At 39.3% G+C, this 72,089-nt stretch overlaps 2 protein-coding genes across 5 annotated transcripts; one reads left to right on the forward strand and one right to left on the reverse strand.

Moving 5' to 3' along the window:
- Positions 1 to 1,343: 1,343 nt before the first annotated feature.
- ace2 (angiotensin I converting enzyme 2) lies at positions 1,344 to 41,085 on the forward strand. Of its 4 annotated transcripts, none has more exons than XM_060911572.1 (18): positions 1,344 to 1,526; positions 1,868 to 2,026; positions 4,514 to 4,607; positions 8,677 to 8,820; positions 13,305 to 13,417; positions 15,304 to 15,409; positions 18,730 to 18,827; positions 19,011 to 19,183; positions 19,273 to 19,499; positions 22,114 to 22,258; positions 24,593 to 24,691; positions 24,857 to 24,979; positions 29,069 to 29,247; positions 29,427 to 29,485; positions 29,594 to 29,694; positions 31,686 to 31,802; positions 37,171 to 37,365; positions 40,862 to 41,085. In XM_060911572.1, exons 1-18 carry the CDS (start codon positions 1,344 to 1,346, stop codon positions 40,962 to 40,964), a joined length of 2,418 nt encoding a protein of 805 aa, XP_060767555.1. In that variant the 3' UTR covers positions 40,965 to 41,085. The 4 variants fall into 4 exon arrangements, with proteins under 4 accessions (XP_060767555.1, XP_060767557.1, XP_060767556.1 ...); XM_060911573.1 differs by having other exon boundaries at positions 1,393 to 1,526; positions 1,877 to 2,026; XM_060911574.1 differs by lacking the exon at positions 37,171 to 37,365.
- Positions 41,086 to 41,839: 754 nt separating this feature from the next.
- LOC132875026 (uncharacterized) lies at positions 41,840 to 55,154 on the reverse strand. The gene is made up of 5 exons (XM_060911594.1): positions 55,071 to 55,154; positions 52,460 to 52,634; positions 52,017 to 52,136; positions 51,652 to 51,788; positions 41,840 to 44,197 (listed from the first exon to the last, which is right to left on the reverse strand). The coding sequence occupies exons 1-5, from the start codon at positions 55,077 to 55,079 to the stop codon at positions 43,961 to 43,963; spliced, it is 678 nt and encodes a 225-aa protein (XP_060767577.1). The 5' UTR covers positions 55,080 to 55,154; the 3' UTR covers positions 41,840 to 43,960.
- Between the last annotated feature and the right edge of the window lie 16,935 nt (positions 55,155 to 72,089).

Raw genomic sequence — 72,089 nt, forward strand, 5'->3', positions numbered from 1 at the left:
GTTCAAACCCGGAACCTTCTTGCTGTGAGGCGACCGTGCTAACCACTATGCCACCGTGCCGCCCATGGTTCTAGTTTTCTGTGATTATATTAGCTGTAACATACTGTTCCCTTAATCTTCCATCGCTGATAAGACTTAACTATCTGGTATTGTTTTAATTTGTGGTTTCTGCCTCTGATGTTCTCTCCATACCATAGAACCAATGTGTACTGGCCGAAAGTCCTGCTTTAATATGCACTTGTAAGCATTTTACTTGAGAAGAGTCGTATGGGTAATTTCACCCCAAATCACCAGATTTAGAAAAATGTTCGCCACTGACCATTTCAGATTTGCTTCATACCGTACTTTCTGGAAATATTGTCAGTGTGCCCAATAAATAGTGTACAAAATTTTATGCTTGTACCTTCATTACTTTTTGAGATATAGAGGCTTTAAAAAGGGGCGTGGCCCCACTTTCACTGTTAAAACGCGTGCTACAGAAAACGGACCTAAATTCCATAAGTCATTACTTTTAAACTATTCATGCAAGATACATGAAATTTTCAAGGATTGTTCTTCAATGCCAGACGTCTTTAAATACTATAATAGAAAGTTCACAGTTCAATATTTGCCAAGTTATGGCTTGCTGAAAATCTCAAAAAAATGTCTTCTATCGTGCTTTGGAGCAACTTTGACGCCCCATATCTCCACATTAAAGCACACCAGATCTTTCAAGTTTTCTTATTTGTTACTCATGTTATAGTACTCTTTAGGCAATTAGGTATGTGTTCAAAAGAAATCAAACTTTCTGATTTATTAGGCTTTAAAAATAAAAAAAAACATTTTGCTACCTATAATTCAAATGCCTATTACAAATGTATGACAAGGTCTACCATAAAAACAATTATACCACTGGAAAGAGCTTGTTTTGATTAGCAAATGCACAAAATATGAAGTTGGTACCCTAAACCTAACTATAAATATTAAGGTATCAAGTACGGCATGTTTTACGATAGACCAGTCAGATTGTTTTGAATGTCAGGTTGAGTTTGGATGTACGGTAAGTTCTAGGAAATCTAATCATCTTATGAAACAGTTATGAGAGAACAGATAAAAAAAAAGTTAATAACCAGTATTATAAGGGCTCTTATTTAAACATAATACATGTTGACATGATATTTAGCTCCCCATAGGGCTGTGTAAGGAAGCTACCATTGTATTTCAAATGCCTGTACTTTGTGTAGTGAATAAGCACTAAATGATGTGTGTTTATTTTGTTTTATAGCTTGGTTCAAAGGGTGTAGTGAGAGAGCACGCTTGATAAGACAGTGAGTTAGCCGAGACGCCGTCAGTGCTCCAAGAAGATGTCTGCTCTGTGGATCTTGATTTTGGCCGGGACTTCTGCGGCTTGGGCTCAGTCAGTTGAAGACCGAGCCAGAGAGTTCCTGCAGAAATTTGATGTGAATGCATCCGACCTCATGTACCAGTATAGTCTTGCGTCTTGGGCCTACAACACGAACATCACGGCAGAGAATTCTGACAAATTGGTGAGCGCAGTTATAAATGTTTTTCTTCGTTTTTGTCAACTCTATCTCACATACTTTTTAATCAACATGATTTTATTTGTAGCTGCAATAAATGGAAGGATTTTTGATGCAAATCTGACTGGCAGTTTGTTTTAATGGATTTTCCTGAAAGAAATAAAATGTTCTGTTTTAGTCATAGACTATGAATTCAAATCTAAGGACTGATAAATATGAGCCTTGAACACCAATCGCCAACTGCCTCACTTACTGTATATGCTTTATTTACTTCGTGTGTGTAGTGTGAAAAAAAAAAAAATCTTTGTGATTTTAATCTGTGAGTTAAATTAGGACTTTTTCCATAGACAGAACAGGGGGCAATCTGGAGTGAATTCTACACTCAAGCATCAGAGCACTCCAATGATTTCCCCATTGATCAGATTTCTGATCAAGCTATTAAGCTCCAGCTCCGATCACTCCAGGACAAAGGGTCAGGTGCACTGTCACCGGATAAAGCCAACCATGTAAGTACAGCAACGCTGTTCTGCTTAAATGGCACTATTTTCTAGAAATGGAACTCTAAGTTTAAAAAATGATTTAATTCCTATATAACAAATTTAGTTCCTTATACAACAGAAACAAAAAGTAGGATGTGGTCAGATTTTATTCCATTTCGTACAAGTAAGTTCTCAAGAAATGAATATCCTTTTCGTATGACTTGCAGATATTTATTTCAGCCAACTGTCTTGAAGGAGGTTATGTTTTCACCTCCATTTGTTTGTGTGTCTTTTCCCAATGTAACTCAAAATTTAGTGAACAGATTTTGATGAAATTTGGATGAAAGGTGGGCTATGGGGCAAGGAACAATTGATTAGCTTTTGATGCAAATCTGAATATACTGTACAGGGTGTTTCAAAAAATTTGACATTATTTGAGATGTAAATATGCCAGAAACTACATAGTCTAGGCCAGTGTTTCTCAACTACTGGGTCATGGCCCACTAATGGGCTGTGACGCGCCATCTAGTGGGCTGGGAGATTTTTTCAAGTTTGAAGCCAAATACTAAATAGTTTAGGATGTCGTAGTGTCCCAAATCCAGTAGCTGGTTTGCTGTATACTTTTCAATTGGAATAAATACATTTGTGGGTAAATTAAGAAGAACAAGACTTTATTTTGTCACGTTTAACCCGCACACGCACGTGCGCACACAGATATGTTTGTGGGTAAATTATATGGATCTGTGATGCCTGCTGGAAGAGAAGAGCAGTGAGGATTGAGAATCGAGCGACTGTGGTTTGTTTACACCCGATACTAAAACTTGTAGTGTCCTAGCAACCTTGTCAAAGATGCATACAAAAAGCCCATAAATTCCTATTTACCCGGGCAAAAACGATACAGGATTTATCTTGTAGTGTCCTGATCCCCAGCTCTTTCACCCAGCCATATATAAAAAGTTGTACTCCTCCATGCTCTTCCAGGTTTTCATCTGTTTGTCCGTGTAGAGCGATGTCTGCAGCACCAAGTGGTTTGAGATGTCGGGGAACTCAACAGCTGGATAATTTTCCAACTCATAATGAATGAATGAACGACTTTATTTAAACACAATAAGTTGATCAGCAGAGCTGGTGGGGTCGTGCATGTACAGATGCAAATAATTACATATACAAAAGACTAAAAATATACACAATTAAAAAAAAACCTTAAACCTGTTGATTATCTGTTAATTATTTTCACATTAAGTTAATTAATAGTATGCATAACTATTGTCTTTGTATTTAGTTACAGTGACAGCAGGATCAAATTTTATTCTACTAATGTCATATTTAGCTCATAAATTTTTCTTTCATAGGAAAAATCCTTCTTTGTTAGCATGTAAGGATCTAATCCCATTGAGTGGTTTCTATATCCACTTCTTTTGAGTGTACTTCTTCGTTTTAATAAGTTGCTTGTTTGCTATACACAAACATGGCAACAAGTTCTTGTGTTAATGGACCAGACTTCACTTTTGGATCATTAATCCCTTCTGACTGAGAATGCCCTGCATGCATGGTTTTATGTTGGCTTTTGGCACATCCATACAGTTTTAAATACAATACCTACAATTAAAAACAGTTTGTTTTTATTGCATTTATTTAATTCCTGGGCTCCCATCTGGAACAGGGAGTGATGTCGCATCCCATTAACATGCGTTACAATAGATTATTAGATTCTAATAGAATAGATAAGCCAAATTAATTGGGGATCTTTTTTAATGGGCCCTGACTCATTACAAGTATGAATAGGTGGGCCTTAAAGTTGAAAAGGTTGAGAACCCCTGGTCTAGGCAAATGAAATTCCTCAAAATTTGAATGAGAAATTCAAAGGTATGTGGATTCCATGAACGATTTCACAAATTTTCAATATTCGTGAAGCCGCTGGACCATCTCTTCCGATGCTGGTGGTTGTCCAGATCCTTTTGCCCTGCACAGACAGCCTTCCTCTTTGAAATTTTTGTGCCATGTCCAAATCTGCATTGCAGTTGGTGCATTTTTAGAGAATTCTCTCATAAATGCATGCTGCACAGTCTTGTTCGACTGTGTTCGAGCATACTCTAACACACACAACACCTTTTCTTTTCCAGTGAATGGCATTTCTGTACCTAAAAAGATAAAAACAAAAAACATTAAACATAAAATTCTGACCTGTTTCCACAGATGCTGTTAAAAGTTGAGGTCAATTGAACAAAAATTGGCAAAGTTATTAGATTGTGAAATGATATAAAAAAAAATTTAAACACCCTGTATATGCAGATCCAGTGTCCAGATATGCATGTGGATCCAGGATTTTTGTTTGTTCCCAGCGTAATTCAAAAAGTAGTGAACGGATTTGGATGACCAACAGACCATATTAGTTGATCATTTCTTGTCAGTGTAATAATGCTTACATTGCTTTGCTTCAGACAGATACCATATATAAATAGTTGGTATCACAAAATTCACTTTTTTTTTCTTTACAAACTGTTTGTATTGCAGCTAAATAAAGTCATGAATGAGATGAGTTCTATTTATGGCACAGGAACAGTGTGTAAAGTTGATGACCCCTTCAACTGTGAGACTTTGGAGCCAGGTACTGCTACTGACATGCTACTTGAAGTCATGTTTTAATTATGCCACATCATTGTTGGATTCTCAAATCTGACTGGTCAGAAGATATTGATTCAATTGCTATAACCACATGCCTCTGACATCACGGGTTTATATCAATATTAATACATTATCAGACATGGATTAACATGGACATTGACAGTGCACATAACCTAAACCTAATAATTAACAAGGTAACAAATGTGTGGTTATTTTTTTTAACAATGAAAATTATACAGTGGATATAAAAAGTGTACACACCCTGTTAAAATTACAGGTTTTTCTGATGTAAAAAAAATGAGACCACGATAAATAATTTCAAAACTTTTTCCACCTTTAATGTGACCTATAACCTGTACAATTCAATTGAAAAACAAACAAATCTGTTAGGGGGAAAAGCATTTAAAAAAAAACAAAACAAAAACATACAATAAGCTGGTTGCATAAGTGTGCACACCCTTAAACTAATACTTTGTCGAAGCACCTTTTAGTTTAATTACAGCATTCAGTCTTTTTGGGTTCACACCTGCCATCAATTAAAATGACTCTGATTAACCTGAAATAAAGTTCAGACATTTACTCAGTTGCATCCTCCAGCAAAAGCCAGGGTTCACAGAGAGCTTACAAAGCGTCAAAGAGATCTTATTGTTGAAAGGTATCGGTCAGGAGAAGGGTACAAAAAATTCCACAACATGAGATATACCGTACCATGGAGCACAGTGAAGACCGTCATCAAGAAGTGGAGAAAATATGTGACAACAGTGACATTACCAAGAACTGGACGTCCCTCCAAAATTGATGAGAAGACAAGACGAAAACTGGTCAGGGAGGCTGCCAAGAGGCCTACAGCAACACTGAAGGAGCTGCAGGAATTTCTGGCAAGTACTGGTTGTGTACTACATGTGGGAACAATCTCCCGTATTCTGCATATGTCTGGACTATGAGGTCGGGTCAAAGAAAAACATCCAGGCCCGGCTAAATTTTGTAAAAAACACAAACATCATCTCTCCCAAGAGCATGTGGGAAAATTTGTTATGGTCTGATGAAACCAAGGTTGAACTTTTTGGCCACAATTCCAAAAGGTATGTTTGGCGCAAAAACAACACTGTGCATCACCAAAAGAACACCATACCCACGGTGAAGCATGGTGGTGGCATCATCATGTTTTGGGGTTGTTTTTCTTCAGCTGGAACAGGGGCTTTAGTCAAGGTGGAGGGAATTATGAACAGTTCTAAATACCAGTCAATTTTGGCCTAAAACCTTCAGGTGTCTGCTAGAAAGCTAAGATGAAGAGGAATTTCATCTTGCATGACAATGACCCCCAAAAAGTTTTGAAATGGCCCAGCCAGAGCCCAGACCTAAATCCAATTAAAAATCTGTGGGGTGACCTGAAGAGGGCTGTGCACAAGAGATGCGCTCCAAATCTGTCAGATTTGGAGCACTTTTGCAAGGAAGAGTGGGCAAATACAGGGAGTGCAGAATTATTAGGCAAATGAGTATGTTGACCACATTACCCTCTCTATGCATGTTGGCCTACTCCAAGCTGCATAGGCTTGAAAGCCTCCTACCAATTAAGCATACCAGGTGATGTGCATCTCTGTAATGAAAAGGGGTGTGGTCTAATGACATCAACACCCTATATCAGGTGTGCAAAATTATTAGGCAACTTCCTTTCCTTTGGCAAAATGGGTCAGAAGAGGGATTTGACGGACTCAGAAAAGTCAAAAATAGTGACATATATTGCAAAGGGATGGAGCACTCTTAAAATTGCCCAGCTTTTGAAGCGTGACCATCGAACAATCAAGCGCTTCATTCAAAATAGTCAACAGGGTCGCAAGAAGCACGTTGAAAAAAAAAGGCGCAAACTAACTGCCCGTGAACTGAGGAAAGTCAAGCGTGAAGCTGCCAAGATGCCACTCGCCACCAGTTTTGCCATATTTCAGAGCTGCAACATCACTGGAGTGTCAAAAAGCACAAGGTGTGCAATACTCAGGGACACGGCCAAGGTAACAAAGGCTGAAAAACGACCACCACTGAACAAGACACACAAGATGAAACGTCAAGACTGGGCCAAGAAGTATCACAAGACTGATTTTTCTAAGGTCTTATGGACAGATGAAATGAGAGTGAGTCTTGATGGGCCAGATGGATGGGCTCGTGGCTGGATCAGCAAAGGGCAGAGAGCTCCAGTCTGACTCAGACGCCAGCAAGGTGGAGGTGGGGTACTGGTATGGGCTGGTATCATCAAAGATGAGCTTGTGGGACCTTTTCGGGTTGAGGATGGCGTCAAGCTCAACTCCCAGTCCTATTGTCAGTTTTTGGAAGACACCTTCTTCAAGCAGTGGTACAGGAAGAAGTCAGCATCCTTCAAGAAAAACATGATTTTCATGCAGGACAATGCTCCATCACACGCATCCAAGTACTCCACAGCATGGCTGGCCAGAAAGGGTCTAAAGGAAGAAAGATTAATGACGTGGCCTCCTTGTTCACCTGATCTGAACCCCATAGAAAACCTGTGGTCCCTCATCAAATGTGAGATCTACAAGGAGGGGAAACAGTACACATCTCTGAACAGTGTCTGGGAGGCTGTGGTTGCTGCTGCACGCAATGTTGATCGCAAACAGATCAAAACATTGACCGAATCCATGGATGGCAGGCTTTTGAGTGTCCTTGTAAAGAAAGGCGGCTATATTAGTCACTGATTTGTTTTTTTTTTTTGAATGCCAGCAATGTATATTAGTGAATGTTGAGTTGTTATATTGGTTTCCCTGGTGAAAATAAATGAGTGAAATGGGTATATGTTTGTTTTTTGTTAAGTTGCCTAATAATTATGCACAGTTATAGTCACCTGCACACACAGATATCCTCCTAAGATAGCTAAAACTAAGAAAGCCCTACTCCAACTTCCAAACATACTCAGCTTTGATATTTATGAGTCTTCTGGGTTCATCAAGAACATAGTTGTTTTTCAATAATAAAACTAATCCTCAAAAATACAACTTGCCTAATAATTCTGCACTCCCTGTATTGCCAAGTCTAGATGTGGCAGGCTGACAGACTCCTACTCAAAAAGACTGAATGCTGTAATTAAATCAAAAGGTGCTTCAACAAAGTATTAGTTTAAGGGTGTGCACACTTATACAACCAGCTTATTGTACATTATTATTATTTTTTTTTATGTTTTCCCCCTTAACAGATTTGTTTGTTTTTCAATTGAATTGTACAGGTCATAAGTCACATTAAAGGTGAGAAAAGTTTTGAAATTATTTATCGTGGTCTCATTTTTTCTCATTTCATCAGAAAAACCTATCATTTTAATGGGGTGTGTACACTTTTTATATCCACTGTATCATTGTTGATATGGTGAAGTTTTCAGTAAGGATACATTTATACAGTGTTTAACATGGATGGAGATAAAGAGATAGACAATACATTTCAGTTTCAGGATACAGGACAAACTGTACCAGGAGAAGTAATCAACTTCAGGGTAGTAAAAGTAACTCATCATCATATGTTAGGACTGATTATTTTCATATAAATGTCATGTTCAGCATGTTGTTTTATTCCCAGCCTTCTCACACTAACCATACCAAACTTGGTTTGGCTATTGTTTTTTTTATTTAATTGGGAAATTAGCACACAATATATAGTATATTTGTCTTACTAGAGATTGATATGACATCCTGTCTGTAGCTTCTCCAAAGAATTGCACTGATCTCTGTACAAGTGCCGTGAGAATCTGAGCGTGAACACTGAAGAAATACAAAGATTTAAGGATATGATGACACACTTTTTATTCTTTTTTTCATGATTTAATTGACATATACAGGATAAAAATACATGCCTACAAAATGACTTGTTTTGACTAAACAGACTAAAGTTGAACAGACAACATGTACAAACTTAGTTTATTCTCATTTTTGTTTTCTCTGCCTTAATCTGAACATGGATTTGATAAGTCACTGATGTGGATAAAATGCATTTTTTGTGTTTTTCAGTGAAATTACATTCTACTGTGATTGATCTGTGTCTGGTGTGTGTTTCCTCCTCAGGCCTGGAAGCAATCATGGCTCACAGCACGGACTACTACGAGCGGCTGCACGTATGGGAAGGCTGGAGGGTTCAGGTGGGCAAGAAGATGAGGCATCTCTACGAAGACTATGTGGACTTGAAGAACGAAGCTGCCAGGCTGAACAGTATGACTGATATAAACTCCACCTTGATTACAGTCCATTGAAATCTTTCATTTATTCATTTGCTAGTTATTTGTCTCATAAGAGCTATTTACGGGACACAGAATATACAGTGGTACTTGAAAGTTGGTGAACCCTTTAGAATTTTCTATATTTCTGTATAAATATGACCTAAAACAACATCAGATTTTCACACAAGTCCTTAAAGTAGATAAAGAGAACCCGGTTAAACAAAGGAAACAAAAATATTATACTTGGTCATTTATTTATTGAGGAAAATGATCCAATATTACATATCTGTGAGTGGCAAAAGTATGTAAACCTTTGCTTTCAGTATCTGGTGTGACCCCCTTGTGCAGTAGTAACTGCAACTAAACGTTTCCGGTAACTGTTGATCAGTCCTGCACACTGGCTTGGAGGAATTTTAGCCCATTCCTCCATAAAGAACAGCTTCAACTCTGGGATGTTGGTGGGTTTCCTCACATGAACTGCTCGCTTCAGGTCCTTCCACAACATTTTGATTGGATGAAGGTCAGGACTTTGACTTGGCCATTCCAAAACAGTAACTTTATTCTTCTTTAACCATTCTTTGGTAAAACGACTTGTGTGCTTAGGGTCGTTGTCTTGCTGCATGATCCACCTTCTCTTGAGCTTCAGTTCATGGACAAATGTCCTGAAATTTTCCTTTAGAATTTGCTTGTATAATTCAGAATTCATTGTTCCATCAATGATGGCAAGCCGTCCTGGCCCAGATGCAGCAAAACAGGTCCAAACCATGATACTACCACCACCATGTTTTACAGATGGGATAAGGTTCTTATGCTGGAATGCAGTGTTTTCCCTTCTCCAAACATAACGCTTCTCATTGAAACCAAAATGTTTTGTTTTGGTCTCATCTCTCCACAAAACATTTTTCCAGTAGCCTTCTGGCTTGTCCACATGATCAGCAATGTTCTTTTTGGAGAGCAGTGGCTTTCTCCTTGCAACCCTGCCATGCACACCATTGTTGTTTAGTGTTCTCCTGGTGGTGGACTCATGAACATTCACATTAGCCAATGTGAGAGAGGCCTTCAGTTGCTTAGAAGTTACCCTAGGGTCCTTTGTGACCTCGCCGACTATTACACACGTTGCTCTTGGAGTGATCTTTGTTGGTCGACCACTCCTGGGGAGGGTAACAATGGTCTTGAATTTCCTCTATTTGTACACAATCTGTCTGACTGTGGATTGGTGGAGTCCAAACTCTTTAGAGATGGTTTTGTAACCTTTTCCAGCCTGATGAGCATCAACAACGCTTTTTCTGAGGTCCACAGAAATCTCCTTTGTTCATGCCATGATGCACTTCCACAAACATGTGTTGTGAAGATCAGACTTTGATAGATCCCTGTTCTTTAAATAATACAGGGTGCCCACTCACACCTGATTGTCATCCCATTGATTGAAAACACCTGACTCTAATTTCACCTTCAAATTAACTGCTAATCCTAGATGTTCACATACTTTTGCCACTGACAGATATGTAATATTGGATCATTTTCCTCAATAAATAAATGACCAAGTATAATATTTTTGTCTCATTTGTTTAACTGGGTTCTACTTTTAGAACTTGTGTGAAAATCTGACAATGTTTTAGGTCATATTTATGCAGAAAGACAGAAAATTCTAAAGGGTTCACAAACTTTAAAGAATCACTGTATACTGATGTATACTATATACTGATTAAAAAAAAGAACTGATCCTGTTTCCTGCTGTTAAACATCCTAAAGGTAGGCATATCAGGTGAAAATTCAATCCAAACTGCTTGAAATTGATCTCACTGAATTCAGCATTGATTGCAGAACAACATACTTTTTTACAAAATTAAAATCCGTTTATCTGTTCTTGAGATATTGCAAATCAAGGATTGAAAAAATGGTTTGATTTTTAGAAAACTGCCATAATAATATTACAGTATGTATGAGGATCATATGGTCCAAAAGGGGCCTCATTAACGATTGAGATCGACTGTTTTTTGTGAATAACTTTTTAATTTTTCATGGTATTTACATGGAAATTGGTAGGCACATAGATGGTTGTATACTGAAGACAAAGGTAAAAAAAATTAGTAAAAACAAATTATGCAAATTAGTATTAATTATGCTAATTTGGTAAAAAAAAAAAAGTTAAATTGGTACACTCTCTTCTTCAAAGTTTTACCAAATGGCTTTATTTGTACAATATGAAGCTGATCTTAACCCTCATTTATACATCACAAAGAAGGAGAAATCAATGTTAATTATAATTGCAAATTACAAACACAATTATAAAAATATGCATAATTTATTATGCATATCTATAAAATACATAATAAAATGCATTAATATGCATAATATGCATATGAATGGAATTGAATGTCATTCACATCTACCATTCTCTATCAAAATAAAAAAAGTAATAAAATAATATTTCTAATACCCTCTTTGTGCTCTGTAGACCTTTTGTATTTCTAAATAGGGCCTACTAGTGTTAATATGAAAGAATATAAATGATTATTTCAATTAATACTCATACGGTAGCTTTCAAGGCTAACCTCGAAAAAACTGTGTGAGCTACATCCAATAAACAATTCTAGTAAACTGAATTGAAATTGAAACTCGAGTTTCTGACTTCCGGTTTTTAAAAATATCATTCCAGCCACTAAGATCTCAATATTTTTCATCAAAACAGCTACAGTTATATTCTAAAATAGTAATTTATTTACAAGAAACAGTTTGATTTGAAAAAAAAAAAAAAAACTCAGCAAAGCTGTGAAAACTCATTTCACAGTATCCCGTGAAGCATAATGTCAAAACTAGCAGATGGAAAATTTTGCTGAATACTTCATCAGAAACAGTGAGAGCGAGAGAACATCCCTATAAAAGGTATCTGATTGATATCCACGAGTAATCCAGTCAGATACCGATCAGAAGAGAGAGAGAGCCTGACCACTTACCCGTGACTCAAAAAGAAAAGCACCAGCAGTTTCCCAACGTCACACGAGCAGTTTTTACTCAGTTGTACCAACTTCAACTTGTCGGTATTGAGGTATTTCACCCACGTGACCAAGTCATGTGATGCTGCCATTTTGGACGGCACGGCTCGAATCAGTTTGAATGCAAGGAAGGCGACAAATGAAAAACATAAAAGAAAAAGGAGCGAGATGCAGAAAACACCTTCACTATCCAGCGACGTAGGGCATTTACAGGGTGAGCAGAGGGAGAGGTATTTGCAAAAATTGAGGTTAGCAGGCTTAGAGAACGACGTTTACCTGCTTCCACCAGGATTGTTCACTGACGTACGGAAGTACACGAAGTCCTCGTCTTTACCTGACTTCGGCCCACATGATCTGTATACCTATGTCGTTAAAAACCCATCGCCATACACAGGTATTGATCTGAAAGCGTATAAGAGTTTGGATACCTACAAATATTTAGTGTCAGGCTGGGTAACATGCCTACATCAGCGGGTCGTCCCTGGAGCCGGTGGTCGCCATCTTATTACAGCTAAGGTTTGTTCACATTTTCATTTACTTTCGGTCCTCAGGATAAACAAAATGTTATTAAATGTCATTGAAATAACTTCTTAGTCTGTTGAGACATGGCCCGTTATAAATTTGCTGTTACCAGGCAATGTCCAAGAACTGTATTATTAGGGTCGGTGTAGTTGTAGCAGTGTATTAGCAACTAGCTGTTAGCACTAGCTAATGTCAACAACATCATAGCTGGTATGTTACTGTAGCAATGTTTACGTTCAGTCATTTGGATGACTGTTAAAACCTTTCAGTCTCAAGTTTTTCCTTTACTGTATTTACTAGTTTACTGAGCTAGCGCGCTCGGGCAAGCTGGGAGCTAGCGCGCGCTAGCCTGCTGGCGGGCCGGCGCGCGCTAGCCTGCCGGCGTGCTAGCTCAGTAAACTAGTAAATACAGTAAAGGAAAAACTTGAGACTGAAAGGTTTTAACAGTCATCCAAATGACTGAACGTAAACATTGCTACAGTAACATACCAGCTACTGTTGTTGACATTAGCTAGCTTGACGTTCAAAATGGTGGACACCGGGGCGTCACGTGACCCTGTGACGTCAGGTGAAATACCTCAATTCCCAAAGCACTGAACAGGTGTGGGTTTCCCAAAAGCATCGTAGGACAAAGATCACTGTTAAATGGTAGAGTGAGCATTACAATTAACACTCTCTCTCCTAGTTAAGATGCTCGTAGCGTTAAGAGACTTTTGGGAAACCCACCCCCAGATCTTAACGAGATACATTTCTTTGGGAAGCAGAGATTATAAGCTTTTTAATGATAGTATTCATGATAGAAAATATTCAAGAGTTAAGCAGTGACAGATTTGGAAACTTAAATGAGCATCTGCATGCAGAATTTTCACAGCATGGCCAGCGAGTGTCTGATATGCCAACTAAAGGTTCACCAGTCAGCTAGTTGAGATGTGCTCATTCTCTGTGCTTTTTATGAAAGATTATAAAGACCATGGAGACTACTGGAGGGCGAATTATGAAACAATTGACAATCCAAAATACAGCTACACGCGAGATGAATTGATGGCAGATGTGAAACGCATATATGATGAGGTATGGTGTATGTCTGATATTTTTAACAAATGCCATATAAGTTAATGAGCTAGCTGAACTGGAAGCTAATTATCAGTTTTGAAATGTTTTGTACTGATGGCACATTGTAGATGAGTATTTCCTTTTTGGTGCACTGATTAATAGGGATCTACAATTATAAGTCTAAAGTGGTGCTTGAAAATTTGTGAACCCTTTAGAATTTTCTATATTTCTGCATACATATGACCTAAAACATCATCAGATTTTCACACAAGTCCTAAAAGTAGATAAAGAGAACCCAGTTAAACAAATAAGACAAAAATATTACACTTGGTCATTTATTTATTGAGGAAAATGATCCAATATTACATATCTGTGAGTGGCAAAAGTATGTGAACCTTTGCTTTCAGTATCTGGTGTGACCCCGTTGTGCAGCAATAACTGCAACTAAACGTTTCCGTTCACTGTTGATCAGTCCTGCACACCAGCCTGGAGGAATTTTAGCCCATTCCTCCGTACAGAACAGCTTCAACTCTGGGATGTTGGTGGGTTTCCTCACATGAACTGCTCACTTCAGGTCCTTCCACAAGATTTTGATTGGATTAAGGTCAGAACTTTTACTTGGCCATTCCAAAACATTAACTTTATTCTTCTTTAACCTTTCTTTGGTAGAATGACTTGTGTGCTTAGGGTCGTTGTCTTGCCGCATGACCCACCTTCTCTTGAGATTCAGTTCATGGACAGATGTCCTGATATTTTCCTTTAGAATTCGCTGGTATAATTCAGAATTCATTGTTCCATCAATGATGGCAAGCCGTCCTGGCCCAGATGCAGCAAAACAGGTCCAAACCATGATACTACCACCACCATGTTTTACAGATGGGATAAGGTTCTTATGCTGGAATGCACTGTTTTCCCTTCTCCAAACATAATGCTTCTCATTTAAACCAAAAAGTTCTATTTTGGTCTCATCTGTCCACAAAACATTTCTCCAATAGCCTTCTGGCTTGTCCACGTGATCTTTAGCAAACTGCAGATGAGCAGCAATGTTCTTTTTGGAGAGCAGTGGCTTTCTCCTTGCAACCCTGCCATGCACACCATTGTTGTTTAGTGTTCTCCTGATGGTGGACTCATGAACATTAACATTAGCCAATGTGAGAGAGGCCTTTAGTTGCTTAGAAGTTGCCCTGGGGTCCTTTGTGACCTTGCCGACTATTACACGCCTTGCTCTTGGAGTGATCTTTGCTGGTCGACCACTCCTGGGGAGGGTAACAATGGTCTTGAATTTCCTCCATTTGTACACAATCTGTCTGACTGTGGATTGGTGGAGTCCAAACTCTTTAGAGATGGTTTTGTAACCTTTTCCAGCCTGATGAGCATCAACAATGCTTTTTCTGAGGTCCACAGAAATCTCCTTTGTTCGTGCCATGATAAACTTCCACAACCATGTGTTGTGAAGATCAGACTTTGATAGATCCCTGTTCTTTAAATAAAGCAGGGTGCCCACTCACACCTGATTGTCATCCCATTGATTGAAAACACCTGACTCTAATTTCACCTTCAAATTAACTGCTAATCCTAGATGTTCACATACTTTTGCCACTCACAGATATATAATATTGGATCATTTTCCTCAATAAATAAATAACCAAGTATAATATTTTTGTCTCATTTTTTTAACTGGGTTCTCTTTATCTACTTTTAGGACTTGTGAAAATCTGATGTTTTTGGTCATATTTATGCAGAAATATAGAAAATTCCAATGGGTTCACAAACTTTCAAGCACCACTGTACATCTGGGTTACTGCACAGTTACCTATTTTACAGTGTCTTTTGTTAAAAGCACTATACAAATGAAATTTAGTTGAATAAGTTTTCTTATAACTTTATATTGTATTCATATTTAGATTCTACCTTTGTACAAAGAGCTTCATGCATATGTGAGAGCCAAATTGCAGGACATGTATCCTGGCCACATCTCTTCTAATGGAGGTCTTCCAGCCCATTTGCTTGGTAAGGCTAAAATTTAAAACCCACATGCATCAATGCATGTTCTATTCATTATAACAAACGATGTATGGCTCACTTTGGACCATTTTATAGTCCAAAAATTCAGCAGTGAAATATATAGCAGCCTGAAGTAAACCAACTCTGACCAGGCAGTTTCTAAGGATGAATGAATGAATGAACAATGGAAATGCATTGCTTAGAGTTACCAGCTGAAAGTAAAAAAAAAAAAAAAACCTCCCACATGTCTGATCTCAGCCTGTGGGTTCCCAGTCTTGATGTACACCTCTTGTCTCTCCCAGATGTGTGATAAAAATAGTGCACCTCTGATTTATTTGTATGCATTTGAATACAAAGTGCTTTTGTACATTGGATCTTTTGATCTGTAGGTTTGACCTATGATTTGATTAATCAAATTGTTTTATTATATATTTAATATTGTGTCATTAAATTATAGGGTGTCTTTTATTATGCCTTTGTTGCACATTTGATGATCATTATTAGTGTCAGTACAAGTAGGATAACAATTTACATTCAAGATCCCTTCACTAACATTATTACTCTATTAGTTAAATTCAGCACAATGTTAACAAAATATCAAACACATATATGAAGAAATGTTGAAATGCTAACTAAATATGCCTAAAAAAGTTCACACACATTAAATTACAGTATAATATCTCTGTAGATATTGGAACCGATACTGGTGATTTCAGTGATAACTAACGAACACTGATAAAATAAGTATTGGTTAAGTGTTTGTTGTTTGCTTTATCATCTGAATAAAAATTAATGCAAGGTTTGAATAATTTGTTAAATTCTTTTTATGAACATTACCTATGGTATATTAAAGATTTATGCTTAATGCAGAGCTGCCAAGAGGTGTTAAGGTTTGTGTTTTCTCAGATAACTGTTTATGTAGCTTTTATATACAGTGTCTTGCAAAAGTATTCATCCCCCTTTGTGTTTGTCCTGTTTTGTCGCATGACAAGCTGGAATTAAAATAGATTTTTGGAGGGTTAGCACCATTTGATTTACACAACATGCCTACCACTTTAAAAGTGAAAATTGTTTTATTGTAACACAAACAATAATTAAGATGCAAAACAGAAATCTGGAGTGTGCATGAAACCCCTAAATAAGACCTAGTCCAACCAATTCACTTCATAAGTCACATAAATAGCTGATTAAGATCAACCTGTGTACAATCAAAGTGTCACATGATCTGTCACATGATGTCTGTATAAGTCGACCTGTTCTGGAAGGACCCTGACTCTGCAACACTACTAAGCGAGCAACATGAAAACCAAGGAGCCTCCAAACAGGTCAGAGACAAAGTTGTGGAGAAGTATAGATCAGGGTTGGGTTATAAAAAATATCCCAAACTTTGAATATCCCAGGGAGCAACATTAAATCCATTATAGCAAAATGGAAACAATATGGCACCACTACAAACCTGACAAGAGAAGGCACCCACCAAAACTCCTAGACCGGGCAAGGACGGCATTAATCAGAGATGCAATAAAGACACCAAAGATAACACTGAAGGAGCTGCAAAGATCCACAGTGGAGATGGGAGTATTTGTCAATAGGACCACTTTAAGAGTGGGGCTTTATGGAAGAGTGGCCAGAAAAGGCATTGCTTAAGAAAACACATTTGGAGTTTGCCCAACAGCATGTGGCAGACTCCCCAAACACATGGAAGAAGGTTCTCTGGTCAAATGAGACTAAAATTGAACTTTTTGGCCATCATGGGAAATGCCATGCGTGGTGCAAACCCAACATCCTGAAAACACCATTCCTACAGTGAATCATGGTGGTGGCAGCATCATGCTGTGGGGATGTTTTTCATCTGCAGGGACAGGAAATCTGGTCAGGACTGAAGGAAAGATGGATGGCACTAAATACAGGGTAATTCTGGAGGATAACCTGAGTCAGCCAGAGGTTTGAGACTGGGACAAAGGTTCACGTTCCAGCAGGACTATGACCCTAAACATACTGCTGAAGCTACACTGGAGTGATTTAAAGGGAAACATTTAAATGTCTTGGAATGGCCTAGTCAAACCCCAGACCTCAATCCAATTGAGAATCTGTGGAATAATTTGAAGATTGCTGTACACCAACGCAGCCCATCTAACTTAAAGGAGTTGGAGCAGTTTTCCCTTGAGGAATGGGCAAAAATTCCAGTGGGTAGATGTGCTAAGCTAATAGAGACATGCCCCAAGAGACTTGCAGCTGTAATTGCAGCAAAAGGTGGCTCTACAAAGTATTGACTTTGGGGGGGGGGGGAATACCTATGCACACTCCAGATTTAGGTTTTTTCATCTTAATTATTGTTTGTGTCACAATAAAACAACAATTTTCACCTTTATAGCGGTAGGCATGTATAAATCAAATGGTGCTAACCCCCCAAAATCCATTTTAATTCCAGCTTGTAATTCTACAAAACAGGACAAACACCACTAAGGGGGATGAATACTTTATGCGTGTGTGTGTGTGTGTGTGTGTGTGTGTGTGTGTGTGTGTGTGTGTGTGTGTGTTAATTAATTAGATAGGTATGTCGTTTTATTTAATGAGTTTAACTGAAACCTGTTTTTACGACCTATTTTATTTTATATATTATATGAAGTAGAAATTCTGTTCTTAATTTCTATGAATCTTTTTCCCATGTAATCCCCCAAACCCCACCCCTGATTTGTCTGAATACAAAAACCGAAAAGAAAAAAAAATCAAGTGGCAAATCAGTGTGTAGCAGATCTTCCATATCATAAATACATAATCTACTGTGTAATCATTAAAACAGTTTAACAGATACTAAAAGTAGAAAGGCATTCAGGAGAGTGTATACCTCCACCAAGCCACATATTAGAATATCCAGATGTTTACTAATCTGTATCTGGATCAACTTCTAAATCAAATCACATGAATTTAGGATAATATTAAAGCTGTACACCAAATTTCATCCAAATCCATTCAATACTTTTTGAGTTACATTGGGGACAGACAAAAAAAATCCTGGATCCACATACATATCCAGATTTGCATCAAAATCTAATCAATTGTTCCTTGGCTTATGGCCCACCTTTCCTCCAAATTTCATTAAAATCCGTTAACTACTTTTTGAGTAAAGTTGGGAACAGACAAACAAACAAATTAACAAACAAATGGAGGTGAAAACATAACCCCCTGCAACAAAGTTGGCCTAGGTAATGAATGTATTACAAAGCAAATACAGGAGAATAGCGCAGGATCGAAGATGTTCAACCTACAAGTAGTAAAGCACTAGTTTGTGTCTGCTGATGTTTCGTCTTGCCTTTAATTTTCAGGTGATATGTGGGGAAGGTTTTGGACCAACCTGTACTCACTCTGTGTCCCTTATCCAGACAAGCCTGATATTGATGTGACCTCAGCGATGGTAGCACAGGTCCGACCATTTAATGACTACATATGCAATCAACAATCAGCAGTTGATTTTTTTTATCTTGGTGCAAAGGTCCATTTGAAATGAGATTTCACGTGTTATCCAATTTCTGGCACAGGATCCTTTATCCGTTATCAGTTTTTAGCAGTAAAACGATGATTAGAAATATTTTATGGTTGATTTCAGGGATGGAAAGAACTACAGCTGTTCCAGGAAGCAGAAAAGTTCTTTGTATCCGTGAATATGTCATACATGTTTCCTAACTTCTGGACAAACTCGATGCTTGTGAAACCTAATGATGGCAGGAAAGTGGTGTGTCACCCCACAGCGTGGGACATGGGCAACCGAGAGGACTTCAGGTACGCAGACCACCTCACATCACCCACTTATTAAGATGAACTTAGGACATTGGCAGTTCTTCAGTCTGATTTATCTTCCTTTTCTCTAGAATCAAAATGTGCACCCAAGTCAACATGGACCATTTTCTAACTGCGCATCATGAGATGGGACATACCCAATACCAGATGGCCTATCGACACCTGCCTTACCTTCTCAGAGATGGAGCCAACGAGGGCTTTCACGAAGCAGTAGGCGAGATCATGAGCCTGTCAGCTGCAACCCCATCTCATCTGCAGTCACTGGGGCTCCTGCCTGCTGACTTTATAGAAGATACAGGTTTGCCCAGGAGACTCCTTAACTGTTTCACACATTCACCATTTTGATTTTGTTAATCAATATAACTTAATATATATTGTATTATAATGAATATATAATATTCATTATAATACAAACAATTAATTTAGCCTCAATTATCAACAATATGAGAACATTTTAAATTAAATAGACTCACAGAGTAGATTCCTAGTCTTGGGTAGATTCAAGTAGGAGTGCACATAGGATGGAGGTCATGTGACAGACCAATTTTTTTCTTCTTACATACAAAAACCAGAATTTTTTATTTTTGTTTGGTTTTAATTTATGGCATTTTCATGACATTTCACATTGCCACTCAGGTCAGACCCTGCTTGAACACAATCCCTGTAGTTGAAATATCATTTTAACACCTTCACTTTATTTGAGTTAATAGTCTTAGTGTTAGCACTGTCGCCTCACAGCAAGAAGGTCATGGGTTCGAGCCCAGCGGCCGGCGAGGGCCTTTCTGTGCGGAGTTTGCATGTCTGCAACCCTGTGTCTGCGTGGGTTTTCTCCGGGTGCTCCGGTTTCCCCCACAGTCCTAAGACATGCAGGTTAGGTTAATTGGTGGCCCTAAATTGACCGTAGGTGTGAATGTGAGTGTGAATGGTTGTTTGTCTATGTGTTAGCCCTGCGATAACCTGGCGATTTGTCCAGGGTGTACCCCGCCTCTCGCCCGTAGTCAGCTGGGATAGACTCCAGCTTGCCTGCGACCCTGTAGAGCAGAATAAGCGGCTACAGATAGTGGATGGATGAATTTTACAGTATACTATTCAGCTACAACAATGAATTACTGACTAATGATAGCAAAACTAATAGGAAAGGTACAGTGGTGCTTGAAAGTTTGTGAACCCTTTAGAATTTTCTATATTTCTGCATAAATGTGACCTAAAACATTGTCAGATTTTCACACAAGTCCTAAAAGTAGATAAAGAGAACCCACTTAAACAAATGAGACAAAAATATTACACTTGGTCATTTATTTATTGAGGAAAATGATCCAATATTACATATCTCTGAGTGGCAAAAGTATGTGAACATCTAGGATTAACAGTTAATTTGAAGGTGAAATTAGAGTCAGGTGTTTTCAATCAATGGGATGACAATCAGGTGTGAGTGGGCACCCTGTTTTATTTAAAGAATGGATCTAACAAAGTCTGATGTTCACAACACGTTTGTGGAAGTGTATCATGGTATGAACAAAGGAGATTTCTGAGGAGCTCAGAAAAAGCGTTGTTGATACTCATCAGGCTGGAAAAGGTTACAAAACCATCTCTAAAGAGTTTGGACTCCACCAATCCACAGTCAGACAGATTGTGTACAAATAGAGGAAATTTAAGACCATTGTTACCCTCCCCAGGAGTGGTCGACCAACAAAGATCACTCCAAGAGCGAGGTGTGTAATAGTAGGCGAGGTCACAAAGGACCCCAGGGTAATTTCTAAGCAACTAAAGGCCTCTCTCACATTGGCTAATGTGAATGTTCATGAGTCCACTATCAGGAGAACACTGAACAACAATGGTGTGCATGACAGGGTTGCAAGGAGAAAGCCACTGCTCTCCAAAAAGAACATTGCTGCTCATCTGCAGTTTGCTAAAGATCACGTGGACAAGCCAGAAGGCTATTGGAAAAATGTTTTTATGGGGGGATGAGACCAAAATAGAACATTTTGGTTTAAATGAGAAGCGTTATGTTTGGAGAAGGGAAAACACTGCATTCCAGCATAAGAACCTTATCCCATCTGTGAAACATGGTGGTGGTAGTATCATGGTTTGGACCTGTTTTGCTGCATCTGGGCCAGGACGGCTTGCCATCATTGATGGAACAATGAATTCTGAATTATACCAGCGAATTTTAAAGGAAAATATCAGGACATCTGTCCATGAACTGAATCTCAAGAGAAGGTGGATCATGCAGCAAGATAATGACCCTAAGCACACAAGTCATTCTACCAAAGAATGGTTAAAGAAGAATAAAGTTAATGTTTTGGAATGGCCAAGTCAATGTCCTGACCATAATCCAATCAAAATGTTGTGGAATTGCCTGTTCATGTGAGGAAACCCACCAACATCCCAGAGTTGAAGCTGTTCTGTACGGAGGAATGGGCTAAAATTCCTCCAGGCCGGTGTGCAGGACTGATCAACAGTTACCGGAAATGTTTAGTTGCAGTTATTGCTGCACAAGGGGGTTACACCAGATACTGAAAGCAAAGGTTCACGTACTGTACTTTTGCCACTCACAGATATGTAATATTGGATCATTTTCCTCAATAAATAAATGATCAAGTGTAATATTTTTGTCTCATTTGTTTAACTGGGTTCTCTTTATCTACTTTTAGGACTTGTGTGAAAATCTGACAATGTTTTAGGTCACATTTATGCAGAAATATAGAAAATTCTAAAGGGTTCACAAACTTTCAAGCACCACTGTAATTAAAACCAGTTGCTAAATATATTTATTAGGGATACTGCCACCAGTTGTTTCTTGGCTGTAATTAAATACTTTAGTAGTACAACAAAGTATAAAACTGAACATGAGGTGTGATTCAGGTTGTGGCTAACCTGAATTACTACTGCTTTTTTTTTTTTTTTTCCAGAGACAGATATTAACTTCCTGTTGAAACAGGCCCTTACCATTGTGGCAACTTTGCCGTTCACCTACATGCTGGAGGAATGGAGGTGGCAGGTTTTCCAGGGGACTATCCCCAAAGAGCAGTGGATGCGCCGCTGGTGGGAGATGAAGTAAGCATGAAACCTTCAAAATGGTTTTACTCTTATGATGTGATTGGAGTTTATGATAAAATTCCTTTATGAAGCAACTCTCAGTTAGTCATGTCCACTGTGAAACTTTTTAGGCACAGTACAAAAAATACGCATTAAATCAAGTGTTACTTGATGGGGACATCTAGACATCACAAGGATGTCAGACATGATGTACTGTCATATGATGTCATTTATTCATGTCATGAGGAAAACATCTTTTTGACAGCCTGTAGAATGCATGCACAGGAATTTCATTTTAAAAAGTTATTTAATTGAATTATTGGCTATTTAACTGAAAATCTAAGTTAGAAATATGCATATAGGTACACTCACTGGCCACTTTATTAGGTACACCCATCCACCTGCTGTTTTACACCGTTATAAAATCAGCCAATCCCTTGACAGCAACACAATGCATAAAATCATGCAGATAGAAATCAAGAGCTTCAATTAATGTTCACTTCAAACATCAGAATGGGAAAAATTATGATCTCTGTGACTTTCCCTGTGGCATGGGGGAATTCCTCCTTCAAGGGGAAACCATGGCCTAAAGGTTAGAGAAGCAGCTTTGGAACCAAAAGGTCACCAGTTCAATTCCCTGGATTAGCAGAAATGGCCCATGAGCAAGGCATCTAACCCCCAACTACTAATGCCATTAATGTAATGCATGGGTGTTCATGCCAGATGGACTGGTTTGAGTATTTCAGAAACTGCTGATCTCCTGGGGTTTTCACACACAACAGTCTCTGGAGTTTACACAGGATGGTGCAAAAAAAACACCATTGAGTGAGCAACGGTTCTGTGGGTGGAAATGTCTTGCTGATAAGAGAGGTCAGAGGAAACTGGCCAGGTTGGTTTCAGCTGCCAGGAAGGATATCAGGGGCGTAGCTAGGATTTTTCAAAGGGGGGGGGGTCACACACTGACTGGCAGCCTGAGTACATTATGTAACAAAAAATAATTACCATTGCTAGTTTTAGGTAGCTTAGAAACCGGCTCTTCCATTATTGCTGTTTCTTCCACGTTTTCTTGATGTTACGTTCTAGAAATGGCACGCTAAAACTTAGCTTCGAAGCCACAAAATGCAACTTTGATGGAAAAAAAATTGTTTACCTCTCTTCAGATCGAAGGAAGGAGGAAAGTTTCGCTTGTTTTGACATGTCGAATTATTAACATGAGGAAAGAAATACTTGTAATTCGCAACTAAAAAGACTGCAGCTACACTGGCAGCTTGACCATGCTTTCTAGTGCAATCGTGTTGCATTTGCGCAGAACTGTGTCAGTCCTGCTTGCCTTGGCTCGTGTACCTGAAGGCGTGCCTCGGGCTGCACGCGCACCTAACGAGCTCCAGCACGCACGCTGTTAACAAAGAACACCAGTCTTTAATCAATTACCTGTGTTTGGGCTATTTAAGGACTGCGCCCATGCAAGGATGATGCGAAGTATTACGCAGCGTCTAGTGTGCCTTATTGAGCCTTGTTCCCTGTTCTTGTTGACCTCCTGGTTTTTCGACTCCTGTTTCTCGTCCCTTGATCTTGTATAGTTTTGCCTCTGATATTCTGTCCGTGCCTCGATTGACCTCCTGCCTGTTTCCTCGATTACGACTTTGCCTGCTGTTTCAGACTGTTTGCCTGTTGTGTGCATTTCATGCACTTTATGCTCATATCACACTGTATTATTTAACATATCTGCACTTGCATCCTTCTCTCCCGCACACACTCTGACAAACTGGGTTTTCGCACCCAGACCACAGGAAGTCCATACAAGGTTACAGGAACCCTAATGAGGCTGAGGTGATAATCTAGTTTAAAAAAAATGTTAGAAAAATTACTGTGGGTGCTTTTCTAATTATGTGGCTACTGAAAAAATGTATGATCTGACGGGGGGGTCATGGGCACCCCAGGACCCCCCCCAGCTACACCCCTGGATATAGCAACTCATAGCAACCACAGCAACTCATTTACAACCATGGTGAGCAGAAAAGCATCTCAGCATGCAATAGCAGAAGACCACATTGGGTTCCACTCCTGCAGCCAAGAACAGGAATCTTAGAATCAAGAATATGTTCCTATTAAAATGGCCAGGGAGTGTGTGTTTAGGTACTGGATATAGGAATATAGAGTCCTGTTGCAGTCTGAGAGTTGACTGCATGGTCCTTAAATACAAAGATTTACGTACTTGTTGTAACACTAGTTTCCTTATTTAATTACCAATAGTGAATGAAGTGAAGTTGTACTTTTAACAGTTCTAGTGTTAGTGGTTCTAACACTAGTGCACTTGGCTATTAAAGCTTCTTATTGTTTTGTCTATGACAGACGAGAGCTGGTTGGTGTAGTGGAGCCTTTACCAAGAGATGAGACGTATTGTGACCCACCTGCTCTTTTCCATGTGTCTGGGGATTATTCATTTATCCGGTAATCACTTGTAGCATGTAACCATTAGTTAATAAACATCTACATGAAATACACCTGCGTTATTTATGATTTCATAAAATATTACATCATTAAACATTCTTCGATGCTTGAAAACTATTGCATTTGATACAGCTGACAGCCATTTCCTGTTTGTCTCTTGTACAGATACTTCACAAGAACCATATACCAGTTCCAGTTTCAGGATGCGCTTTGCCAGGAAGCTGGTCACAGTGGCCCCCTTTACAAATGTGACATCACAAACTCAACCAATGCTGGTAACAAACTTAGGTACGCAGAATGCTTTGGTGTCACACAGGCCTGGAATTTTGTCATTTTAGGGGCAAGGCCACTTGGCCTTTTGTGCTGTCAATTTTTTGAGGGCACGAAGGCCAAAAGCCAGGGCACCAAGGCCATAAAATAAAATAATGATTTTAAGTTCACGTCTATAATGAATTTAATTTAAGGACTAATGACTCTTCTGAGGAAGATAGGAGTCTCAGTTGAAACTATCAAGCAGGTAAAGAAACATCTCCTACACTATTATGTCTGAAGATAAGAAAATATTGAACACATCTTATCAATCCATCACTCACTTCAAAAATTTTAAAACTTATTAAACCTATATCCTCCCATAATTTTTGTTCAATTGACACCGAATGTGCAAGAGCATCTTAAGACTGTACTACTACGCAGATTTTTGATTAATCAAAATTGAGCCTGGAGTCCATCAAAATGTTTGACTGTAAATGGAACATATACTAGCATGCAGGCTGCTGATTAACCCATAAGAGCCCAGACCGATTTCTCAATCAAGGAAAATTATTGAGGAAATAAAATGAACTAAATAGACGACAAAGAAAACATTTCTGACCTTTTATTTTTTAAAATAGCACTTTCATGTCTCAAGATCTGAAATATTAAATTGCAAATTTGCAGAACACTGCAACACTATTACACTGTTAACCCCAAAGTTCATTCTATGCAAACAGTTTGAGTAAATACCACTTTTAAAGATTAGTTTTATTGGATTACTTAAACAGTATGAGTATATGAAGAGTATATGAGACAGTCGTTGGGTGTACTCATTTTTGTAATTTAAACAAACTTAAACTATCGTGTTTTACCTTAGGCCACAGTGCTGCCCTGTTGTGATTGGCTCAAAACTCAAGACAAGTCTGTGCTTGTCCGTTGACGGCTACAGAGGCCATGGCCCTCGTGAAATTCCTGCCCTGGTGTCACAACTTCACAGCCTTGAATCTGATTAGTCAGAAGAGGTTGATTCATTCTCTATATCAGCAATTCTGAATGCTGTAAGGCAAATCACAGGTCTATATTAAGGCACTCATTATTTGTAATATGCTCCCATTTCTGTAGTAACAGAGATACAGTGGTGCTTGAAAGTTTGTGAAACCTTTAGAATTTTCTATATTTCTGCATAAATATGACCTAAAACATCATCAGATTTTCACACAAGTCCTAAAAGTAGATAAAGAGAACCCAGTTAAACAAATGAGACAAAAATATTATACTTAGTCATTTATTTATTGAGGAAAATGATCCAATATTACATATCTGTAAGTGGCAAAAGTATGTGAACCTTTGCTTTCAGTATCTGGTGTGACCCGCTTGTGCAGCAATAACTGCAACTAAACGTTTCCGGTAACTGTTGATCAGTCCTGCACACCGGCTTGGAGGAATTTTAGCCCATTCCTCCGTACAGAACAGCTTCAACTCTGGGATGTTGGTGGGTTTCCTCACATGAACTGCTCGCTTCAGATCCTTCCACAACATTTTGATTGGATTAAAGGGCATATTCTGGACCAATTTCATTTTTTTTTTTTTTTTTTTTATATGAAAGTATGTCCCTTTACACACTCATTCAGAAGGGTAATTTTGCACAAGGCCATCTGTCTACAGCAGAAAAAAATAAAATAACAAAACGCATCTGGAAAAATCCCAAGGGAGTCTGGAGCCAGAATCGTGAAGTTATCTGCGGAAGCGCCAGCAGGCTGCGCGAGCTTGCACGGTTTCAGTGTACAGACTGTGTAGACCAAGCGCTGCCATTTCTCTCTCATTGTCCAGTCTTTTGGAAAACGATGAGTACTAATCCCATCGTGATTGGTGTTGCTACACCCAGCTAGAGATAATGAAATAATGAGATTTTAATAATTACGCAATAACATTGAAGAAATTTGCAGAAAACCACCAGGTAGTTTTCTCATAAACAAACCAGCGCTGACGTAGGATTCAGAAGGAGGCGTCCCGCACATGACGTCACGAAAATCGATGTTTGCCGGGAAATTCAAATGCCAAGTTTTTTCAGAGGCGGACCAATTCACCTCAAATGGCTTGATTTCAACGGAATTTTTCTGGTATTGCGCAAGGTAAAAAAAAATTGCAGAGGATGCAGAATGTTACAGATATTTGACTAAAGTTTAATATAAAATAGGAGAATTACATTGATCTTGCTCCTGAATTTACCCGTGATGAGAGCAATTCCAGCGTTATGGACGTGACACTTGAACTCAAAATGGCAACAAATGACCCAGTGCATGTTTTATTGTCTCCCAGTATTTAAACAGGTGTTGCATATTTTAAGGCTGTACCATACTGGAGAAGTGATAGAACAAGAACAATCCCCATAGTACATCTAGGGCATGCCAGAAAATGCCAATAAAAGATGCGTTATGGATGTGACAGAAAAAGTATCACTTTTCTTGGGTGACTGTACATTTTTATCAAACTCTGTGAAATTGTAAACCTAATGTTGAAATGGAGATATCCGTTTGATAGAGGGGTCCAAGGTGAATATTAAAAAATCTTTGTTTAAAATATTTTGTATTTCATGCAGAGTTTCGGAAGGAAAAGTCAGCGTTATGGATGTGACGAAATTCCGTTATGGATGTGACGCGTCTGAAATAGATATGGCATATGTTTAGAAAATCAGCAATTTAACCACCATAACCCTTTGAAAAACTCTCTAAATATCAGCTAAAACTATCAAAGTTCTTAAATAATATTTAGAATGGCTATTGTTTTGCTGTTTTGTGGATTTTAGCATACATTTCTGTGGCTTGTGGCAATAATATAGAATTGTACATGATCAAAGTTGATTTTAGCTTGGGTTTTACATTATAAGAAAGAAAGACTGACAGTGACATATTAGGTTGATTACAAATTGGTTCAACTTATTCACATCTGTAAAATACAGGCCTAGGTGATATCTCTGGGAGTGGTTTTGATGTATTACATGTTGCTTTAATTTTGCATGGTGAGGTTGACATTTACATGGAATTGCCCATATGCACTTTAAGGTCAGGATTTTGACTTGGCCATTTCAAAACATTATTCTTCTTTAACCATTGTTTGGTAGAACAACTTGTGTGCTTAGGGTCGTTGTCTTGCTGCATGACCCGCCTTCTCTTGAGATTCAGTTCATGGACAGACGTCCTGCCATTTTCCTTTAGAATTTGCTGGTATAATTCAGAATTCATTGTTCCATCAATGATGGCAAGCCGTTCTGGCCCAGATGCAGCAAAACAGGTCCAAACCATGATACTACCACCACCATGTTTCACAGATGAGATAAGGTTCTTATGCTGGAATGCAGTGTTTTCCTTTCTCCAAACATAACGCTTCTCATGTAAACCAAAAAGTTGTATTTTGGTCTCATATGTCCACAAAACATTTTTCCAATAGCCTTCTCGCTTGTCCATGTGATCTTTAGCAAACTTCAGCAATGTTATTTTTGGAGAGCAGTGGCTTGCAACCCTGCCATGCACACCATTGTTGTTCAGTGTTCTCCTGATGGTGGACTCATGAACATTAACATTAGCCAAGGCTATTTAATTGCCAATATCTGATAAACTCTAATAAAGGACAAAAAAACTGCACATCTTCCAAAAATATCCTGACTGGCAGTGCAGAGAAAGGTTCCATATTTCCAATCAATCAATAGAGGCGGCATGGTGGTGTAGCGGTTAGTACTGTCGCCTCCTAGCAAGAAGGTTCTGGGTTCGAGCCCAGTGGCTGACAGGGGCCTTTCTATGTGGAGTTTGCATGTGCTCCCCATGTCTGCATGGGTTTCCTCCGGGTGCTCCAGTTTCCCCTGCAGTCCAAAGACATGCAGGTTAGACTAATTGGTGGCTCTAAATTGACTGTAGGTGTGAATGTGAGTGTGAATGGTTGTTTGTCTCTGTGTGTCAGCCCTGTGATGACCTGGTGACTTGTCCAGGGTGTACCCCACCTCTCGCCCATAGTCAGCTGGGATAGGCTCCAGCCTGCCTGTGACCCTGCACAAGATAAGCTGTTATGGATAATGGATGGATGAATAAATAGAAGGAATGACCTTGAACTGTATTGTGTGTCTATTAACAGGCATATGCTTGAGTTAGGACGATCAAAATCTTGGACACAGGCTTTGGAAGATATCTCAGGTCACACCAGGATGGACTCCAGGCCTCTGCTGGACTACTTCAATAAATTGTACAACTGGCTTCAGGTTGAAAACCAGAAACACAACAGACAACCAGGGTGGAATGTTGCTATCGATCCATGTATGCACTCATTGCCAAAAAATATTACCACACCTCACTGTCAATGTGCAAAAATACTCTTTCAGATATAATTGTTAAAAGTAGATTTCAAATCCAGTAAACATGACTACGTGATTTTATTATTATTATTATTATTATTATTATTATTATTATTATTAATACAACTTGTTTATACACAGATTCTGAAAATGCTATTAAAGTGAGAGTGAGTCTAAAAGCTGCCATGGGAGACAATGCAGTATGTTTATTTCTTGTCCTTATTATACTTTTGATATACTTTCTATTTTTGTACATGTTTAGATATAAATTTTCACCACACATGTTGATGACTTTTTTTTTTTTTCAGTACCAGTGGAATGACAATGAGATGTATCTCTTTAAGGCCTCCATGGCCTTTGCCATGCGACAATACTATTTAGAGACCATGGGAGAAGTTGTCAATTTCATGTCAGTATCAAATTATTTGTATATCTGGATATAGTCACCATCCACTTTATTATGATTCATGGATGTATCTAATCAGCCAGTCATGTTTGATGTTTTGCGCATGCTGAGATGCTTTTCTGCTTACCACAGTTGTAAAAAAAGTGATTACAGTGTCTTAAAGTATTCATGTTTGTCCTGTTTTGTCACATTACAAGCTGGAATTAAAATGGATTTTTGGGGGGTTAGCACCATTTGATTTACACAACATGTCTACCACTTAAAAGGTGCAAATAGTTTTGTTTTTTTTATTGTGACACAAACAATAATTAAGATGAAAAAAAAAAACAGAAATCTGGATTGAATACTTTGTAGTCACCTTTTGCTGCAATTACAGCTGCAAAGTCTCTTGGGGTGTGTCTCTATTAGCTTAGCACATCTAGCCACTGGGGTTTTTGCCCATTCCTCAACGCAAAACTGCTCTAGCTCCTTTAAGTTAGATGGGTTGTGTTGGTGTACAGCAATCTTCAAGTTATACCACAGATTCTCAATTGGATTGAGTTCTGGGCTTTGACTAGGCCATTCCAAGACATTTAAATGTTTCCCTTTAAACCATTCCAGTGTAGCTTCAGCAGGATGTTTCGGATCATTGTCCTGCTGGAACACGAACCTTCGTCCCAGTCTCAAATCTCTGGCTAACTCAAACAGGTTTTCCTCCAGAATTGCCCTGTATTTAGTGCCATCCATCTTTCCTTCAGTCCTGACCAGCTTTCTTATCCCTGCAGATGAAAAATATCCCCACAGCATGATGCTGCCACCACTATGCTTCACTGTAGGAATGGTGTTCTCAGGGTGATGGGTTTGCGCCACACATGGCGTTTCCCATGATGGCCAAAAATTTTAGTCTCATTTGACCAGAGAATCTTCTTCCATTTTTTTGGGGAGTCTGCCACATGCTGCTGGGCAAACTCCAAACATGTTTTCTTGAAGCAATGGCTTTTTTCTGGCCACTCTTCCATAAAGCCCCGCTCTATGGAGTGTACGGCTTAAAGCGGTCCTATGGACAGATACTCCCATCTTTGCTGTGAATCTTTGCAGTTCCTTCAGTGTTATCTTTGGTGTCTTTCTTGCATCTCTGATTAATGCCCTCCTTGCCCGGTCTGTGAGTTTTGGTGGGCGGCCTTCTCTTGTCAGGTTTGTAGTGGTGACATATTCTTTCCATTTTGCTATAATGGATTTAATGGTGCTCCTTGGGATATTCAAAGTTTGGGATATTTTTTATAACCCAACTCTGATCTATACTTCTCCACAACTTTGTCTCTGACCTGTTTGGAGGCTCCTTGGTTTTCATGTTGCTTGCTTAGTAGTGTTGCAGAGTCAGGGTCCTTCCAGAACAGGTTGATTTATACAGACATCATGTGACAGATCATGTGACACTTTGATTGCACACAGGTGGATCTTAATCAACTAATTATGTGACTTATGAAGTGAATTGGTTGGACCAGCGCTTATTTAGGGGTTTCATACGAAAGGGGGTGAATACCTGTGCACACTCCAGATTTCTGTTTTTCCATCTTAATTATTGTTTGTGTCACAATTAAAAAACAAACAAAAAACCCCCCAATGTGCACCTTTAAAGTGGTAGGCATGTTGTGTAAATCAAATGGTGCCAACCCCCAAAAATCCATTTTAATTCCAGCTTGTAACGCGACAAAACAGGACGAACACCAAGGGGGATGAATACTTTTGCAAGACACTGTATTTCAGTTACTACGGACTTCCTGGCAGCTCAGACCAATCTACTTATTCTCCTCTGATATATCTGATATCAACAAGACCTTGAAGTTAACTGAAGCTCTTGACCTGTCTCTGCATGAGACATTTTGCATTGCACTGCTGCAGTATGATTGGTCGATTAGATAATTGCATGAATGTGCAAGTGTTCAGGAGGATGGTGAGTGTCTATATATATAAGTTCAATAACAATTTCATTTTGTTTCAATCAATGTCTCCAGGTCAGAAAATATCTACACATACAAAGAAACGCCAAGGGTCTCTTTTTACTTTGTGGTGACTGATCCTACTAATGCAACTAGGGTTATTCCCAAAGCAGAAGTGGAGGCCGCTATCTGGTGAGAGCACTGCTAATATGTTATAGGAAAATAATTCACGACAGTGGTGTGATGCATGAGGCCTTTCCAATCCCAAAGTTATTTATTTTCCAAATAAACGCATGTGCCAAAGCGTTTATTCCTTTTATTCCCCAGTCATTTACCAACAGTTATGTTTTTTTGAATTAATTAAAGATTGACCCATCATATTATTGATTGATGATTTATAATTATATTTTATGTTGTTATATGTCTGCAAAATATTATGATTGCACATTAGGGCCATTGTAGGTTAAAAAAATAGTGAGGGGGGAGGGGTAATATTCTCAGGAAAAAAAATCAGAATTTCAGAAATTAAAGTAAAAAATTTACAAGAAATAAAAGTCAGACATTCTCAGATTAAGAAATCACACATTTATGAGAAAAAAAATCTCGCAAACAATCTCATGCTTCCCAGTTTACTGGCTGCAATGTATTCTGTGAATTGTTGCAGAAAATCTCTTTGAGAAAATCTCTACTTTTATATTGCGTCATAGAGGAGGAAAGATTGCATTTCCTAAAACTCTCAGCTCAACATAGTAACACAGATTTGCACAAATGAGAAAGATCCCTGCACTGAAAAGTAACAGGAAGCTGCTTTTCCACATTCATTATAGATTTATAACCAGCTAAGACAAAAGAAGGACATGGCTAATGAAAGCTGTGCACTATACAGTTGTGGTCAGAAGTTTACATACAGTGCCAGGAATGTCATCTTGGATATGAATGTCATGACAATATTTGGGATTTCAATGATTTCTCTGAACTGTTCTTTTTCTGTGGAAGAATGATTGTACAGCATACATCTTTAAAAAAAAAGAGAGAGAATTTGTTGCACAATTTTCTTTGGTTTTTCTGAAATCAACACAGGCTCAAAAGTATACATACAGGGTCAACAATTTACATACAGCACACCTAATATTTGAGTAAAATGTCTCTTTGCAAGATTCACCTCGACCAAACATTTTTTGTTTACCATGAACAAGCTTCTGGCAGAATTCTGGTTGTATATTTCACAACTCTTCACAGTAGAATTGGTAGAGTTCAATACATTTTTTTTTTCTTGGTATGGACTCGACTTATGAGCACAGTCCATATATTTTCAATAGGGTTGAAGTCAGGACTTGTTTTAAGCTTAATGTTAACCTGCTCTATCCTCCACAACCAGCTCTGATGTGTGTTTGGGTTCATTGTTCTGTTGTGACTCCCAAGTCCTAAGTCGTGCTCAAGTTTCTGATGGTTTATGCTGAAGAATTCTGAGGTAGTCCTCTTTCTTCATTATTCCATCCACTTTGTGCAATGAACCAGTTCCACTAACAGCAAAACAGCCCCAGAGCATGATGATCCTACCACCACCACCAGCTGGTACAGTGTCCCTCTGTACATGGTGGTCATTGTGGCCAAACAACTCAATCTTAATTTCATGTGACCAGACAGCTATCCTCCAGAAGACTTTTTCTTTGTCCATGTGGTCAGTTGCAAACTTTAGTTAAGCTTGAAAGTGTCAATTTTGGAGTAGGGGGTTATTTCTTGGATAGCAGCCGCTTAGTCCATGGTGATATAAAACTCACTGAATTGTAGACAGTGATCCATCAGCTTCCAGTTCATGGCAGGGCTGTACCATTGTGGTTCCTGGATTGTTCCTGACCATCTGAACCAATTTCCTTTCAGCTGAGGGTGACAGTTTGGGTTTTCTTGAAGCAAAGTGACTTGGCAAAGTGACAACACCTCCCAGTAGCTTACATGCAACTGTTTGAACTGATCTTGGGATCTGCAGTTGTTTAGAAATGGCTTTAAGAGACATTCCTGAGTTGTGTACATCTGCAGTCCTCTTTCTCAGATCTCCACTGAGCTCCTTGGACTTTCCCATTTTACTGTGTGTTGGTCAATCCAATGAGTGCTGTAAACAAACCTTTTTTATGAAGACACAGAGAAGCTACCAGCTGTAGTCAATCATGATCACTAACAGGAAGTTAAGTGACCTCAGCCGTGGCAAGATAAGAGACATTTTGGAAGTTTCAGCACCTCTGAATTCATAATCTAAGTGAGCGTATGTAAATTTTTGACCCTGTAGGTATAATTTTGACCCTGTGTTGATTTCAGAAAACCCAAAGAAAATTGTGCACAAAATTCTCTGGCTTTTTTTTATGTATGCTGTACAATCATTCTGCCACAGAAAAAGAACAGTTCAGAGAAATCATTGAAAGTCCAAATATTGCCATGACATTCATATCCAAGATGACATTCATGTCACTGTATGTAAACTTCTGACCAAACTGTATACATTCATCTCCCATTGCATCTGGGAAGTGCAACAATCAATCACATGCACTTGAAAAGCTCTTAGTGCTTTATTCTTTTATATTAGCAATTGAGAAGGGAAGACTGCATTTCCTGTTAATCTCAGCTCAGCCGTGGACTCTGTGATGTCATGATGTTGATCCAACCTTGCAAAGTGAAGTAATTTGGAAAAACCCAAGGTGTTCGTGATGTTTAAATCACTGAATTTGAGTTTTTTCCTTGTTAATGTCCAGCTTCAATCTCAGAAAGTTTTGATCTTTTTTTCTTGGAATATTACAGAAACACACACAAACACACACAAAACCCCCCAAAACCCTCTGTTTTGAACACTTTCCTGGTACAGCTTTACCTCTGACCGTTATACAGAGCTGACACTGCAGTCTCCTTCCAGAAATCTGAATTAAACTTCTGCTTACAGGAAACTTCTTACGTATTCTGCTGATATAAGTAAATATTTAGAAGTATTCAAGATATTTTATATAAAACATGACACAAATGTCTTTTTTAAATATTTGAAAAAGTATCAAAACAAAAATCAGCACATACATTGGTGCTTGAAAGTTTGTGAAACCTTTACAATTTTCTATATTTCTCCATAAATATGACCTAAAACATCAGCAGATTTTCACACAAGTCCTGAAAGTCGATAAAGAGAACCCAGTTAAACAAATAAGACAAAAAATATTATACTTGGTCATTTATTTATTGAGGAAAATGATCCAATATTACATATCTGTGAGTGGCAAAAGTATGTGAAAATTTGCTTTCAGTATCTGGTGTGACCCCCTTGTGCAGCAATAACTGCAACTAAACATTTCCGGTAACTGTTGATCAGTCCTGCACACCGGCCTGGAGGAATTTTAGCCCATTCCTCCGTACAGAACAGCTTTAACTCTGGGATGTTGGTGGGTTTCCTCACATGAACTGCTCGCTTCAGGTCCTTCCACAACATTTCAATTGGATGAAGGTCAGGACTTTGACTTGGCCATTCCAAAACATTAACTTTATTCTTCTTTAACCATTCTTTGGTAGAACGACTTGTCTTGCTGCATGACCCACCTTCTCTTGAGATTCAGTTCATGGACAGATGTCCTGACATTTTCCTTTAGAATTCGCTGGTATAATTCAGAATTCATTGTTCCATCAATGATAGCAAGCCATCCTGGCCCAGATACAGCAAAACAGGCACAAACCATGATTCTACCACCACCATGTTTCACAGATGGGATAAGGTTCTTATGCTGGCATGCAGTGTTTTCCGTTCTTCAAACATAACGCTATATTTCATTTAAACCAAAAAGTTCTATTTTGGTCTCATCTGTCCACAAAACATTTTTTTTCCCAATAGCCTTCTCGCTTGTCCACGTGATCTTTAGCAAACTGCAGCAATGTTCTTTTTGGAGAGCAATGACTTTCTCCTTGCAACCCTGCCATGCACACCATTGTTGTTCAGTGTTCTCCTGATGGTGGACTCATGAACATTAACATTAGCCAATGTGAGAGAGGCCTTCACTTACTTAAGTTACCCTGGGGTCCTCTGTGACTTCGCTGACTATTACACGCCTTGCTCTTGGAGTGATCTTTGTTGGCTGACCACTCCTGGGGAGGGTAACAATAGTCTTGAATTTCCTCCATTTGTACACCATCTGTCTGACTGTGGATTGGTGGAGTCCAAACTCTTTGGAGATCGTTTTGTAACCTTTTCCAGCCTGATGAGCATCAACAACGCTTTTTCTGAGGTCCTCAGAAATCTCCTTTGTTCGTGCCATGATACACTTCCACAAGCATGTGTTGTGAAGATCAGACTTTGATAGATCCCTGTTCTTTAAATAAAACAGGGTGCCCACTCACACTTGATTGTCATCCCATTGATTGAAAACACCTGACTCTAATTTCGCCTTCAAATTAACTGCTAATCCTAGAGGTTCACATACTTTTGCCACTCACAGATATGTAATATTGGATCATTTTCCTCATTAAATAAATGAACAAGTATAATATTTTTGTCTCATTTGTTTAGAACTTGCGTGAAAATCTGATGATGTTTTAGGTCATATTTATGCAGAAATATAGAAAATTCTAAAGGGTTCACAAACTTTCAAGCACCACTGTAAGAATGAAAACACATCCAAAATAAAATTGTGTGACTAGTTAAAGGAAAAAACAAAGTAAAGTAAAGTTGTCCGGCCACCACGATTCACCAGAATCAGCTTCTACAAGTATAATTTAGACAAGGTTCAGATATGATAATTGAAGGCCATAATATATGCTTTACACCATTTTCACCCTCATTAAACCATTCAGGTACCCCCTCGTGCCCATTGAAGGGGCGTGGTCATCCTGGAATAGACCACTCCCATCAAAATAGAAATCTTGCTAATTTGCAGTGACTCTTCCTTCAAACAGTAGACTCAAGTGGATCAAAACCCTGTCAGCAATTGACTGTATCTCCCACAGATAAACTGAGCTTTACTACATTTATTACATTCTGTTTGTCTCCCTTTAATTTTTATCACCATCAGTGCTTATAAGGGGAAGCATGAAAAATAAGGGGGAACTGAATATACATTTTTTAATAAGAAAGCAAAGAAATGGACACACCAGTGAAAATCAACAGACATAAAAATACTTAGAATGGAGAGTCAGTAAACTGTGATATGATACATATTACTTATGACTGACTGCAATGGCAGTTAAAGGTTACACAATAATAATCAAGTGAATAAAATGATATTCAGACTCCAATTACTATCTGATATTATTATTAATAGTGATATTCAGCAGCGATGCAAAATGTGAATTAAACATCTGCTTACAGAAAACTTCTCAATATGACTGATTACATACATTCTTATAGAACGAAGATAGAAACAATGCCATCTTAGAGCGAACACATAAACCTGTGGTTTCTTCTCGACACTATTGTCAGAACTGCTGTTTCATTCAGAAACTTGCACTTGTAGCAAATCAACTGAATTGTAGGTACTTTCCAAATACAGTATGTTGGAGGTTTAAACACAAAATAACAGCCTGCGATCTCCCCCCATAGGCTGTCCAGAGGTCGCATCAATGGGGTTTTTCATCTGAGTGATGACACGCTGGAGTTTGAAGGCCTGCGTGCCACATTGGCTCCTTCCACAGAGCCACCTGTTCAAGTGTGGCTGGTTGTTTTTGGAGTGGTTATGGGCTTGGTAGTTTGTATTGGCGTTTACCTCATTGTCATGGGCACTGTGAACAGGAAGAGGTAAGCTCATCAGGGAAAACACCTCTGAGCTTCACGGAACGAGCAAAGCATGGAAGTGAAAAAGAGTGGATTGCTTAATCAGTGTCTTGCACAATCCTGCAGGCTGAACTGGTTTACATCATTGGATTCAATCTTCGATATCAGAGTAGTTCTTTACACAAATTTATAATCGGCTAACAATGAATTTGCCGCAAGAAGAGATATGCAATCCCTTTTTGGAACAGTGTTTCCACATCTTTTCTTATGGCATTCATAAGAAATTTAGTTTGATTTGAATGTAATTTGATTTTTCAGTATAATGCAAAATAAGTGCTCATTTTTCCATTTCATTACAATGGTAACATCTTGGGGTGATGCTTTTGAGTCAATGATTCAATTTCCTCTGTCATAAAACAGCACCAGTCAAAAGTTTGGACAAATGTAGTCATTCGTCGGCACAGCCTGGTGGGGCAATGGTTAGCACTGTTGCCTCACAGCAAGAAAGTTCTGGGTTCAAGCCCAGCAGCTGACTGAGGCCTTTCTATTTAGAGAAAGACATGTTCTCCTCATGTCTGGGTGGGTTTCCTCCCACAGTCCAAAGACATGTGGGTTAGGTTGATTGGCTACTCTAAATTGCCCAAAGGTGTGAATGAGTACCTGCTACCAGATGAGGGTTTGGGTCCCTCCGGTGTGCTATAATCACCCAAGAGAATTCATGGAAGCTAGCTGATGGATTCCTGGATCACTGACCCTCAACTATGAGTTGTTCTTTAATTAAAAGTCACTTCATGTCTTAAAGTAATGACATACTGCTGTTTCTCTTTACTTAGTTAATTGGTTTTTGACACAATTCTTCATGTGCAAGTATGTGACAAAAACAGTGTGACGTATGCACCCACCGCCATGTTGGATGATATACAAATCCAGAATGCCATCTTTTGATATTCTAATTATTCTTGTTTTTATATTATTAACCCAACAAACCTTTACAATTCAAACAACGAAGATCTTTGACAAAATAGAGTACAAATACAGTCTAAAAGCATGCAATAAAAACCTCACTAAGCAAGTAGTACTATTTTTTATGCGAGTTCTATTTTCTTTTCATAGACAGAGTAAAATCACTCTAATCAAAAGGAATAATTGATGGAGATAAATTACACAAGGCACAGCAAGCTTATCAAGTTAAATCAGCATCCAGTATTTTTTTCTTAAGTTCCATCATTTCCCAAGCCATATCTCTTTTGCCCTGCTCCATTTGAAATATTTGTAACCCAGTGAGTTCTGTCTGGAAACCACTTTCAGTGTGCGTCTCTGCTGGAAGGGTTTCAGGCACAATTTCATTTGACTCTGGTACATCTGTAAAACAAAAAGTGCACAAGTAAAACAAAGTTACTGGGTTACCGGAACGACATTGCTCACCTGGCAAAGTTGACCCACATTGTTCTCCATGTGTATCCAAACTTGCTAAGGTTTGTGCTGCTTCTAATCTGGCTTTCTTGGCAGATCTTTGTTGCTTCTTGATACTGCGAGATGAGTTTTCGTCTTGATCTTATCATGTCCTTATTTGAGCATTGGTGCCCAATCTGGATTTGTTTTATCATGTAGGTTTGCTGGTGCTCCTGTAAGGTGAGAAGCAGAGTGTTCACGCTAAAGCTCAATTTAATCAGCATAAAACATACACTACCGTTCAAAAGTTTGGGGTCACTTTGAAATGTCCTTATTTTTTAAAGAAAAGCACTGTTCTTTTCAATGAAGATCACTTTAAACTAATCAGAAATACACTCTATACATTGCTAATGTGGTAAATGACTATTCTAGCTGCAAATGTCTGGTTTTTGGTGCAATATCTCCATAGGTGTATACAGGCCCATTTCCAGCAACTCTCACTCCAGTGTTCTAATGGTACAATGTGTTTGCTCATTGCCTCAGAAGGCTAATGGATGATTAGAAAACCCTTGTACAATCATGTTAGCACAGCTGAAAACAGTTTAGCTCTTTAGAGAAGCTATAAAACTGACCTTCCTTTGAGCAGATTGAGGCCAAGTTTACATTAGACCGTATCTGTCTCGTTTTCTTCGTGGATGCACTGTCCGTTTACATTAAAACGCCGGGAAACGGGAATCCGCCAGGGTCCACGTATTCAATCCAGATCATGTCTGATCCGGTGCTGTGTAAACATTGAGAATACGTGGATACGCTGTGCTGAGCTCTAGCTGGCGTCGTCATTGGACAACGTCACTGTGACATCCACCTTCCTGATTTGCTGGTGTTGGTCATGTGACGCGACTGCTGAAAAACGGCGCGGACTTCCGCCTTGTATCACCTTTCATTAAAGAGTATAAAAGTATGAAAATACTGCAAATACTGATGCAAATACTGCCCATTGTGTAGTTATGATGGTCTTTAGGCTTGCCATCCTTCCACTTGCAAGTGGTAAGTGATATGCGCTGGGATCACACACACAGCGGCTCAGTCCCGAATCACTGCTCGTGCACTACACTCGCGCGCTCTGTGAGCTGCGCAGGGCCGGAGTGCGCACCCTCCAGAGGGCACTCGCTGTTCAGGGCGGAGTGATTTGGAGCGCAGCCGCTGAGGAGGAAGCGATGAGCCGCACTGACACATTTCAACTTACGTGCCGAATTAGTCATGTGATTAGCGTATCCGTGTAGTGGCGTTGCTGTGTGCACGCGAATCGTGTATTGGCGTTGCTGTGTGCACGCTAATCGTTTTTAAAAACAATCTGATGATCCGCTGATACGGTCTAATGTAAACCCCACCTGAGTTTCTGGAGCATCACATTTGTGGGGTCGATTAAATGCTCAAAATGGCCAGAAAAATGTCTTGACTATATTTTCTATTCATTTTACAACTTATGGTGGTAAATAAAAGTGTGACTTTTCATGGAAAACACAAAATTGTCTGGGTGACCCCAAACTTTTGAACGGTAGTGTAGCTTTAATTAGCAATCAACTCGTACCAGATATAAAATAGTCACTACACATGTGAGTGTAATTAGCTTTTTTTCCTCAGTTAATTCCTTACAATGTATGTTTTTGAACCATAGTGCACGGTATTCTCTGGACAGTTCTTCATCTGTTTTGTCATCATTTTTAATTATTTTGGGAATTCTGAAGAACCATTTCTCTTTGTCACGAGTAGCATTATTGCCGCAATTATATCCCGCACGCAAAGGAGGCATTATCTTTCTTCAAAGGCAATTAAATAAAAAAATCACGAAGCATTTCAGCAGCTCACACATGAAGTGCTGGTTCCTGGTTCTTGTTATCATCCAACATGGCAGACTTCCAGCTTGGAAAATATGTGTGACATCACTTGCACATGAAGAATATGGACATAATCATCAGTCTTGTTCTACATTATAGAAAATAGACAAAATGCAGAAAAATCTATGAATGAATAGGTGTGTCCAAACTTGAATCTGGTACTGTTTGTAAATTGTTCAGAATTCATCACTTTGAATGTTGAATTAAATCCTGTATGTTTTGATTTATAGGAAAGCCAAGAAAGCGGACAAGCCTGAGAACCCATATGAGGAACCTGCTAACGGGACAGTGAACAAAGCTTATGAGAGCGATGATGAGCAAACAGGATTGTAATGAACTGATTCGAACTGGAAATCCCCCAAAAAGCAGAGAGAAACAATAATAAGAAGTGATTAACCACAATTAAAAGACAATCGACCGTGAGCGATATATCTGACTGTACACATGAAGAGATGGCTCAATCATGAATTTTGTTGATATGCTCCCACATTTTATTTATGTGAGAGTGTTGCAATGAATTACTGTACAGTGTGATATTGCAATTTTGTGTATTATAAAAAAAATGAAATATATATATATATATATATATATATATATATATATATATATATATATATAATCTTTCTTACATATTCTGCTGATATATGTAAATATTTAAAAGCATTCAAGATATTTATATAAAACATGGCACAAATTTTTTTTAAATATATTTGAAAAAGTATCAAAACAAAAATAATCATATAAGAATGAAAACACATCCAAAATAAAATTGTGTGACTAGTTAAAGGAAAAACCAACGTAAAGTAAAGTTGTCCGGCCACCACGATCAGCTTCTACAAGTATAATTTAGACAAGGTTCAGATATGATGATTGAAGGCCATAATATATGCTTTACACCATTTTCACCCTCATTAAACCATTCAGGTACCCCCTCGTGCCCATTGAAGGGGCGTGGTCATCCTGGAATAGACCACTCCCATCAAAATAGAAATCTTGCTAATATGCAGTGACTCTTCCTTCAAACAGTAGACTCAAGTGGATCAAAACCCTGTCAGCAAATGACTGTATCTCCCACAGATAAACTGAGCTTTACTCCAGTTCCCTTTTATTTTTATGACCACCAGTGCTTATAAGGGGAAGAATGAAAAATAAGGTGGGAAATGAATATAAATTGTTTAATGAGAATAAAACATTTTGTAATTGAGATAGCAAAGAAATGGACACACCAATGAAAATCAGACATAAAAATACTTCGAATGGAGAGTCAGTAAACTGTGATATGATACATATTACTTATGACTGACTGCAATGGCAGTTAAAGGTTACACAATAATAATCAAGTGAATAAAATGATATTCAGACTCCAATTACTATCTGATATTATTATTAACAGTGATATTCAGCAGCGATGCATATTATTACCATATTTAGCATCTCTATCTATACACATACTGTACACACGCACTAGCCACTTTATTAGGTACACCCATCCACCTGCTGTTTTATGCAGTTATCTAATCAGCCAATCCCTTGACAGCAGCACAATTCATAACATCATGCAGATAAAAATCAAGAGCTTCAGTTAATGTTCACTTCCAACATCAGAATGGGGAAAAATGGTGATTTCTGTGACTTGCACTGTGGCATGGGTGTTGGTTTGAGCCAGATGGACTGATTTGAGTATTTTAGAAACTGCTGATCTCCTGGGGTTTTCACACACAACAGTCTCTAGAGTTTACAGAGAATGGTGCAAAAAACAAAAACCACAGAGTGAGTGAGCGACAGTTCTGTGGGTGGAAACAAATGTCTTGTTGATAAGAGAGGTCAGAAGAAAATGGCCAGGGGTGGGTTTCCCGATAATGTTGCCCTTTAAGGCTAAAGAGCGAGCTGAGAGATTCTCTTAAGCAATGAACATTGTCTCTGTACGTGGTTTTCCCGAACTCACACGTAAGAAGGAGTCCAACGAGCAACAGGACAAAGAGCGTCTTTGCAATGTGTGTCCCCAATACAGACATTAGTAGTTGCTAAAGGCAATCGTACTGTCATTGCTGGAGGCATTATTAGTTGCTAAATCCAGTCAATAAGGTCACATGGCGTTCATTTTTAACCAAAATCTAATGAAATATAAAGTGTTTAAAATAAGATAAGATATAGTATCATCTGGAAGCATTACATATGGTATACAATGTGGTAATTAATTAATGAAACTATTTTACGTTTTTGGACATTTTTTTTTATTCCAAGCGTGTTTTTAATTAAATGAACAAATGTTCACATGAAAGAATGAGCAAATAATAAGCTAAATAATTAGGTAAATGTGTTCCCCCTGCTCGCTCATTTCACTGTTATCCCCTAATCATGCAGTCAGGATTATTTCAACTGTTACCCATAGTGCAGAGTAGGCAATGTTCTCCCTTATAAGTGCATGCACGCAGAGAGAGAGAGACACACACACACACACAATGTTAGAGGTGCAGAAATGTGTCTCATTTATGACACTAAATTAGGTAATCACTTGCCTAATGGAGTTAAATTTCATTAAAATGTAGTGATATAAATGTGACATTCCAATATCCATACGTAATTCCATAACATATTGAAATATATTCATAGTGTTTTGTGTATATTTATTTAATAATTAACTCGATGTACTTGCAATGTACAAGAAAAAAATAATTTAACGCCATCAGCAGAGTGAACACCAGTTTCCCCCAATGACTATGAAAGTCCCTCGGAGGCCCATGCGCATTCTGTGTATTTGGCTGTGAGTGAGTCACTCTTTGTTTTGAACGAGTGGTCCGGGTCTCTCGTAAATTCCAAGCCACCTAAAGGACTACTTGGGCTACGATGTTGTTCGGGAAAACCACATTAACTTGACGATGGAGCTTAAGAGGTAATTTAAGACTCTTTTGGCTTTAAGAGTCTGGAAACCCACCCCAGACTGATTCGAGCTGCCAGGGAGGATATAGCAGAAAAGCATCTCAGCATGCAACAGCAGAAGACCACATTGGGTTCCAAGAACAGGAATCTTACAATCAAGAACAAGTTCTGATTAAAGTGGCAGATGAGTGTACAGTATTTCACTATAATGTACATCACTATCACTAAAAGAAAAAAATAACTTGAGATAAATAAATGTCAAAAAGCAAAAAACTTAAACCATCTCTCTCTCTCTCTCTCTCTCTCTCTCTCTCTCTATGCTGATAATCAATTCACACAGTGCTTACTGAGAGATATTTCATGATAGCTTAATTATGCAGAATTAATTAGAAGTCCACATGGAATAAATTCAGTTCTGTATAATAGCACCTATTGGTTATCATCATACTTCACTTTGACTTTGTTGTATTGCATAAACGTATAACGTAGAAGTAATAATTATCTGAATCTTTTTCTCTATGTTCATCCATGTACACAGAGTCGGATTCTGTGCGGATGAACCAACCATTGCACTCGGCTGACTCGAAGCGACGGCAGTTGTCCTTCGTAGTCGAGAGGTAGAAGACAAAAGGCCAAGTGGCTGGGTCATTCTTATAGATAAGATCCAGTTGATCCTGTTCCCAGTACTGAAAAATAAAATATTCAATACTGTTGGTCTATGGCCAAACATATTGAAAAAGGTGTTAACTTTAACCTACTGAACTGAATGATGATTAATGTTTACTACTCTATTAGAACAGTCAGCCATGTTGATCAGATTTATGTTGTAGTTTTTAAGGTTATTTAAGCTTTCCCACTGATCCAAGTCATCAATCATGACTAACAAAGCTCCTTGGATGAGTTAGAAGAATTATAGATCGAATCGCAAAGTCCAGTAATTTACAACCCCAATTCCAAAAAAGTTGGGACACTGAGTAAAACATAAATAAAAACAGAATATGACGATTTGCAAATCATAGAAACCCTACATTTCATTGAAAATAATAGAAAGACAACATATCAAATGTTTAAACTGAGATTTTTATGCTTATTTTGAATTTGATGTCAGCAACACTTCAGAAAAGTTGGGACAGTGGCAACTAAAGACTGAAAAAGTTGTGTAATGCTAACAAAAACTAATTTGGTTAATTGGCAACAGGTCAGTAACATGATTGGGTATAAAAAGAGCATCACAGAGAGGCGGAGTCTCTCAGAAGTAAAGATGGGGAGGGGTTCACTGCTCTGTGAAAGACTGCATGGGCAAACTGTGCAACAATTGAAGAATAACGTTCCTCAATGTAAAATTGCAAATAATTTGGGGATCGCATCATCTATGGTACATACAGTGAGAGTAAAAAGTATTTGATCCCTTGCTGATTTTGTTGGTTTGCCCACTAATAAAGACATGATCATTCTATACTTTTAATGGTAGATGTATTCTAACATGGAGAGACAGAATATAAAAACGAAAATCCAGAAAATAACTTTAAAGAATATAATATTTTAATTGATTTGTATTTCATTGAGGGAAATAAGTATTTGATCCCTCTAGCCAAAAGCATTTAATACTTGGTGGCAAAGCCTTTGTTTGCAAGCACAGCGGACAGACGTTTGTTGTAGTTAACCACAAGGTTAGCACACATATCAGGGGGAATTTTGGCCCACTCTTCTTTGCAGATCCTCTCTAAATCATTAAGGTTGGTGGGCTGTCGCTTGGCAACTCGGACCTTCAGCTCTCTCCATAGATTTTCGATTGGATTGAGGTCCAGAGACTGGGTGGGCCACTCCATGACCTTAATGTGGTTCTTCTTGAGCCACTCCTTTGTTGCCTTTGCTGTATGCTTCGGGTCGTTGTCATGTTGGAAGACCCAACCACGGCCCATTTTCAACTTCCTGGCAGAGGGGAGGAGGTTGTCCCTCAGGACTGCACGGTACATGGCTCCATCCATCTTCCCACTGATGCGGTGAAGTAGCCCTGTGCCCTTGGCAGAAAAACACCCCCAAAACATAATGCTTCCACCTCCATGCTTGACGGTGGGCACAGTGTTCCTGGGGTCATAGGCAGCATTTTTCTTCCTCCACACATGACGAGTAGAGTTTAGGCCAAATAGTTCAATTTTGGTCTCGTCTGACCACAGAACCTTCTCCCAATCACTTTGTACATCTTTGAGGTGATCATTGGCATACTTTAGACGGGCCTCCACATGTGCCTTCTTAAGCAGGGGTACCTTTCGGGCACTGCAGGATTTTAATCCATTGCGGCGCAAAGTGTTGCCAATTGTTTTCCTGGTGACTGTGGTCCCAGCTGCCTTGAGGTCATTCACTAACTCCCACTGTGTGGTTGCAGGCCAATTTCTCACAGTTCTCATGATCATTGCCACCCCACGAGGTGAAATCTTCTGTGGAGCACCAGACCGAGGTCTATTGATGGTCATGTTATACTTCTTAAATTTTCTCACAATTGCACCAATGGTTGTTACTTTAATACCCAGCATCTTGCTGTTTTTGTAGCCCATTCCAGATTTGTGCAGGTCAACAATCCTGTCTCTGAGGTCCTGAGAGAGCTCTTTGGTCTTACCCATGTTGGAGAGTTTGGAATCTGTCTGATTGTCTGATTCTGTGAACAGGTGTCTTTCATACAGGTGATTAGTTAGAACAGGTGTCTTCAATTCAGGTAACAAGTTGATTGGGAGTGTCTAACTGGTCTGTGAAAGCCAGAACTCCTAATGCATACTAGGGGATCAAATACTTATTTCCCTCAATGAAATACAAATCAATTAATATATATTCTTTAAAGTTATTTTCTGGATTTTCTTTTTGATATTCTGTCTCTCCATGTTAGAATACATTTACTATTAAAAGTATAGAATGATCATGTCTTTATTAGTGGGCAAACCAACAAAATCAGCAAGGGATCAAATACTTTTTACTCTCACTGTAATATCATTAAAAGATTCAGAGAATCTGGAGAAATCTCTGTATGCAATAGACAAGGCTGAAAACTGACATTGGATGCCGGTGATCTTCAGGCCCTCAGGCGACACTGCATTAAAAGCAGACATGTCTGTCGTGGAAATCACTGTATGGGCTCAGGAACACTTCAGAAAACCATTGTTTGTGAAAAGTTCATTATTGCATCCACAAATTCAAGTTAAAACCATATATAACATCACTTGATATACACTTATGTGCAAAATAATAGCAGCGTGTTTAAAACAATTGAGAAAAAGCTCAATCCTCATAATAGCATTTATTTCCATATACACAAAGGCACTGGGAGCACTGCATATTCAATTATAAATGAAAACATGAACAAAATATCAATTTTAAACTGAAAATGAAGAAAAAAGAATAATAGGTTGTTAAAAAAAAGCAGCGTCTGCATTTTCATTTACAAACTTGAATATTTACAGTATAAACTGAAATTTGTTTACAGATTTAGCTTTTCTGTTAATCACGAAACTAATATTTAGTTGTATAACCTTTATTTCTGATAACTGCTTTACATCTGTGTGGCATGGAGTCAACTAACATCTGACACCTGCGAAGAGATATTCCAACCCGAGCTGACTGGACTACATTCCACAGTTCTTCTGCATTCTTGGGTTTTGCATTAAAAACAGCATTTTTGATGCCACTCTACAAATTCTCAATCGGATTGAGGTCTGGAGATTGGGCTGGCCACTTCATAATATCAATCTTGTTGGTCTGGAACCAGGATGTTGCCCGCTTGCTGGTGTGTTTGGGGTCATTGTCCTGCTGAAACACCCATTTCAAGGGCATTTCTTCTTTAGCATAAGGCAACATGACCTCTTCCAGTATTTTGATATATTCAAACTGGTCCATGGTGCCTGGTATGCGATAAATGGGCCCGACTCCAAAGTATGAGAAACATCCCCAAACCATTCTGCTTGCACCTCCATGTTTTACAGTCTTCACAGTGTACGGTGGCTTGAATTCACTGTTTATGGGTCATCTCACAAACTGTCTGTGGCCTTTAGACCCAATAAGAACAATCTTGCTCTCATCTGTCCATAGAATGTTGTGCCACTTCTCTTTAGGCCAGTCAATGTGTTCTTTGGCAAACTGTAACCTTTTCAACACATCTTTTTTTCAACAATGGTACTTTACGAGGGTTTCTTGCAAATAGTTTGGCTTCACATAGGCATCTTCTGATTGTTGCCGTACTCCCAAGTAACTGACGATCTTCTTTGATTTCCCTGGAGCTGATCATTGGATGCTTCTTTGCCATTCTTGTTATTCTGTGATCTACGCGGATGGTAATATTTCTTTTCCTACCACGTGTTTTGGGTTTTGTTTGCCATTTTAAAGCATTTGAGATCATTTTAGCTGAGCAGCCAATTATTTTCTGCACTTCTTTATATGTTTTCCCCTCTCCAGTCAACTTCTTGATCAAAGTTCTTTCTCCTTTGGTACAATGTCTGGAACGACCCATTTTACTCACTGAGCAAGGGCTAAAACCAGCAGGTACAACATTTGCTGCCCTTCTTCTTTAAATAAGGGCCATAATTGACACCTGTTTCTTCACAGAATGAATGACCTCTCTAATTGAACTCCACACTGCTATTAATTTGAACATGCCCCTTTCATTAAATGAGTCAATTGCACCCAATTAGCAGAGTGCACGTCATGACTGTTGATTCTGTTGGTTGCCCATTACTCGGCTACACCTATTTTTTCCCATGTTGTATTATCCTTTCTGCCAAAATCAGTAATTAAACACATTAGTGATGTTAGACTGCTATTATTTTGCACATAACTGTATATTACAACATGCCCTTGACCAACTGTCATCTTGGTCTCACGACAACAACCTTGTCTTAAACCCACAGAAAACCAAGCATATAATGCTGCTGTCAACTCAACAACTTACACATGCTCACTGGCTTGATAACTACCAAGCTAATCTCTCTGTTAATGGACAAGTGCTTGAAAAGATTGCCAAAACTCATCATCTTGGAACTGAGATCCATCAAACTTTGAAGTGGAACAGCGATATCAACTCAAAGATTTCTAGTTGCTATGGGACATTAGCTGTTCTTAGAAAACTTAACAACCTTGCTCCATTTCACATAAGGAAACAGTTAGCTGAATCCCTTATTTTGTCTAAAATAGATTTGAATGATTCAGTATTTTATCCCATACCTGTTTACCTTGTTTAGCGATTACAGCGTTTACAGCTGGCTGCTGCGAGTTTCATAACTAAGCATTATGTTTTGCAGACATCTGATATTCTTAAACTAGGCTGGCTCCCCATTGTGGAGCGTTGAGAGTTTCGTTTGTGCAAGTTAATATGTATGATATTGCATTGTAGTTATTGGCCTTCTTATCTTAAGTTAGAACAACACGTACCAGCACGGTCTCTCCACTCATCTAATACACCTAAGCTTAAGGTGCCGTTAATATCAGGTACTTTTCAAGATGGTGCAGCCAATATATTTAATTCTCTTCCTAAAGATGTGAGAAACTGTACCAGTTTAAATGAACAATGCAACCTCAGTAAAAAGTGCTTTTTCACTCGAGCACAGTGTTTTGCTCTGTTTATATACTTTTTATTATAATTATTGTTTTTGTTGCTGTATGCTGTTATTAGTATCATTTAATAAGATTTCTTTTAGATTGTATACATGTTTTTTTTCCTTAGAATTTTTTTATTATATTCTTAGCCTATTTAAGTGTGTGTTTTTATCTTAGTTTTTAGCATTGTAAGAGCCAAATTTTCTTTTGGATAAAGCTAATAAACTATTATTATTATTATTATTATTATTATTATTATTGCATTGTCACACAATACGAAATTGTGGTGACATTAGTGTACTGGAGTTTTCAGCTATCTGTCAAGTCGGAACAAGGACCTCAGACAGACAGCACCTTTCACAATATGTGAGCAGTTCCGAGCAGAACTGACTTTTGTAGGGTCATAATATGTCATACTTTATATTCAAAATGTCAAAGTATGTTTTTAACATCCTTGGAATTGAACCCAAGGCGCCAATAACAACTGGAACAACCTTGATCTTTGATTCTAGCAGGTCCCACATTTTTGAGATCTTGACTTTCAGTAGTGCATACTTGGTGATCTTATCTGCCTGTTTGGTGAAAATGTTATGGTCACCTGGCATTGCTGCATCAATTATCAGGCATTCCTTCTGCTCCTTCTTAAAGACCACAAAGTCAGGTTTTCGAGCTTCAATTACATGGTCAGTTTGGAACTCAAAGACCCAAAGGATCTTGGGCTTCCCCTCCTCATCCGGCACTTTCTCAGGTGTATGTTGATACCGCTTGTCTTCCGTGGCATAGCCATACTTTCCACACAAATTCCAGATTTTTTCCTCTCACTCTCAATGCACTCCCTTACACTGATCAATCCACACCCACCTCTGTTCCTCTTCATGTACAATCTTTGTACATCTGCTTTTGGATGGAGTACCCAATTCGTCATGGTCTTTCTATCGAGCTCATTAATTTCTGCCTGAGCCCACCTCAAGACAGAGGCGCTGTAGCGAACGACAGCTACAGGCCAAGCATTGATGGCCTTAATGAGGTTTCTGGAGTGCAACATGGAGTGAAGGAGTTTCAGTCTGTCCAGGTATGTTGTGGCCACTTTGGTTTTTATTTCACTATGTAGGATATCATCAAGCTCAAGGATGCCAAGGTATTTGTCCCCACCATCTTTGGGATCTGCAATTCGGCCACCATTTGGCATTTATTATTATTATTATTATTATTATTATTATTTCCATTTTCACGCAGCTTCTCTAGCTGGAGATGAAATAAAGATGCCAGATGTTCACAACCGGTGAACTAAGGTGACACCATGAACATTCAAGAACCTTTCTGAGTATTCTAGCTGTTCCAAGTAGGGATGTTGTCTGTAAGCGTTCTACCCTGATGTTTACCCCTTTTTTTTATCCACTTAACAATCTGTTGATTGACTGTACCTAGTGCACTCACAATAACTGGTATTACATCCACCTTCTTCATATACCACAGACTTATCTCTCTTGCTAAATCTTCATATTTTTCCCATTTTTCCTTTTCTTTATCGCAAACTTTGTTGTCTCCAGGGCAGGCAACATCTATAATCAAGCCTTGCTTGTGAATTTTGCCTACTACAACAATATCTGGCTTTCTGTTTTCTATTTCATGGTACATCCAGCTTATCATCAGTGCACAGTTCAAAAATCAGCATCTGTGATGGTATGAGGGTGCATTAGTGCACATGACATGGGTAGCTTGTACATCTGGGAAGGCATCATTAATGCTGAATGATATATACATGTTTCAGAGCAATATGCTGCCATCCAGGCAAAATCTTTTTCAGGGAAGGCCTTCCTTCTTTCAGCAAGACAATGCCAAACTGCTTTCTGCACATATTAAAACTGCATGGCTCTGTAGTAAAAGAGTCCAGGTGCTAAACTGGCCTGCCTGCAGTCCAGACCTGTCTCCCATTTAAAACATTTGGTGAATTATGAAGTGCAAAATACGACAAAGACAACCCTGAACTGTTGAGCAACTGAAATTGTATATCAGGCAAGAATGGGACAGCATTTGTCTTTCAAAACTCCAGCAACTGGTCTCCTCAGTTCCCAAATGTTTACAGTGTTGTTAAAAGTAGAGGTGATGCAACATAGTGGTAAACATGCCCCTGTCTCAACTTTTTGAAATGTGTTGCTGACATCAAATTCAAAATGAGCATATATATTTTCAAAAAACAATAAAATTTTTCAGTTTCAACATTTGATATGTTGTGTCTGTACTATTTTCAATGAAATACAGGGTTTCCATGATTTGCAAATTATTGCATTCTGTTTTTATTTACAGTTTACACAGTTTCCTAACTTTTTTTGGAATTGGGGTTGTATAAGTTCACTGAATTATATATTGTTGTCTCATGATGTCCACTTCAGCCATATGACATGAAGTACAATTACCATACTAAACAAAAACATATAAAATCATATACAGTACAAAAAAAGAGCATAGATCAGTGGATTGAGGTTGGTTTTATGTATCAGGACTGCTAAAAAGAAATCACTATGAATCTGTATTCACATTTCACACTATGATTGTGTCTTACCTCGACAGCCAGACTTGCTTTGTTCCCTATGAATGTGCATTTCAGAAATTGATTTGAGTCACTGATCTTCAATACAACAGGAACACCTTTTTCCAGATCATCTAACACATTCGACTTGTAGGAGTAGATGGTGATGTCTGAAAGACAGGAAGGATGAAAGCATTAATCTTGGAGAAATTCCCCATCAACACTATATTAGTGAAAAACATATTGTAGTTGTACATTATTTAATGTTTAATCCTACAGTGAAACGTCGTTTTGGTACCGAATACTATATCTATCAGGAATTATTTTGTGACAGGAAACGTAAAACTATTTGGCTTTGAAAAATATAGAACTATAGAAAAATATGACTGTGTACTGACCTGAGGTGGAATTATTCATGCAAGCCGTTTGTCTTCTTGGTTTGATATTTTCAGGGCGTAAGAGTTTTTGGCGTCGATTCTGAATCAGAACTTTACATTCATCAGCTTTTTCATAAGACCCTGTGCCAAGTGAAAAACAATGTCATGGTCATTACAGAAATATTTACTTATGTAGAACTTGCATAGCCATTTTTCCTCCCAACGACAGGGCAAATGCTTTTCTGTTGCACCAAGGCAGAGCTATAAAAGACCCTTGAACATCTAACATTGTGATGTTTTCAGCATACGGGTAGCAGCACAAAGAACAAAATTAAAGTACAGTCTATGTGTCATGGTACAAAATCATCTTTGTACTTTGCCACGTCAGAAAACTTGCAGCTTTGCTCATTTCTGTACTCAGTAATCTCAGTACTTTGTGGCCACAGCGGATTTATGGACCTCACCTCTTATCTTTTGAGGAAGTATTCCGTCGACAACACATTCACCTTCTGTATCGAAACTCTCCAATTCTAGATTCTGGTCTGCGCTCAGTTGTGTCTCTGTGACCATTTCCAGACAGAAGCGCAAGACTATCTTCTCCTGTTTGCTGTCAGCCTTCAGGTATTCAGTGATACAGTTCTGGTGTACAAAATGCAAACAAATCTTGAGTTAAGCTGATAAAAGGCCATTGTTGAATGTAATAGTACAGGTTTATTGTATCATTATGTCAGTATTTTTGGATCACATCTCCAGCCAGTCAAGTGTTTTTTCAGTCTGAATGTGTTTGTCTTCCTGCCCCCCCCCCCCAAATCAACCTTGTATTTTCTAATTTGTTTTGTAATTCTCAGATGGCCCTGTGATGACCTGGTGACTTGTGACTTGTCCAGGGTGTACCCTGCCTTTCGCCCGTAGTCAGCTGGGATAGGCTCCAGCTTGCCTGCGACCCTGTAGAACAGGATAAAGCGGCTAGAGATAATGAGAGATGAGATGAGAATTCTCAGATGTTCTCTCTACACCATTTTTAACTTGGGTATTAGTATTGTTTAAAAATAGTTACTTAAATCTTTACTATTTGCATTGAACTAAATTAAGATTGTGCTGGAATATAATGCTTTTGTGACACCTATTTGCTAGAAGCAATGCAAAATAATCATAAAGGTTTCCTTTGACTGACAGAAGTGTGAGTCAAGTGTGAAGATAGAGATAATACATATATGAAGAAGAGACAAACGTTTGCATAAAAAATTCAGGCTCCACTAGTTAACCTTGTCATCAAGCATGCTTCTTGAATGAATGAATGAATGAATTCAGTCAGGCTTATAGTTGAAGAAACACATCAATAAAGAACGTAGTAGAGCTCAATGTGGTAAGTATCTAATATTAATACAAAAGCTCCCTAAAACGATGATCTCATCATTTCATGTCAGAGTTTATTGTACATCGTGACATGTGGAAACTTCCCGGTTTTCACTGTGGTACTTGCACAAGTAGCGTAATGCTTACACAGAATGTCACAAAGCAATGCATATTTGGAATTTACTAGATTAGATTTTCATTTGGGCGGCACGGTGGTGTAGTGGTTAGCACTGTCGCCTCACAGCAAGAAGGTCCGGGTTCGAGCCCCGTGGCCGGCGAGGGCCTTTCTGTGTGGAGTTTGCATGTTCTCCCTGTGTCCGCGTGGGTTTCCTCCGGGTGCTCCGGTTTCCCCCACAGTCCAAAGATATGCAGGTTAGGTTAACTGGTGACTCTAAATTGACTGTAGGTATGAATGTGAATGGTTGTCTGTGTCTATGTGTCAGCCCTGTGATGACCTGGCAACTTGTCCAGGGTGTACCCCACCTTTCGCCCGTAGTCAGCTGGGATAGGCTCCAGCTTGCCTGCGACCCTGTAGAACTGGATAAAGTGGCTAGAGATAATGAGATGAGATTTTCATTTGTTGAAAATCACACCCTGTTTTATTTCGTTAAACAGGACCTATTAAATTAAATGCCATGTGAATGTAATTCAATGCAGGAACTAAAAAGGTGAGTTGAAGAAAATGTAGGGCACAAAGAAATGAGGTCAAGGAAAGTCTGTTTGCATACCGTAAGTCAGTCAGCCGCAAAACTGTGTGTCTGTGTCGGGATGGGCGATACTGAGTAATACTAAAGCTAGTATCCTGATATTGATACCATTACTTTAAAAAGTGTTCTTGTGTACACAAAAACAGGAAATCTTCATAATTTCTATACACCTTATTCCTGATCGGAGAGTAACAGCGTATTAATGGAGCATTTACATCAGACTATGTGCAGTTAGCCGAATGTATATATACATATGCAGTGTTACATTGTGGGGGAAACCGGAGCACCCGGAGGAAACCCACGCAGACACTGCAACCCTGTAGAACAGGATAAAGTGGCTAGAGATAATGAGATGAGATGAGTGTTATACATGGACTTCACAGTTTGTTTTAATATGAATAGTTTGGCATAAGTAGAGTGAATTTGTTAATTATCCAGTATGGCATGTGCTCAGTGGTAACTCCTCGCTGGTCATCTATGCTGACATAGTAAACTACTTAATTTTTATCTAAAGTGTCGCTGGAGAGAAGTTTCAAAATGATAAAAATGCAGAGGCTTACAATTAACTCCAGAGTAACAAAGTTGACTGCATTTTGTTCTTTAAAAATATAGAGACCACACATTTCTGGAAGCTGAGACAGAGTGAAGTCAACAAGTTAACCAGCCCAAAGAAGAGACTGGCATGCAAGCGAAGATTAAATTGACTGAACACTTAGCACAAATGTCTCTGGAGTCAAGATCTGACTTTCGATCATTACTATTTAACATCAAGTGATTTTCTTTGCTTCCTACAGCGTGACAGAACTATCCAAAAGCCCATCACACAATTGAAACACATCACACATGCAATGTGTTGGAAAGCACATGAACAAATCAAACAACTCAGTCAAATATGGACAGTGCTTTCCCTAAATGATCTGAGCAATTTCACCTAGCACGTTCATGCATTCAAACATCCAGCCTGACATTTCATAAAGCTAACATCTCAACAGAAATGATGACAAGACTATACCTGAGCCATGTTGATCTCTTGGAAGTCAGTAATGACTGTAGCAGTAACATGGGGCTTCGTGATATTTGAGAAACTTTGAGTGGGTTGGACTATGTGCTGTAGGACACTCCGAAAAGAAAAAGAGAAGTGACATAATAAAGGAAGCAGCAGCACTTACGGAAAAAACGTGCACAGCCAGCCACATCATTTCTGATATTTGCGGGAAATCCCCACCTTAGCTTTAAAAAAAGAAAGAAACCCCTACGTATGTCTTCTACTCAACTATTTATTCCTGCTTTCGCTTCTATCTTTTTTTAACATATAATATTTTATATGATATTAATCCATCATATGTTTGAAAGCATCTTAGCTTGCATGATTGATTAGCAAATCATTTTCAATGTTTTTAATATTAGGAAGTGGTGATCATTTGCTCAGGCAGACATTATATACAGTGGTGCTTGAAAGTTTGCGAACTTCATGTTCAGTTTTACAGTATACTTTGTTGTAGGACTAAAGTATTTAATTACAGCCAAGAAACAACTGGTGGCAGTATCCCTAATAAATATATTTAGCAACTGGTTTTAATTACAGTGGTGCTTGAAAGTTTGTGAACCCTTTAGAATTTTCTCTATTTCTGCATAAATATGACCTAAAACATCATCAGATTTTCACACAAGTCCTAAAAGTAGATAAAGAGAACCCAGTTAAACAAATGAGACAAAAATATTATACTTGGTCATTTATTTATTGAGGAAAATGATCCAATATTACAAATCTGTGAGTGGCAAAAGTATGTGAACCTTCGCTTTCAGTATCTGGTGTGACCCCCTTGTGCAGCAATAACTGCAACTAAACGTTTCCGGTAACTGTTGATCAGTCCTGCACACCGGCTTGGAGGAATTTTAGCCCGTTCCTCCGTACAGAACAGCTTCAACTCTGGGATATTGGTGGGTTTCCTCACATGAACTGCTCGCTTCAGGTCCTTCCACAACATTTCCATTGGATTAAGGTCAGGACTTTGACTTGGCCATTCCAAAACATTAACTTTATTCTTCTTTAACCATTCTTTGGTAGAATGACTTGTGTGCTTAGGGTCGTTGTCTTGCTGCATGACCCACCTTCTCTTGAGATTCAGTTCATGGACAGATGTCCTGACATTTTCCTTTAGAATTCACTGGTATAATTCAGAATTCATTGTTCCATCAATGATGGCAAGCCGTCCTGGCCCAGATGCAGCAAAACAGGCCCAAACCATGATACTACCACCACCACGTTTCACAGATGGGATAAGGTTCTTATGCTGGAATGCAGTGTTTTCCGTTCTTCAAACATAACGCTTCTCATTTAAACCAAAAAGTTTTATTTTGGTCTCATCCCTCCACAAAACATTTTTCCAATAGCCTTCTGGCTTATCCACATGACCTTTAGCAAACTGCAGACAAGCAGCAATGTTCTTTTTGGAGAACAGTGGCTTTCTCCTTGCAACCCTGCCAGCACACCATTGTTGTTCAGTGTTCTCCTGATGGTGGACTCATGAACATTAACATTAGCCAATGTGAGAGAGGCCTTCAGTTGCTTAGAAGTTACCCTGGGGTCCTTTGTGACTTCGCTGACTATTACATGCCTTGCTCTTGGAGTGATCTTTGTTGGTCGACCACTCCTGGGAAGGGTAACAATGGTCTTGAATTTCCTTCATTTGTACACAATCTGTCTGACTGCGGATTAGTGGAGTCCAAACTCTTTAGAGATGGTTTTGTAACCTTTTCCAGCCTGATGAGCATCAGCAACGCTTTTTCTGAGGTCCTCAGAAATCTCCTTTGTTTGTGCCATGATACACTTCCACAAACATGTTGTGAAGATCAGACTTTGATAGATCTCTGTTCTTTAAAGCATATATGCAGATCCATGGCCTCACTTTCGTTTATAAATGCCCTGAGACCTCAAGAATGGCACAGGAATAGTTTTAAGGGTTAACAATAAATCTAATACAGTAACTTTTACGATTAATGTGATTTTATATAGGTAGCGGTCTGAGTGAATGGCCTTGACGTCCGTAATGCCACAACGGGAAGTCTATCGGTCTCATCACCATTTCCGCTATACTGAAACACAGAGCTAACTACAACTCCGATCCTCCATTTTGAGAATTTATCGCCATGCCACGTAGATGTGTTGCTGGCCGGTACAGCAATGTGACAGAAGCTGGATTTACGTTGCATTCATGGCCCAAGAATATTCAAACTGCAAAGCTTTGGACGCGTTTTGCAAGAAGTTTACAGGCACATTGGGCGTCTATGAAGTGGTCTCTCCTCTGCTCTGCACATTTTACTGAAGACTCGTGCGAGACCTCTGATCTGTTGAGGAGCGTTGGCTATAAGCCCGTCATACTCAAAAGGCGGCCCTCGTGCAAAATTTGGCCCACCAGCCATCTATTTCTGGCCCTCCAAACTTTGTGTTAAACACGCCGACAGCTGCTTCATGCTGATTTACGCTGTTCAACATATCTACAGAAAATCAGACCGTATCTGACCCAACACGCCTTAGATTGTATACTCTGTAGCCTACTTCTGCACGTATTGTACATGATTATGCCCACGATTGTAAGTCGCTTCAGATAAAAGCGTCTGCCAAAATGCAATGTAATGCGGACATGAACGCACGTCTTAAATGGAGTCGTGCTTGATCCTCCAAAAAAAGCTAGGACCCTCCAGCTCCATGGCAACGATAAACAGACAACCTCTAACCGTCGCAATTTGAGACAAAAAAACAACACGTTTGCCAGTCGTAGCAGCCGAGAACGATTAAAATTAAGAAATGAACAAGAATGGCGTTTTCAAAGTTCGCTTCCAAAAGAAAAACGGAGAGCGAAAATCGGCTTTTCAAAGAGAATGGACTGAAAAGTTTGCATTCTTTCTCCCTCCGACCAGCTCAAGACCCATGTGCTTAATATGTCAGGAAACTGTCGCTGTGGTGAAGCTTTTCAATGTGAAACATCACTATGAGACGAAGCATAAGAATTTTGAAGATACATTCCCTCAAAATTCAGAGTTAAGAACAACAAAAATAAATGCACTGATAGCATCACATCAAGCTGCAAGCAGGATTCTTGTCACATCTATGACACAACAGCAAAAAGCAACAGAGTGCTCACTTCGAGTGGAGTGGATTTTAGGTAAGCACAAGAAGCCATTCACGGATGCAGAAGTAATAAAAGACAGCATGCTTGAAGTAATGGACACAATCAGTGCGTTTACATGCACATAGAGAGAATCAAATTTCTGCCGTTGCTCGACTGAAATTGAAGTTCAAAATGCCATGTATACACCTTAATTCGGCTGAAATTGAACCGAACTTGATTTCTCGGAATCGAGCTACACGACCTAGATTATGCGATTTCTGCCGAGCTACTTAGTGCATGTATACCCTATTGAGCTAGCCTGGGCCCGCCCATCCTAAGCGTGACGCAACACGAGGGCCTGTTGCGAGCTTAGTCTGGCCAGGCAAGCTGTCTACAGCTCTTCCAAGCTCCCGAAAAATCGGGAACCAATCAACTTTGAGCATCTCCAACGGCCCTGGGTAGAGGCGTGTTCAAGGCACTGACGTAGTGGAACTGCGACCGGAAGCCATAGATTGTTTACAGAATCTATGCCGGAAGCGCTTCATTCACGCTTCCGCATAGATGCTGTATTGAAAGCATTCAACAGGAAGTTCTCATTGAAAACGGAGCAAAGAGCAGCCCTGGAGGTATTTATTGAAAGGAAGGACGTTTTCGCCTTGCTCCCGACCAGCTTCGGTAAGAGTTTAATCTACCAGTTAGCCCCGTCGCGTCACGTACGTCAGAGGAAAGAGTGATGTGATTGGTTTAAGCTTCGTCACAGCCTTTTCTGGCTTCGACCAGTAGCAAACTGAGGCATTTCAGGGAGGCGGGTCAACCACGGGCTCTGGGAAACGGTTGGGCTTAATATCTTGGCCAGACCAATAGCTCGTAGAGCTTTGTCGCGTTAGCCAGACTACTATTGAGCTACGTATTCGAGCTACTTACTTCAGCACTGCCCCTTCCGGAAGTGACGAGTGACAAGACCACAAGCGGGAAACACAACAGCCTCGGTCGGCATGACAACGGCATGAATCTTTTCTTTTTGTGGCATTGTTTGCACTGTTAAAATTTAGCTCACTTACTGTATCACCAAATACGTCTGTACAGCTGTTGCATAGCTGTGAATTGTGTACATATACAAGTCACTCTATTTGTGTGTGTGTGTGTGTGTGTGTATGTAGATGTCCAACATCTGAAGAATGTCAATAAAAACAAAACAATTGAACTTTTTGTGTGTTTATTAAGACATAAGTTAAATTGTAAGCAAAAAGTGGACTTTAGAAAAATATTTTTTGTAAGCAAAAAAAAAATTTTTTGTAAGCAAAAAATGGACTTTAGAAAAATATACAATTGTGCAAAATAAGTTGTCTTACAAAACAGTGGTCTGCGCAGGACAGTTTGTAGCCATACAGTCTGTTAGAGCAAGCTTAACAGCTTGAACACAGAACTGCCAGTGTTGCCAGATTGGGCGGTTTTAAGTGCATTTTGGCGGATTTGAACATGTTTTGGGCTGGAAAACGTCAGCAGTATCTGGCAACACTGCTGATAACTTTGTTTATACTTTTGAATAGCTCTTCTTCATGACGACAACCGGAAGTGTACCAACACGATGGGGCGTGTAGCGCCACCTGTGGCTCGGGTGCACAATGTACCTCACACAATAGCTCGATTAACTTGTGTGCATGTAGGATTGGATTTCTCTGGCACCCCTGCTGGGACCCTTAGCTCGATTACCGACAGTAGCTCGATTTGGTTGTGCATGTAAACGCACTGAGTGTTTGAAGGCAAACAGAAAGAGGAAATGAAAGCTAAAATTAAGCAAATCCCCCTCTCTGACTCCACAGCATGCAGACGCACTGAAATACTGTCTGGTGACGTAGCTAAGCAGCTGTGTGATGGGATAAAAATGCAGAGTGCATTTCCCTAGCTGTGGCTGAATCCACTGACCATCACTGACAATGCTGAGTTGATGGTGTTTGTGAGGTATTTTGATGAGTCAAAAAGGGAGTTTGTTGAAGATGTGTTAGGCATGGCAAATCTTTGTGGTCAGACAAGGGGTGAAGACATTTACAATGCAACGATGGAAATGCTGAATGAAAAAGGAATTGATGTGAAGAAAGTTGTGTCAGTGGCTACTGATGGAGCACCATATATGATGGGTAGAGAGAGAGGACTAGTTCAGCCCCTGAAACTTCTTCACCCTCACCTCATGTCCTACCACTGCATAATTCATCAATCCATTCTTTGTGCAAGTCTTGGAGAAATGCATGCTGAAATCATGACAACAATGATGAGACTCGTAAATTTCTTGAGAGCATCATCTTCACTGCAGCATCGATTGTTACGGTCATTCCTGACAGAGGTCAATTTTGCATTTGATGATTTGCTTTTGCACAACAATATCAGATGGCTGAGCAAGGGCAAGGTCCTGGAGTGGTTTTGGGCCATTAGGAATGAACTTTAAGTTTTTCTGTCAGAACAAAAAAGTGCAAAAGCAAAACTGTTCTTAGATTTCCTGCAAACTCCAGAAAAGATGGAAGCTGTGGCATTTTTGACTGACATGACATCTCACATGAATAACCTAAACCTGAAGCTCCAAGGGAAGGAAAACACTGTGTGTGAGCTGATATCAGCAGTGCGGGCTTTCCAGAGGAAACTGGAGGTCTTCAGGAGTGACCTACAGGTAGGCTGTTCAACATTCTCTACTACACACATCTGTATTTAAGTATCTTTTTTAAACCTCATGCACTTTAAAATAATAATTACAGAAACCCTGAGCCTTGTATTCTTTTTTATTTTTATTTTTTACAGGGGGAATTGCTCCATTTCCCCAAACTTTTGGAACAGACCAAAGAAAAAGGTGCTCATCAGAAACATGTTCCATTTGTGGAGAAGCTGATTGAAAATTTCAAGACACGCTTTGAGGACTTCAAGTCCTTATGTGCATTGGCAATCCATTTCTGGTCAGAAATGTGAGAGAGTTCACTTCAGAAGCACATCAAATCTTCCCATGGATCCCAGCTGCTGCACTGCAAAGTGAGCTAATTGACCTGCAAGAGAACATTGCACTTAAAGAGGCTCAATGTGACATCATCACCTTCTGGTCAAAGATGGTAACTGCAGCTAATGTTCCTCTGCTGCAGAAGATGGCAATTCACATTCTGACGATGTTCGGATCAACCTACCACTGTGAATCTGCGTTCTCAACAATGAACTTGGTGAAGAACCAGTACCGCAGTCAACTCACAAATGAACATTTACACCAGTGTGTCCGCCTGGCTATCACACCATTTGAGCCAAGGTTCCAAACATTGGCCAAAAACACACGTTGCCATTTCTCACATTAAGCAGTGTTACAAATATTGAGTGTGAAACAGTTCATTGCATTGAGATCTTCTTTGTTAACCAAAGCGCTGGAAGTGAAAGGCCTGTTGGTCAGGGGCGGTCCTGGGGCGGTCCGACCGGGCAGGCAGCCGCCCGGGGCGGCATCGCAGGGGGGGGCGGCATGAGCGCGGGCGCGAAAAAAAAAAAACGTCCCAAAAAAAAAAAACCCCGAAAAAAAAAAACAAGACGGGCCGGGGTGTGTGTGTGTGTGTGTGTGTGTGAACATTTTGGATGGGGAAGCCCAATACCAAAGTTGCGCAGGTGACGTCATCAGTGTGTGTGTGTGCCTAACTTGTCGTAGCCCCATAATATGCACAATCCCGCCAGCGGAACGTTGTACTAGTCATCAAAAAGACTTTACTACCATAGTACTACACTACTATGACATTACACAGAGTCTTAAGTAATACATTACGACTTGATCATTGCCATTCTGGTAACAGCAAATTTATAACGGGCCGTGTCCGCGACGTACAACACACGACGAGAAATGTTTAAACGACCATGTAAAGCTGTTAACATTCTGTTGGCTAATACAGAGCCCAACGCGGGGGGGGCGGCACGAGCGCGGGCACGAAAAAAAAAAAACGGTCCCCCCCCAAAAAAAACCCGAAAAAAAAACAAGATGGGGGGGGGGAGCGCCAGCAGGGGGTTTCGCCCGGGGAGTAAATCACTCTAGGATCGCCACTGCTATTGGCTATTTGTTTTGTATTGATAACAGGGTTATATTTTGTTTTATTCAGCTATTTAATTTAATCTTTGTCAAAATGTGAAGTATATTTTTGTTTTTGGTCATATTTATTGTTCTGAATTTAAAAAGAAGTTTTCAAATGAATACGTTGTAGCCTATTATGGCATGCAGTGGCGATCCTAGAGTGATTTACTCCCCGGGCGAAACCCCCTGTTGGTGCCCCCCCGGCCCAACCCGACAACCACCTCCCACCCACCACCTAAGAAAACACTAACTTCGTCCAGAACACACACGACCCCATACACAAACTCACAACAGCTATTTTCAAGAACAAATTTCCAATTTTAATGACTAGTGCAATAAAAAATACAAAGATAAACAATAAAAGATAAACAATAAACAAAAAGACTCAATGACTTCGCATTACAGCTATCCACAGCTATTTAAGAAAGCACAACTGCACTACAGCACCACCCGATGGTCAAAATATTGCACAAGTCAGTCAGTTTTACCAACAGAGTGCACAATGAATTATCATAGAGTACCATTCACCATTATTATTAACAAGAAGACTTAAACCTCCATTAAAGTCGCACCATATAAATAACAAAAGAAGCTAAACAGTTAAACAATCACAATTACAGAATAACATGAAGTGACAAAAGATCTAAAGATACTATACATTAAAGTGGCAAAAATGGTAAAACCTAATCATGTATCATAAATAAATGAACTAACGACAGAGAAGAGGTAAATCCTATACATATTACTGTACACATAAGAAGAAATACTATTGTGTATCATAAATAACAAGAAGTAACAAATGAAGAAGTTAACACTCTTTAAAGTGGCAAAAATGGCAAACCACTATAATTTGCCATAAATAACAAGACGTGTGTAGAGTTCCCTATGTGTGGGTGGAGCACAGAGGACGGCAGGACAGAGATCAGGTTTAACACTTGGCTTTATTGCCACACTTTTCAGTACAACAATAATCGCTCTAAAACAGACACACACACAACCGGCGTCTGGTTCAGGGATGAGCCACTTCCGCTCTCGCTCTCCCTCCTCATATAGGGCGCGGTCACTGGGAAGACACACAAACACAGGTTAATTGCTCTCAGGTGTAGTGATTCTGCCACTTACCTTCCCTGACTCCGCCCTCATGTCACAGACTGGCGCTTGACCACGCCCCCGCTGCCACAACATGCAAAAGAAGTAAGAGGAAAACAGTCTATATACATTTAAGTGGCAATTATATTCAGGATGCAAAAGTGAAAGCACAACCTAAAAGTTGGCTTTTCTGGCCTTCCTGGATGCAAATTCTTCCACAATGTCTTCATATGAGATTTGTTCCCCTAAGGCGTGGTTTATGCTGATCACAGCAAGGCCACTGAACCGTTCCTGTGACATTGTTGACCTTAGGTAAGTCTTGAGCAGTTTTAGCTTCGAGAAGCTCCTCTCTGCCTGAGCCACAGTGACAGGCAGAGTGGCAGCAATTCTGAGTCCAGTCCAGAAATTGGGGTAGATCTCTGATAGCTCCTTCTCGTGCATGAATGTGATCAGCTCAAGGGGGGGTCACAGTTGCTGATGGCAAGTCAGGAAAGTTCCTGATCTCCTGCACGAGCTCTTTGCTGTTCAAATCAAAGTGCCCTCCAAAATGTAAGGTGGTGGCTAGTGCCTCACACTTGTCTGCCAGCTCCTCATTTGACAGATTTTCAAAAGCTGTTAAAACGCCAAATCTGTTTCCCACATTTTCCAATGTGCAAAATCTTTCTTTGATGGCTGCCAGGGCTGCATCCACAACCACAGTGAAAAAGCCGTTTTGAAGTTGTTTGGATTGTTCTGCTTTTCTGTTCTCTCCTATTTCTCGCGCGCACACGCACACACAAAAGCGTTTGCTCAATGTAATGTAATGTGGTCTGCACATTTGAGAGGCGTCTTGAGTTTGTGTCCTATGCATTGCGGCACCATATTTGGTTTGTTATTTAAATTATACGGGGTTTTGTGCCCACAGCAAACGTGACGCATGATGGCTTTTGCTGCATGTTACACTTGTGTGTGTGTGTAACACTGCTGCAAACCCTTAATTACAATTGAGCTACAACACGGGCGATTGCTCTAAGACAACGAGGGAGGCTCAGCCTCCTCTAAAAATGACGAACATCGAATCATAGAAATATATGTGCTCAACCCAACTACAGTGCGAAATCATTCCGTTATAACTTTCCCCAGTTCGCCTAATGTGTGCGTGAGTTTTTCCCCCTCGTGACAGCGCAATGCAGCCCAGACTCAGTGCACTTCAATGGCATTGGGAGCTATGCGCTTTCAATCTCAAAAGGCAAGATGGTTATTGGACAAATACTGCGAAAACGCCCGCCCACGGAGTCTCACAGACTCCCAGCCTCAGTGGACTTCAATGGCATTTGGGAGCTATGCGCTTTTCAATCTCAAAAGGCAAGACGGTTATTGGACAAATACTGTGAAAATGCCCGCCTACGGACTCCGAGCCTCACATGGGAGGGACATGGCAGTTTCCGCGAGGAGACTGGTGATTGGTGAAAGCGGCCGGATATTTTCTTTGATTGACAGCTCGTTTCAACTATAGACAGGCAGCGGTGAATTTCAGTTCAGTCCCATGCGGATTCGCAAGTGCTGTGGTGTATTGTAAGAGCTCAGCTTACATTTCGATTTCATTCATTACATACGGTTTCTAGCAGCTTTTTTAGTTTGTATATATTTTCATTGTAAATAAAGTGTAAATATAGTGTTGTCAAGTTTGCTATCTTAGTTCCAGAAATTTTGTTTATTTGAGTGACTGAACTTGAACTTGAGGGGGCTAGTCAGCTAGCAAGAAAGCTGCGCACGGATGCCAAGCATTGCTGATTTAATTTTGGCGAAGCCATTTGCCAGTCTTCCTTTCGAGAAAAAAATTAAAATTAAAGAGCAGGGTAGACCAACGCCTCAAATTGACTTGGTGAAAAAGGTAGGGAATAATACTCGTTCCTTTCAGCTCTCCTGGTACGAGAAAGTGAATTGGCTAACAGCAAGTGACCCACATCAACAACAGTAAATAGGCTACTTTAGTAATATGTCATGGATGGACCAAAAATATAGAATCTATTTAAAATGTTTATGCTGAGTATATTATATTGGAATATATATTTCTCTGGATATGAATTAAACACAGCTACAATTTGGAAAACATTTTTAAACAAAAACACAGCCGAGAACATTTCACACTACAGACCTGGATTAAAAGTGAAGGGTTATCAAAATTGTCAATAAAACATTTCTCAGTCAAAATAAGTAAAATATAGGGAAAGTGTCATTGAATGCTGAGGTTCCTGACAAAGAGCTGCTTTCAATAATGATCACTTTTTAAACAACATGCCACAATTTTAAAATATAAAATGTTAAAATATACCCCCCCCCAACACCACCACCATGTATATTGGACAGTAGGCTAATGGGCCAAAAGAACCTGTTATTTCACAGTTTGTGACCCTGCCAACAATCAGCCAGATCAGAGGCAAGAGTATGGGCAAAACTGATGTGTTTTTTCTTTTTTCTTTTAAAATCTGGAAATATCATAACCGACCAGCCTCCCCTGTTTGAAAGACTACCAGCCGCCACTGAGCTACAAGAACTGACCAACTTCAGGTATACAGGGCTACCACGTGACGTCACCGTACCGTGAGATTTTGTTAGGGCACCATATTGGAAGACCAAGTACATACATACATACATACTCACAATATAAAACAAACTACGAGCGAGAGTGAAGTTACACGATGGCTGATAATTCTGGTTATGGATAGTACATTACCAGCTGCAGAAAGGGCACGGTATGTGGAGAAACTGGCTGTGATTGATAGGTTTGACCCATATGATAAGACTCGGGGCAAGGGAGAATGGAAACATAAGGAGGACCTGACACCAATTCTGCCATCTGTTTGCCACCCAGACATTGTAAACATTCATATAATAATCAGTGCAGATTAAATGAAATTCTCCACTATCATGTTAAAAAAAATTATAGCACTTGACCACTATTGCAATCTGTATTCATGCTGTTATGGATTTTTTTTATTTCATAATTTATTTTTAATTTACTACTTATCTGTTTTTATTTATATATCTTTGAATTATTTGGACATGGGGAAAAACTATATTTAAAATCCAAAGAGGGTTGGAGGGAGGAAAATTAAAACAAAAGAAAGAAATGAAATATATAACATAAATGTGATAAAATTAAGGATGTTTTTATTCAGTAAACATTTAAAAAAATGTTCTACAACACTCTAGCCTAGTGACTTACCAGTAACAAAATGGTCTGAACATATTCTGTACTGTTGTAGACTTGAAGTATTCAGATCCGCTCTGCATAAAGCAGCTAAATACTCTCTCTGTCTCCTGGCAGAAACCTCCTTGGTTTGCTCCCCTTGTGTCTCAATCACAGCTGGTATTCTGAAGAAAGACTTCTTTTCACCTTTCCCATCAGTTTTGTTAGAACACCCTAACACCGCACAAAAGTTTACCATTGTAGATTTTTGATGAACCAAGTGCCTCGTCGGTTCATATACCGCGCGCTGCCGTTATTTCCCCCTAATCACGAGTTTGTTGGTCTTCCAATAGACCCCTTTGCATGTTTGTAAACAAACCAACCGTTGCCAGGATGCGCGCGCAGCCTGGACCCAGAAACAATGGCGCTGCCCATAGACCGGCATTATGAGCTGTCAGATTATGCCAAACAATTGTCGTTACAAGATCGAGAATGCTACATAAATAAGTTAACTCTAACAAGTGGACATCGCCTACCGGATCCGCATTTAATTTAATCCGCATTTTATTTAGGACCCCCTTGAAAATGAGATGTCACATCTCAAGGGGTTATCCTCAAAATAAATAAATAAATAAATAATAAAAAATAAATAAATAAAAAGAGTGGACGGACGATGTTAGTAAGTTCCCTGGTATACAATGGCCAGATATATACTCGTACCTTATTGACAAGACTTCAGTGTACACCCACGAAAAACTTCGTGCCTACAAGTCTTTAGACGCATAGGATTATGTTATGTGCGGGCATGTACAACTTGATTAACAATGGGACATTCATATTCATTTTGTTTTAATCAAATTATGCCAGTGATGTGATGGCAATGTGGCTTTAGCTACAACAGCAAATACCAACACTAAACAGCAATTTGCAGGAGGCAATGGCATGAAAGGAATGATAGTGTAAAGAGTGCAGCTAAGAGAAATCAGAGCTGAGTAAAAAGCGAGAGGCAGAGACCAGAAATGAAACTGAACGGGGCGGGAGCTAGGTTAGAGCAGTCAACGTAAGTTGGCATTTAGAGTGAGGGCACACAATTTTACCTTTCCATCCTTGCTTTAAAATTGTGATTTTCGGCATACACAAATAATGATGGCACAAAATCTGGACTGCTTGAGTCAAGCGAGACCTCTCCTACAAACAAAATTGCATGCAAAGCTAACATGCTAACAATATTCATTACATTGTGTAACTATGACCCAGCTAATCAGACAAACGCTACCAAAGTATTTTGCTACATCAATAAACGAAGACTAGAAAGAATTAAAAAGAAAGATTTAATAAATAGCCTGATCTTACCTGTGATGAAGTGGGTGCTGCAAACCCGTGCATTTTTGATAGTGCTTTCATCCCAGTCTACATGTTTGATGGCTTGTAGCCATAGACGTTGGCGATTTTTTTTGGAATGGGTGAGATCCTGCTGGAATTCTGTACATTTTAACCCCATCACTGCTACGATTCTGACACCCGACAACACAACAACTAGGCATTTCTGAGTCTTTTTTGGGTCCAGGCTGCGCGCGCAATTTCCGCTTACGTATGAATGACGTTTACTGCGAAGGGGTCTATATGGCGCAGGGTTTGTTTACTTCCAGTTTCGGGTGACGTCAGTGCAAGGGGTCTATAGAGATCTTGCACGTGACGTCACAGCCAATCCAGATTGTGACAGACGCCATCTTGTTGGTCAAACGCCATATTTCCGCCTTCTACTTCTGCTTCTACCTTTTCTTCTGGAAAACCCTACTATATACAATTCTACTACAACGGCTGCGGCTACAAGCTCTCCCTACCTGTGCACGTTTTTTATGTTTTTTGTGTGTATTTTTGCGTGTTGTTCGTCTGTATCGGACTTCAATATCCACTACAACCGTATGGACTTACTGGAAATTGGTTTCCAACAGAAAATGACGGTTTGTAGCGATTTCCATCGCATGCACAACATTCCGGACGAGATAGTGAGACCAGCGGGGTCTCCGTGGATTGTTATCGGAAGCAAAGCGAAGGAGGCGGCATCGGGAGCGGAAGCAAAAGCGAGGCTGCAGGCAGAGCCGACCTGTTGACTAAGCTCAGAAAACAGCCACTCAAATCTCCACTGCTAAGCCTCTACTTCTCCAACGCCAGATCCATGGTAAACAAGACGGACGATTTGGAATTACAGCTGGAATTATCTCATTCTATTCTATAATCGGCTGGTCAGTGCAGTACTAGTAATACTTAAGTGACTTACCCGTCCAATGAGGATTGTTATTTTCTTGTTTACAAGATGCCACATCTGAGTCGCTGACAAATCCTGAATTTCTGTAAAGATAACTGTCCAGAGATTTATAAGCACACAGTGCTTCACCACTGAACAGCGAGGGAAAGTTATTATACACATCTGGGTATTCCGCTGGCAGTTCAAAATCCACTGACACGGTCGTGAAAACTACGTCCGGTAAGCCATAAGGGTCACTAATCTGTAGATTGTTTATTTTAGACAATTATCTGTTCATTAGAAAAATGAGCCGTGTAGTCTGTTGGTTGAAATTGATCCATTCTGTACATGAGTGCAGCAGTATTCAGCTGTGTTTTTTACCGACAAGATGGCGGCTGTTAACTTTCTGGTCACATGACTGCAAGATCTAGGCTTCCCCATCCAAAATGTTCACCGTCCGTCTGCCCGCCCGTCTTGTTTTTTTTTCGGGTTTTTTTTTGGGGGGACCTTTTTTTTTTTTCGTGCTCGTGCCCCCCCCGCGATGCCGCCCCGGGCGGCTGCCCGGTCGGACCGCCCCCAGGACCGCCCCTAACGGCATGTATGGCATAGATATACATAGAAGACTAGACGCCTCACCGCGTATTCCAGGACGTCCGCACAGGGTGGCCATCTTACCACAGACAAGCTTTTCCACAGAATTTGCGGTAAACTGAGGTAAGACCATTGAGGTGCTTAAATGTTTATACTCTTATCTCGCTGAAATTTTGACGTATATACAAATGGTTTGATTTCTTAAAACATTATTAATGTGGTTGTAATTCTGGGTGCTTGAACATGCTAAAATCGTACCTTTTCTCTTCAAAAACGACTTACTGCAGCTTTTAGTCAAAGTTGTGTTTCATGCTAGGCTGGCTCGTAGCACCAAGTAATTTTACATGGAAGGTCATGAGATAATATTTTCAGTAACTGAAGTTGCACTTGCACATGGTTTTCATTTTCGGGTTGGTTAATTGAAAACACTGGTTGTGTCCCTATTTTTTAAGCTTAGACTCCACCACATTGCCAAGATGACAACCCTTTCCTTCCAGAACAACAGCATGAGACAGAAGCACAACAAAGCAGTACTGTTTAAAGGGCATTAGCCAAATACCGGTATACAGTATAAAAATTTTCAAGGGGTATGAAGACTTACGCAAGCATAGCCCAGCACTCACATTATGATTTACAGGAAATCAAAGTACTGACTTTGATGACAAGATGATGTGTGTGTCTGTGTGTGTTTTAATTGTAGATGTTTATATCAGTATGTTTAGTTTTATTTTAACTGCACATTGGAGCCTAGTCAAATGAAATTTCAATCTTCTGTGCTAACATATATTGACTTTGACATGATAATCAGCTTTGAATGTTCTTTTTGTAAATGTAAAGATATATTTTTATCCTTGGCAGTATAACCACGTGATTAATTAAATGCTTTTTTTGTCACAAACTACCGTGAGTTGCTGTCACTGTTTTATACTATTACTTTCTCGGGCAGTGCATTTGTTATTATGCTATGATGTGAGTTTGCATTTGTTATTATGCTATGATGTGAGTTTACATTTGTTATTATGCTATGATGTGAGTTTGCATTTGTTATTATGCTATGATGTGAGTTTGCATTTGTTATTATGCTATGATGTGAGTTTGCATTTGTTATTATGCTATGATGTGAGTTTGCATTTGTTATTATGCTATGATGTGAGTTTGCATTTGTTATTATGCTATGATGTGAGTGCATTAGGTTTTTGAGGTGGATGAAGTATTTCTGAAGTTTCAGAAGTGAGTAAGCTGTTTATTTAACTTTAGCTTCCCCTACGGCCCTATCACATGTAAAAATATTTTCACTAAAAATTGGGAACAAATTGTATGGTTATTTGTTCTAAGGCCGCAGTTATCCATAAGTATGCAGTGTTAGGCTTCTCACAGCATAGGAATTTCAGCATGTATTTTTTTAAAACATAAAATGATTATTCATCATTAATATCATAAATACATACTTCCGTTTGTTTTTTTTTTAATATAACAAACCAAACCGTTTGAATATCGATTGAAATTTGAGGAAGTTACGGTCATCTGAAAAGTACATATCACTACCAACACAATGTAATGGGTAAGCCAGCTGTCTGAGGTAAGATGGCCGCCATGTGCGGGCAACGGGGACGAGGCATCTAGTCTTCTATGTATATCTATGATGTATGGTCTCAATAAATGGCCCTTTGAGTAACTGAAAAAAAATGTTTGTGGCCCTTCAGCATTTGTATTTGAGTACCCCTGCTATAAGCCTGTATTGAAAGAGTATCAGCAATTAAAGGAAAAGAAAACTAAGAAAAGTATTTATTTATTTATTTATTTTTGAAGGAAAGTGAGTTCAGTTGCACCAGTCCTCACGGAGTGAGCTGAGGGTTGTTGCTAAAACCCGGGACGGGACATATCGCTCAGGCAGTGACCTCCCTGCAGTTGTTGCTAAAACCAGTGACATCCTGTCCCGTCCCAGGTTTTAGTAATTGCCTGAGCCCAGCAGTAATGGCAGAATACACAGTATGAAGAAAAGTGAATGAGTGGAGCAGCCGTCTTATTTCTAAACTGGATATTGCTGCCATCTCACCCTTACGTGGAAGAAGTGAATGAACGGAGAACTGAACAAACAACTGAAAGTCAGATTGTTTCAAAAACAATCGGCCACAAGATCGGCCTTCAAGAAGCGAGAACACAGACGGGTAAGCTCCGACTCTCATTTGGATAAAAAAAAAAAACATGTTTATCTGCATTTAGATTAATACATGTAACTTGTATTGTGTGTTTAAGTTACCGGCATAAGATTATTTAATTTGCTTCAGAATGTGATCGTCTCAGTTCATCTGATTATTTAATTAGCCTTTTACGTTTTATCAGTGAAAATGCATGCATGTACATGTATGTTGCATAAGTTACAACACCTATCCTGTTTTAATGAGAGTCAACCCACAATCAGTGAAGTCAAATCACAAGTCAGTCATGGTATTTCTTACTTTCACCATAAATTTTTATTTATATGACCTTTTGGTCTATAGCTGTAAAAGGCCTCGGCCTTAAAACCGGTTCCTGCTGTGATGTCACACACTCAGGGCTGGCTGGCTCAGCGGAGCAGCTCGAATGCCAACTTTGCGGTTGATTTTAACCAGGGCTTTGAACCAGAATTTTTTTCCTATTGGTTCGTTCCGAACAGAAACGGAATTTTAACGTTTCCGGTTTTGGGCTAGTCAGGCCCTATAGAGGGCTACCACATGACGTCACCGCGCCGCGAGATTTTG

Source organism: Neoarius graeffei, chromosome 27, assembly GCF_027579695.1.
Source record: "Neoarius graeffei isolate fNeoGra1 chromosome 27, fNeoGra1.pri, whole genome shotgun sequence".
NCBI classification, from domain to species: domain Eukaryota; kingdom Metazoa; phylum Chordata; class Actinopteri; order Siluriformes; family Ariidae; genus Neoarius; species Neoarius graeffei.

What these genes read in the sequence shown, in the direction of transcription:
- LOC132875026 (XM_060911594.1), bottom strand. An exon ending in ACTTCCTCAAAAGATAAGAG is followed by an intron (nt 52,137 to 52,459) that starts GTGAGGTCCATA and finishes CACTTGGCACAG; the next exon opens with GGTCTTATGAAAAAGCTGAT. An exon ending in AAGCAAGTCTGGCTGTCGAG is followed by an intron (nt 44,198 to 51,651) that starts GTAAGACACAAT and finishes TTTATTTTTCAG; the next exon opens with TACTGGGAACAGGATCAACT.
- ace2 (XM_060911572.1), top strand. Translation starts at nt 1,344, where the DNA reads ATGTCTGCTCTGTGGATCTTGATTTTGGCCGGGACTTCTGCGGCTTGG. An exon ending in CACCGGATAAAGCCAACCAT is followed by an intron (nt 2,027 to 4,513) that starts GTAAGTACAGCA and finishes TTTGTATTGCAG; the next exon opens with CTAAATAAAGTCATGAATGA. An exon ending in CGCCGCTGGTGGGAGATGAA is followed by an intron (nt 22,259 to 24,592) that starts GTAAGCATGAAA and finishes TGTCTATGACAG; the next exon opens with ACGAGAGCTGGTTGGTGTAG.